We start from the raw sequence: 72,089 nt of genomic DNA, 5'->3' as shown, positions 1-72,089 counted from the left end.
AGAAGTTCACTTGCGATAATTATTCGGTTCATGGGGAAAAGGTGAATGGCTTTTAAGAGGTCTCCCGGTTGTCCTGAAATCTCACCCCACTCTAGATTCTGTCCAAGCAATTAAACCAGTCACTCCAACCAACAGAGTAGGCACTGACAACCCGTAATTATTTGAGCAGACTATGCTTTGAACAGACTTGTTCATTTTGCCATCGACCACCCGTTTCGCCGACTGACAGCACTGAAGACGGACTCACTACTGATTAATGGGTCGGGTAAAAAAAAATTTGAAAGTCGCCGTTAAGTCAGATCGCACTTTGAAGAACAAATTTTCTCATCATCATTTCCATCATGGCTGGATGACCCTTACTCATTGCTTGTAACCATCCGTTTTTAACCTTAGTCCAGCTCATAAAATGGTAAAATGGCTTTCCAGGGCGTCTGTAATGCTTCACTTGGAGCAGATAAAACAGCTCCAGGATCCTTTATGGAAATGGCAACCTCTCAGTTTCATATTTGAGTACACATGAAGTAGGATTATAAACAAGACTTAGAAGGGATACTACATCCAGCAAATTACAATTCTGTCATCTTTTACTCACCCTAATGTTGTTTCAAACTTGACTGACACGCTTTATTCTGCGGAACAAGAAAAGAAGAATGTCTCAGTGTTTCAGTCCATAAAATAAAGTCAGTGGGGTCTAATGTTGTTTGGATTCAATTGACTTTATATATTCTTCTGTTTTCCAAAAAAAAAAAAAAAAAAGAGGTTTGGAATGACATGAAGGTGAATAAATAATGACAGAATTTTCATTTTTGAGTCAACTATCCCTTTAGTGATATTTGGGAGTCTCTGACAAGGACATGTTCAATCAACACGAGAACTTTTAACACGAATTAAATATAATAAGTCCAATCAAGTCAAAACAAAATCACATTTATTTATACAGTACTTGATTCGGTTCAGACTGACTCAACGCAACATTAAAGTAAAGTACAGAAAAATAACAGTTAAGGTTTAAAAATGCATAAGCGATGAAACAACTACAATTTTAGCTGTAAAGCAGCTCTAGTAGATAATGGGCTCATTATTCAACAATTTAAATAATAAATGGACTGACATACTGCATCATTGACCTATGTACAGGTCAGGTTGGTCATGTTTGACATACTGCCATCTCTAGTGTGTGATCAGATGGTCAATATTTCATGGACGTCTCACCTGGTTATATTGATATGTACACACTAAAAAATCCTGGGTTATTTTTTCTACCCAAGTGCTGGGTTGAGCCATTTGGGTAAATTTTTTGGGTTATTTTCTCAGTCTTGGGTAGTTTTTGGGTAGTTCTATGTTACCCAACCGTTGGGTTATTTTCTGGGTCGTTTTCACTGAGAGCTGAATCAATGCACCCCCTCCCCCACTCGGACGCAATAACCCAGCTCATTGGGTCAAATCAACTCAGCGCAGGATGGATCAGCGCAGCGCGGGCTGACTGAATTCGAGGTGGAGGTGGAGGTGGATGCCATACACACGCTGTAATATTTGGAGAAATAAGGTTCGTATCAATATATTTATACATTTGACATGTATTTTTAAACATATTTATACACATAACATAATACTGAGCGAATGAGTGATAAAAAGGCAAAGAAATGTGCGACAACAGTCACGTTTACATGACATTAAATGCACCGCCAGCTTCGCTCGTTTTGGTTTGCCTGTTTGTAATGCCTGCTGGATAGTAAATACGTTTTCTACTGTTTTTATGTTTTAAACGACACTTTTGTCAAAGTCTTAAGTTTCTTCTTAACTGTTATATGACATAATTTACTTCAAAGTCCATTAAGTCAGTCAATTTCAATGCCACGAGATCAATGTGATGTAAACGCGCATTCCTTGCCTTTTTAGATTATAAAAATTAGATTTTTGTCCATTACAGCTTTTAAGCAAATCTCTGGTAATACATTTTAGAAAACCACCTTTTGTACATAAAGCTGCTCATCCCCCATCCTACTGCATGCAGTGCTAAGTCAAAACAACCCAATTTTTGGGTCATCTGTCGCGGGCATTTTTGATCTTTACAGGAGAAATTATTTTCAAGCAAACTGAATTCAGCCTTTTTTTTCTGGTGAAATAAAGGTTTGTATTGGTCTTTTTTTATCATTGAATCGTTACAGATTGGCAAAAATGTGGCGTTCTGATTTTAAACTATCACTTTACGTTATATGATGGATCATAAAGCATTGTGCATTTGCGAGCACCAGAGATAACGTTACGTTACCTATTTTTTTCTGTCTGATGTGTATTTCGTTTTTTTTTTTCACAATAAAAATACATTTCTAATCATTTATTTATTTATTAGTATTATTATTTGACATCCAGGTAAGTGTCAATTAATCTTGGACTAAAATATATTGTTTTTTTCCCTCAGACCTGCTCTTGACTGTCCGTGGTGGCAAACCCACAGCCTTTCGCTGAGGTGACACTTTTATCTCATCTAATTTGAATTATTGCCATACATTGATAATAAAAATGCCATGAACCATAAAAAAACAGCTGTTACTATTATTAAAAAGATCCGGTAACGTTATTGTGGTTATACCCCTTTAGTTAAAGGGTTAACGTTAGTTCACCCAATAATCAAAATTATGTCATTAATGACTCACCTTCATGTCCTTCCAAACCCGTAAGACCTCCGTTTATCTTAAGAACACAGTTTAAGATATTTTAGATTCTCAGTCCCTCCATTGAAGCTGTGTGAACGGTCTACTGTCCATGTCCAGAAAGGTAAGAAAAACATCATCAAAGTAGCCCATGTGACATCAGAGGGTCAGTTAGAATTTATTGAAGCATCGAAAATACATTTTTGCCCAAAAATAGCAAAAACTACGACTTTATTCATTATTGTCTTCTCTTCCGTGTCTGTTGTGAGTGCGTTCACAACACTGCAGTGTAGTGATATCCGGTTCGCAAACTAATCATTCGATGTAACCGGATCTTTTTGAACCAGTTCACCAAATCGAACTGAATCATTTTAAATGGCTCACGTCTCCAATAGGCATTTATCCACAAATGACTTAATGTGAACGAGTCAATCTTTCGTTCGTTATCTGGCTCGGCTCGGTGTTCATCTTCAGTTCTCTCTTCACAGCAGTTCAGTCAGTGTACTGTTCGAGTGATTCGTTCGCGAACCGGATATCCAGACTGCTTTGTTTTGAACTCTCTCACAACAGACACGGAAGAGAAGACAATGATGAATAAAGTCGTAGTTTTTGCTATTTTTGGACCAAAATGTATTTTCGATGCTTCAAAATATTCTAACTGACCCTGATGTCACATGGACTACTTTGATGATGTTTTTCTTACCTTTCTGGACATGGACAGTATACCACACACACAGCTTCAATGGAGGGACTTAGAGCTCTCGGACTAAATCTAAAATATCTTAAACTGTGTTCTGAAGATGAACGGAGGTCTTACAGGTTTGGAACGACCCTAAATAAATTCTGAGCAAAGTGAAATGTTAATCAGTATAATTCAGGAATCAGTTTGCATGGAGTTTAGAAACATCCAGGATTTACTAGCTAAAGTGTTGAAAAGCTCTGAAGAGTATTTCTGTTTTCATGGAAACTATACCTTTTACATGTAAAAAATGTTCATAAGCCTCTATTTGATTAACAGCATTGTTATTTCTTTGTCCAGTAGAATCAACCGTATCTGAAGAGAGAGCTGAGGAAATTAAACAATGACTGAGAAACAACACACAGCCCATCAGCCAGGTGGAACAGTACATGCGAAAAATATGTTTGAGGTCCTCCATGAGTTTCCTCGGCTAACTACCCCAGGCATGGTATGTTAACATATTGTCTTTATCAAATGGTAACATGAGTTATATTAAGTCTGTTAAATTGTTATTTTTGCTTTTAGATTGCACAGGACTTTCACATTTTACTTCAAGATGCAGCCCCAAAACTGTTTGAAAAATGGCTGGTATACTGACAGGATCTTGCTTTTTGCGAAGCGAGAAGGAAAGCTTCCATGTACATCTGAAGAAATGACAGAAGGTTAAAATGTTTCTACAATATTTTGATATTATGGGCCAGATTTACTAACAGCTTGCACCATAGTACTGTCAGGATTACTAAAGAAATGCAGTGATGAAAAATTGGGAAAATTTTTTTGCAACTAACATTACTGCATATTTGTGGTAGTTTATATATTTTAACTCATTTTTGTGCTTGGCAATAATTGCTGCTAGAAAATGCTGCATTTTCTCCTCTAATCTTATTTATTTAGAATGCCAGACAAAGATTTTATAACATTGCTTTTAATTTCTGCTGCTCTTGGTAGGATATGTTGGTCATTATGAGTCTGTGTGTTTAAATTTGCACATTGTCAGTGGATCAACAGCAGAACTTTACACTTCAGTCTACACTTTTATGGGATTTTGGACTCATGCTAATTTGACCTGTTTAGTAAATCTGGCCCTATATTTTCAATGACAACTCGCTGCTGTTTTTAGTAGTGTTGATGAATGTAATATTATTTTCCTACAGATGCAAAGGGAAATCTTGCACTAAAGCTGTTACCTGTTTTGCTTCCACCTCCACCCTACAAAATTGGCAGAAAAACACTCCGGGCCCAGCATTGATGAAATCAAAAAAGCTTTCATTGACATTTAGCCTGTAAGTACGACTCAAGAAATTTCAATCATTTAATGACTTCACCAGGTTGAATACACTACCATTCAAAAGTTTGGGATCGGTATGATTGTTTTATGTTTTTAAATTAAGTCTCTTCTGCTTACAAAGGCATTTATTTGATCCAAATACAGCAAAAAGAGCAATGTTGTGAAATATTGTTACAATAAATTAATATTTGCTATTTGAATATATTAAAAAAAAAAATTTTGTTTGTGATCAAAGCTGAATTTCCAACATCGTTATTCCAGTCTTATATATAGTAACATGTTAACGAGATATGCTCCATAAGAACTTAATTTAATTTATAATGTATCTTGGATAAATAAGTCTGAGCTCAATTTTTTTTTTCTGTAGATAATTTTCATTACTAAAACATCTTATTGACAAATTTCTAGTGTCCTAGCTATAATTAATTTGACTAGACAAATAAGAACTTTTTCAGTTTCACACTCTAGCAAGTTAAGGTATTTTGCTTTTGTAGGGCAGAATATTAAATGTAGAAACTAAAAGTTTTAAATTAAAGTAAAATTAAAGTATTTCAAGTGTTACCAAAACTCTTTTGACTTGCTTTGCATCCCTGTCAGTGGCTCTGTCAAAGTGGTCCAGATCAAGCTGTAATAATTTTCAGGTATTTTGCCTCATCCAAAGCTCTAGCTATACAAGACCTATTGTTTTTAAAGACAGCTTGATTGAATAAACAGTTTCGAATGACTCCCCAACCCACCACCCATACCCACACCCCTGACACTCCCATTCTGTTTCACCTTTATTCATTTGCATTATTTGTCCTTTAGGTTGGAACAAATATGGTGGAGGACCTCCAGCAGGCTGAAGCATCAAGACCTTACCCTCATGTCCTGTCACTTGAAAATGGACACATTGATTCGCAGGCATTTGTCATCCTCGCAGGAAAAGCTTTGGAGCAAAGCACTCTCATTGGGGCAGTAAATGTATGTTTCAAATCGTTTTATGTTTTTGATGTAAACTACCCGAAACAGTGTTTCTATATTCATAATATTTTTTAGTTGGAGGGAAGTGAATCCCCAACAGTGAAATTTTTGCACTGGGCACTACATTCTTGCATACATTCACATACATTCTTGCAAGTAGATTAAAAGAGGTTACTGCCAATACGTTGTATTTCATAGATTTATTTTTGTGTTCATTTTGTAGACTAAAAACAACAGGTCCATAATGTAGACTTAAAACAAATATGCTTTGTAACAAACAGTTGTTCTTGAGGTAAAGTATTTTATATGGATTAAAAATAATGAAATTTATTTGTATAAAAAAAAAACGTGTTTTAGTAAACCTTGAGGTTTTTTGGAGTTCATGAATTTCATGAGCATATGGATTAAAACAAAAAAATCTTAATTATTTGTAAAAAAAAAAATGTATTACTAAACCTTGTGGTTCTTTGTAGTTTATGATTTTTTTTTAAACATTTACAGTTTTTCAACTACAGAGGCAAACCATAAAAATGAAAGAAATTGTTTTGAATGCTGTTTATAAATGGAATTTTATTGTTTTAGTTTTGTATGATCTCTTGAATTTTTGGTTGAGGTAAAGTGTAATTACAAAGTGTAATATGCTGAAAGAAAAATAAAGCTAATACAATGTTTTGTAATACAATGACCTGTTTGTTTATTATGTGGTATATTTAATTGTAAAAGAAATAAAAATTACCTAATATAACCCATTTATGAAATCAAATTAACCCATTATTTTTGTAAAAATAACCAATTTTTGGGTAGAAAAAACAACCCATTTGCTGGGTTAAAATTAATAACCCAACTTCTTGGGTTAGTTTAACCCCATATGGGTTCTGTCCTATATTTACCCAGCAGTTGTGTTAAAAACAACCCAATTTGGGTTGTTTTTAACCCAGTGTTTTTTAGAGTGTAGGCAGAAGTTTGAACCTGCCCTGAGGCCAGAAGCTGGACCAGGCAAAGCACTGTAAACAGGTCGACTACAGAGCAGATAAAAAGCAAGAACTAAACCATCCAAATCCAGCATTGACAAAGTTTGTTTTATTTACATATATTTGTTTCGAGTCTGTGTGCATCGTTACAGATATACACATATTCAGTTGCTGCAAGGTAGGGAAACCAGCCATCCCTAACCAAAGGTGAATTATTTATCAATAGGTGTGGGAAGGAAAGAGAAAAATGTAAAAAGGAAAGAGAAAAGACAAAGGAAAGAAAAACTAATATTACAGTGTATAGCTCAACTAAATTTACATAAAAAAAATTAATATGCATACAATTTTATTACATTCTATTTTTCTGTTTATTAATAATAATAATAATGTTGAAGAGCTTTTCTGCAGTTCTGGAAATACATTTGGATGGCTGTTAATCTGTACAGTGTGTGCAGTTGCCCCTGACAAGAAATAATTAATATTGAAATGAAAAAAAAAAAGACCCAGTGGACTAATTCAGGTTAGCTGTGGCTTGGCTAGCTGCTGTGAGATTGTGAATATTTAATTTTTTTCATTATTATTCATTTTAAACCATTTTTTCTTTGCCATCAATTCTCTTTCCACTTTAATTATTTACTTTTAATATGTAAAATATTGATATATGGTTTCCTCTTGCCAACAGGATCTGTATTTCATAGGTAGTGGGGTTTTTTTCTATGCATGTGCAATATATATACCCATACAAGAAATTGCAATTGTAGAGAAGATGCATTGTAAAATTGAAAGAGATGTGTTATACATAATTTGATATTATTAGTCTGAAAGCATGAATTTTTTATGTATTATTATTATTATTACATATTATTATGTGCCTCTCGGACTCATTGCTGCCATTGCCGAAAAGCTACAAATGAGTTGAAAATGTTCATGCTTCAGTAATTTAAACACAGTAAAACGGTTGATATTTGCACCAGCATTGTAAACCACGTTAATTATAATACTTGCACAGCAAACTGCTTGTGTCAGCTCCACAATTACACACATATGAAACAGTTATTTTTAGTCTATGATTAAAATGTTAAAAAAGCAAATGACTCCTATTATGGCTTGTGAAATCACAACAAAGTCATGAAACTCTTCTCTATTTGGGACTACATTCAGTAAATAATATGTGAACTCAGTTTACCAGGTAAACAACATTAATTATCCAAACAGTCTCTTGCGGAATGGCTAGTATGTACGAATGTGACTCATAAGGGCATTTCAGAGGTTTTATTTTTTATTTTTATCAATCAAGAAATAAATAACCATTAGTTGGTTTGTACCAGCTCACCAAAGCATCTCATGAGGAACCGGTGACAACTCTTTCTCCATCTCCTCACTGGGGTGGAGAACTTAGCAGAACATATTACTGTAAGAAAAAAATGATGAGTTTACAGTGAGTGTCTGGAAGACCTGCTCTCTGCCAGAACTCATATAACTCAGACCTTGTGCTGATCGATTAGACAACAGTGGTGTAACTATGACCTGGTCCAGAGCAGTAACATTCCCTGCTTCATTCATCCCACCATTTATCACAAGGGTGAAGTATTCAATCCTCCATCCCTTTATGTTCCCCCAGTGTGGCAAAAACAAGTGGAAAGAGGAGAATTAAAAGTGCCAAGGAAAAGGCTACCAGTGTTTGATTCTTCACCTTGGCATTGGAGAACTATTCATCACGTGTCATATGGCAATTTGTAATAGTGGCACGCTTGCTTTGCAACAAGAGACTTCATTGATCTAAAGGAGGACGCATTCATTCCAGCCCTGCTGAGCTGTAGGATTGTTTGTCGCTGGCTGGGCCTTGATCCTGGTGGGTGGCAAGTGCCCTCAGTCTACACTAACAGGACAGAGCAAGCCAGGGGAGAATGTTTCACAGCACTCCACAGGCTTAAATGAGAAGCTGACTGAGACAGTTGGTTTCTCTATTATGTTTGCATAAAAACCAAACCCATTTGCTTGGAACAGCTGCACCTGGATTTTACCGGAACTACGATCAAGTGTTTGGACACAGGATGCTAATACAGAAACACTAGAAATACTTATGCAAACAAGGGATGTGCCCAAAGCTAAATACCTATTAAGACTTCAAAACGAATAAATTCTACCCAAAAGTAAAATAAAATGAAATAAAATCACTCATAATCCAACAAGCACAATGAAATAAAATAAATAAATACAAGTTTAATGAAAATTAAAAATGATTACAATGCAGTGGTGAGTCCGTGAAGCCAATATGACTAAAATGTGAACTTTATTTGGAAATTTGCATTGTGTGATTTCAAGTTCATGCTTTTATTACTGCTATTTTAGGTTTATAAAGAAGATTAAGCAAGATGCATTTGCTATACCATTAAACGATTTGGCGTTAGATAGCACAGCTGTAGAACTGTAGAAAGAAATGTTTCTTTAGCAGCTTTGTCATCACTTTTTAAAATGTATTATAATAGAAAGCAGTTCTTTTAAACTGTACTAATATTTCCCATGTCACTGTTTTTACTGTACGTTTGATCCAAACAAATGCATCCTTGGTGAATATAACAAAGAAATCTTACTGACCCCTAACTATTATACATTATACAAACTATAAATGTAATTGAGTTCTAGAATTGACTTTTCATTTAGTTTTAATACATTTCTGGTCCTGTCTATATCCAGTTCTATCCGAGATCGAGTAATTCTATCATTGCAACAGCTCAACATACAAATAATGGTTTCACTTCACAATACTAATGGAAATGTTAATGGAAAGAGGTATAGTTAATTACGTTACAAAAACAATAATCATTGTCTGAAAATAAAGAGTATTGAGTTTGTATTGTAACATATTTAATAACTTCCATCAAAAAATAGGATAAGCATTTGAAGCCAGATAGTTGTGTTGGATGGGCAGAGATTTATGGTTAGATATTATACTTTTTATGCTGTGAGATAAATACTCTGTTGTGGGGGCTGTTGAGCTATTTTAAACCTGCAAGTGCTTTAGCCTGACAGACAGAACACAGCCCGGGATCCTCATTAAAATTCTACACCTCAAGGTGTCTTAATCTACTGATAAAGCAAAGCTCATAATCCATTGAAGGAGATTGTAAGGCTAAAAGTCCCATTTACTGTTGAGGAACCATCTCCTTTACTGTTTCCTGTTTTCTTTTTGCACTTTTAAAGTTTGACTTTCCAAACTTACTGAAATTGAATTACACCCAGGACTTTCAACAGGGTGTCCAAAAAAAAGTACAGCATATGAAATGGTTAAAAAAAGAAAAGAAGAATAAAAAAAATGATGAAATTAACAATTTAAAATAAATAGACAGCATTTCTTTTTTATTTATTTATAGGTTTCTGAGTTTTCTGAAAGTCTGGGTGAGGGCTTAGAAAAGTTTTACTTCTACATCTTTACATTAATTCTTCTTAAAGGGGGCATAACACACAAAGTGTCACCCAATCTCATGTTAATCAAATATAATAAATAAAATACCTATAGAGTAGTACTGCATCTTGGTATGGTGCACAATATGGTGAGCGGCGGCTTCACTTTAATGACGTCATGAGCAATCCAGTTCTATTATAGATCAGTGGTGTCTACACAGAATATGTATCTATAGAACTGACTAGTTTGTTTCAGCTCTGAAAGCTAAAGTAAAATATGTGAGGCCCTTACTTTATTAACATCAGATGTCCAAATGTGACTGTGTGCATTTGGGGGATATATAAGGTAATGCTCGTTAAAAGTCTTAAACTTTTCTGACTATGATGACTTATCAGCAAAGAGATGTCAGAAGTCTGCTTGTAATTGTAAATCTCAAAAAAAAAAAAAAAAAAAACTTAAAAAGTGACAGGCACCCACACTGAAGATCTAAGACTGGGTGAGAGGAAGATTTATAGACAGCCTCCAGCTGATCATACATCACATTTTCCCAGAACATTTCTTAGCTAGTTACAGTAGCTTGCATACTTACAGTACTTCGCCAAAGCGCTTCGTCTTACTAACATTTCATCTGATGAGAGGCTGATGTTAATGCTTTATGGGATGGTACATCATGACAAAACATTTGTAACGCTGTACATATTGTAGTTTTGATGAATAGCCCCATGCATTTAAAAATGTATAGCATTCTTAAGCTACAGACTTTCCATTGACACATTTGTGGTTTTGATAATGCATACTCTTTTAATGTACAGAAGGTTGTTAATTTTTCCTATATTTATTTTTTTATATTAAGGCATGGTTTAAAAAAGTTGTGTGAGACGACTCCTTAAATATTTAGTATTTATTAGTAATTAATAATTAATTATATTTGTAAAAACATCATTTTCCCTGTGTACCGAAACACAATTTTGGGAAAATATTAAGATGTGTAGACTCATAGGAAGTGATGCTATTAATATTTACCATAAAAGTACTATATTACCTCCAACCAATATGAATACAAAGAGTATATTTCTAAGAACTAGATATTGTAGGGTCAAATATTATCAAAGACTTCTGCTTTCCTGGAAGGGATCAAGAACAGTGTAGCTGTTGTTCTGTATCTTTCTTATGCTGCCTCTTATCTTTTGGTGTGTTTCCACTGCAAGGTACGGCACATTATGGCTCGGTATGGTCAACTTTTGGCAGGTTTTCCACTGGGTACAGTAACTGGTACCTGGTACTTTTTTTAGTACCACCTCGGTTCCAAGTGAACTGTACCAAAATATGACATGTAAATTCTGATCACGGATTGGCTGAGAGATTCGTCAGGACCTGCGTCCCTGAACTTGTGACACAAACACAAAAGAATCACTAGATTCAAATCAGCACGACCAGTGAAGGATCGAACGGTGTGGCTGTCTAGATTAAGACAGGGACATACAGGATTGAAATCAACACTAGCACTTATGGGTTTACATGAAAATGGGTTATGTGATGTATGTGGTGTATCTGAAAATAAATATAGTGTATACCGTGACATATTATTTAGCCAATATGGGGAGGAAAGAGACTGACACATGAAGACATTTTAGGAAAAGGTTTAATGGATAGACAGGTAAACAGAGCACTAATTAAAAATACAGTATATATGACTCAGGTTTAGGATCTAGATTATGATATGTGTGGAAGGGAGTATTCTAACTAATCTGGGCCATGAAGAGCTAATTGTGAGTGTTAGAGGAGCTGAACACGCAGCACTAGCATGAGCATGTGATCTGAGTGCGCCATAGATTGGAGAGAAAATGAAACAGTCACCAAATCTTTTAGTTATTTATAATAAAAAACTCATCACCTAAGTTTACTTGACATTACGTACAGTAGGTGGCGATAATGCTCTTAAGGAGTTAATTGCCATTAAGCAGGAAGAAGATGGATCAAACATAGCTGTTTTGAACGAGCGCACCTTTTTTTACAACCAAAAATTTTCGTTGTATGTTGCAGAAGTACAGACATTCCTCTCGTTGGTAGCAAATGTAAATATTGCAATATGCATATCGCAAGGGTGTGCGATATCTGAATCATATTAATAATAGGCTACTTAAATCAAAACGTTGCAAAAGGTCAAAGTTTTAGTTTGATGCACATAGCTGAGAACTGCTTGACGTTAAGTGCAATAAGTTGCAGGAAACAACTTTTTGCTGTCTTGTCTTGCTGTCTGACTCGCACCTTAAGTGCGCGTGCAAGCTGCATCTCGTACAGGGTCTCTTCCAGTGTTGCCAGATTGGAAATGTCCAAGTATCGTACCAGAAGTTCAAAATTATCGTATTTGGAAGACAATTATCGTACACGAGTCAAAAGAGTTATTTATCTATTCTAAACCAACAACATTTTGACACGACCTGCAAATTACCACAATAGATAACAAGGCGTATTGTTGGACTGAAGCAGTGAGACAAAATACTATCCCATTATTTTCAGTGACTGTCTGCGTCACGGAGCATATTAAAACATATTAAAATGATTTTTAACACTTTCTTTGTCGCGTCCAGTGTAGAAGGAATTTAGCTGTTGCAGGTGGGCACAGTTAACTCCACATCTGAGCCGCTGTCATCGGAATCCTGCATGTTGCCAGATGTTGAAGGGGTTCTTGCTGTGTTGGACCGCAACTAGTGCTCGTTGGCTTTAAAGCAGGGCACTCTCCTGCATTCTTAACACACCCTCAGGTGCACACGAACGCATTTAGAGTGTCTGTAATGAGCCGATTTCGAGTATGAGAAAAGAAGGCCTATGACTGCAACTACCCTTATTTAAATTTTCATAAAATTCAGAAATTATCGTACATTACAGGATTTTTTTCATTATTGATCGTACATCGTACAGAGGTAAAAATTATCATACAAATACAATAATTATCATACGTCTGGCAACACTGGTCTCTTCAGTTCTGCTGCACTCGTGCTAAGTGCGCGCGCACACACAGAGAGAGGTTTTCAGACGGTGTGTGAACAACACCGAGTTGAATCGTCTTTCGCATCTCCTCCTCCTTAACAGAGACATACACACAGAATTATGTCAATAGTACCCTTCTCGACGATCATTCTCATGAGCGCAGTCGGTTATATTTTAAATGAATGTAAACAACTGAGAGAGAAATCGGATGTGTATCATTATACAGGATCCTTGCAGTCGGGTTTAAAGGGACAGCAGCCTATAAATACGTGCTGCTGAATATGTCACTATGTTAATCAAACAACAAAACAGCTATAACAAAGATTAACCTAAATTTAATTCATATAGTGAACACTATGCAGTGTTATTTTAAACTTATTACATTTCTGTACCTTAATGCTATAATGTTTATGTTATCTATGCTTTTAAATTGTGTATTTCTTTTTTCTTTCTTTTTTATGACTGTTCACTTGCCTTTAATCATGTTTGAACTTTCTCAGACTATAGTTTTTGCTGTGGTATATGAAGAAGTACTAAAAGTGTATGGAAAGCAGTGTGACAATAATATAAAATTTGTGTCTTTTTTTTTTTTTTTTTTGTATGTTCACACTGATGTTAAAAACATTTTATGATTTGTGACAATTTTTTATTTAATGCTAAAACACTGCTGGTCCCTTTCAGAAGTTATAATGATTCTTTTTTTTTTCCAAGAAAGAATGTGAAACAAATTGGTTATATAATTTTAATTTTTAAATATTTGAAAATATAATTGAAATTGATTTTACATACTTTAAGCAATGTCATATCGCATATCACATTTTTTAACAAGTTATCACATATCACATTTTTCTTCAATATCGCATAGTAGGGCTGCTCAATATGACAAAAAAAAAAATCCCTGTTTTTTTCACAAAAGAATCTGATTTATGCCCTCTCTCCCTCTTTTTTCTACCTCTCTTGCCAGAACAGCGTTCAAGATCCTTCTGGCCCAATTTAACCCCACCTCCAACCACACCACAACGCAATGACATCTGTTAATGAGGATTTTACAAGCTGCTTCTTATGCTAGCGCTAACATGGTTACAGTCTCAACCCTCTGAGCTCACAGTTTTTTGTTTTATGATAATAAGGTGCAATGCTGCATTTCACACCACAACAGAAGACATACAGTATGAATGAAACTTGGTGGTGAAACTTCAAAGAGACTTTAATATTATTACTCTTCAGCTCATACGTCTCTAAAGAAACGCTGCTATGTTTAGATATGTGCAACTCGTTTAATTTAGTAGTACGGCAGCCACATTAAAGGTGTAAACAGACCATAACTGAATGAGGTCTCTGTTCACAGGGCTATGTGTCACACTGAGCTTTATAAACCATAACCAATTGTTCGCTTACACTGACTGAACCTTTTATTTCATTAGAAGTGTATAATGTCAGCCACTATATAATTTGTAACATACAGTAGTCCTCGGGTAAGTTTGATTTGTTGTTGCTGCAAGGCTTGTTGTTAGTGTTGCCATTAATTCTAAAAAGACATTTCTTGCCACCTCTCCACCCCCAAACAATATTCACTTCCTATGCACTTCATACCATCTGCAGAAACAGTGACTGTGAGGGCAACTTTATATAAGTGGATTAATCTGAGAAAAAAAATCACAATTAAACTTGACAACAATAAACTGTGATTCTCACACCAGAGTTCCCCTATGCCCCGCAGCACACAATCAGCTATCAACTCCTTAATGATCTTTGTTCTGAACTAAAGAGCAATTATAACTGTTTTCTATTAGTAAATTTAGAATAATGCCATTTATAACAGCATCTAAAACAATTTATCAACAAAATCTTCTAGTAAAACATGCAAAAGAAACAAGATTTGACTTGCCTGCACTATGGTGGTACGACTTTTTCAATATTTTCAAGGGAGTCTCTTATGCTCACCAATATTTAATTTAGTTGATAGATCAAAAGCAGTGATATTATTAAATATTATTACAATTTAAAATAAATATTTACTATTTTAATATAGTTTAGCTTATAATATATTCAGGCCCGGACTGGCTAATCGGGAGCACCGGGAAAATTCCCGGTGGGCCGGTATGTTTTTTTGGCTGCGAGGGCCGTTGTTGTCATGGCACTGGGTTGAAATATATATATAAATATATATTATTATTATTATTATTATTATTATTATTTTACCGCAGCCCCACTTTTTATTAATTATTTTACCACCGTCCCACTATTTTTTATTTAATATTTTTCGCAGAGTGCAGCCTGCAAGATAATGATGATGTGATTATCTGTTGACTCCCTGGCCCGCCCCCAACACATCACCTTGCAAGTTGCTCAAAAAAAAAAAAAAGTGAGGTAAAAATGGATAACAGAAAGCGCAAATGCGCTGAATAAATAAGAAGAAAGCTTTGGAAACTGACGCGGCCAAATGTTCTAAGCTGAGCACATTCTTCCTCAAAAAAACAAACGGAGACAACGAGGCCGGTAAGTAAGCTAACGTTAAGGTAGTTAGGAGCAGTTCAAGATGCTAGCGACATTCATTGCAAAACAACGTTGTTTGCAAACCACCGCTCATGTATCTAACTTTTTCCTGTAGCTCTTCAGCAGCAGCCGCCTCTAGTCCAGTTTGCTGCTAACAGTGAAGAGCAAGGCCCAGTAACGTTACCAAGCTCCAGTCATGAACCCAACACACCAGAATGGGCAGGTAGGATTGTCATTCAGAAGAACTAATAGTAATGAAGAGCCCTGCTCAATGAAAAATGCCCTGAGATAATTAATGATACCTGATGATTCAGCAAAACATTAATGAAACTGAGATGATACTGTCGTTAGAAAGTGCAATACATTTTATTTAAATCTTTATTTTTTATTTTGTTTTATATATTTGTTTTTATTAGATTTTTTTTTTCTTTATTTCAATGTTTGGATATTTATGAATACTAAATCTTAAAGAAAATAGATTCTTACACTATCCTGTTATTTACTGCTCTAATAAATCTTCACTGTGAAGCAAAACTTCTATTGTTTTTGCACTGAATTGGAAATGATGATGTTTTTAAAAATACAATGAATTACAAGGCTGTAGGGAATTATATTCTGAGGTTTTAATTACATTATTTTAATATAGTCAGTTGTGAACTAAAGTGGGCCGGTCTAAGGCATGAAACTCCAGAGTCCCAATCCGGCCCTGAATATATTACTTTCCTGATGCCAAAGATGAATTTTCAACATCATCGCTAATGTCTACAGTGTCACATGATCATTCAGAAATCATTCCGATATGCTGAAAAAAAAAACTGGATTATTATGCTATTAGAATGCTGAAATCAGCTGTTTTGATTCAAGCCTTTATTTAATACAGATTTTTTCTATCTTTATTGTTCTTTACTGCCATTTTCGATAAACTAATTCTTGCTTGCTCAATAATCTATTCATTTCTTAAATTTATATTGTTTAAACACTGGGAAATGTTATGTTTTTTGTATATTGTATTTACATTTCTCTGATACTGAAGAAACAATCTCTGAACTCAGGCTTATTCTGTGCATTTTTAGGACTTTGTGTAAAATCATATTTATTTTATCCATCAAAAGTGTTTTGTCACTTTAATTGAGCATGAGCAGCATAGCAAAAATAGACTTGGTGCCGAAATCATTGCTTCAGAGCTGCATATGTGATGCTCCTGCTGTATGCTCATACATTCCTCCTGCTCCTAGTGTGAATGCATTCATTTGTTAACATGCACAAAATATATATATATACATGCGCTGCTCACACACCGCTCAATCTTGCAGTGTGAAACCAGCCTTACACACATATCAAATTCAAAATGTGCATTAAAACATTGATCCTCTGATCCAATCAGGAGTTTTCAATCCAGAAGCACTGTATGAATAAAACATTTGTTTGGATGATTGAGCTTTCACTATGTTTCTTCACATTTTCCGAGACATAATGACAATCAAGGCTTTTATCAACACTTGTTTAAATCTGATGAATATGAAACTGAACCACAGAAACAATCCAAAGATTCATAGCTTCTTTCTCATTCTTTGTCTGTTTCTTTGGGCTATCTTATGTTGAATAAATGTAAGCAACGGTTACTCAGAAGTGATTCATATAAGTCTTCACTTTAAATACGACAGAATGTGACCAAAAGAAATGTTCATCACTCAGTGTGACTCAATCAGTTCATTCTCTCACAGAACAGTGTTGATTAATGCACCGATTCTATATTTTATTATACATAATTATTTTTGTAATGTAAACAATGACATTAAACAATGAGCTCCACATTCTCATGATAATTTTTATGACATTTCATACGTTATTATAGTTTTTTGGTCATGCTTTAGTTTTAGTTTGGGGACCAATTCTCACTATTTAATAACCATTAACTACGACTTTTGCCTCCGTAATCTCCTAATTTGCTGATTTTTAATAGTTAGTAATATAGTTGTTAAATTTAGGTGTTGGGCAGGATTATGTAGAAAATAGTCATGCAGAATATGTGCTTTAATAAACAGCCAATATGCTAATAATAATAGGCATGCTAGTATTCAACTAGTTAATAGTGATATTTGGTCCCTATAATAAAGTGTTACTAATTATTCTAAATAAATCTAAATCCAGGATCTCCTGATTTTCTCACTCTGAGTGCTTATGTCCTAAAAAAGCTTGCTTTGCCTTATGGCATGTATGTCAGGGAAATGATAAATTAGCCTTGCAATGCTACTTCTTAACCATTGTGTCCCTTGCTATCTTATCTCCACACAGGCTATTTGAGACTTGTAGCTTACGAATGTGTTGAAATTAATCATTTTCTTATCAACGCTCATAAAACACTTTGTCCTGGCTGCAGGCTCATAGCCAAGAGGGTCTGTTTGCAAATAGCTGCACTGTGATCATCTTTAGCCTTAGTTCAAATGTGAATACAAAGCAGCATTTTTTGTCTGCACTTCTCATTAATGAAGCATGCAATAACATTTCTGGAGTATAACTAAAGATTCCACTGCGGACATTTGGGCCAAAAACATCCATCTGAATCTAGGACATACACGGAGGATGTGCTTGAGGGTTATTTCACTGATGCAAATTTCTAAATATCACTGAATGTCCACCCACCCTGTTATGTGTATTTACACATTTACATTGGGTTTGTGCATCCCTCTTTTAAATGGGCAAAGGCTTCAGAGGAAGCATGGTGCATATCCATCATCAGGGCAGAGGGATCTCTCGGAAACGGCTCCTGACCTCTCCTTCGGCTTGTGTTTTGAAACTAGCTTAGCTTCAGCAGAGGGGCAGAACTCCGGCTCTGTTTGATACACAGTTAATCGACTCCCAGGTCTCTAACATACCCTGGCCTGCACTCATTCCCACACTCTTAGTCCAGTTCATCTGGACAGCTCCTCTTCATCCTGTAAGCAGTACGTAAATCATCCTGTCAGTGCAGATATGTTAAGCCAAGCGCCCACTACAAGGCTGAAGCTTATGTTTTATACTTCATTCAAAAATGTAGAATTTTCCATATGCAATTAAATTAGTATTTTGAACACGTTATGGTGGTGAGTAAATTAAAGGAATAATTCAACCAAAAATCTAAATTTGTAAATAAAAAAAATAAAGAAAAGTCCAAGATATAGATTCGGTTTTTTTTTTTTTTCATTGAAACATATGGAGAAATTTAGTATTACAACACTAATGGTTGCCATCAGAATGGATTTTCATAAACACCTGATAACATCACAATTTCCAAGTAATCCACATAACTCCAGCCCATAAATTAGCATCCTTTAAAGCAAAAAGCTGAATCTTTCTTTAAAGAAAACAAATCCAAACAAATCATAAAATTGAAACCATTCCAGTATCCATACTATTGCTTTCTCCAGTGAAAAATCTCACTAGAGAGAAATTCATTAAAGTTCTAAGCTAAGATTTTGGTGGATTTTGGTCTGTAAGGACAACAGATGATGTACCTTTACACTGAAGAAAAAAAAAAAAAAGACGTTGGAGAAGCAGGGATAGAGTTAGTCCTTAGAGTTAACATACAGGTAAGACCTTGTTGCGAACGAGACCGGACGCTGACTGAGTGCGTGTGTGTGGTATTTGTGGTGCAGAGGTGATTGCTAGTGGATGAGGGTCAGGTGGAAGTGTTCAGTATTCAGGTGAGGGTGTGCACTGTGATTGGAAGGAGGTGGAACCTGGCGTGTCTGTAACAGTACCCCCCTCCCCACGGCCCGCTCCCGAGGGTCAAGGACCCCGACGACATGGTGGACGTCCACTTCCTCTTGGAGCTGGTCTGTTGGGATGACTGGAATGGAAGGTGGCTAGTAAGTTTGGATCCAGGATGTCGTTGCGTGGGACCCATGAACGTTCCTCTGGACCATATCCTTCCCAGTCCACTAGGTATTCAAGTTGTCCACCACGCCGCCGGGAATCCAGGATGTCTTGAACTACATAGGCAGCACCGTCTTCAAGGAGGAGTGGAGGGGGGGGGGGGGGCTTCGGCTTCGCCAGGTTCTGTGGAGGGAGAAACAGAGGGATGGTGAGGCTTAAGGAGGGACACATGGAAAGTGGGGTGATTCCGGTACTCTGGTGGTAATTGGAGTTTGAAAGTGACCGGATTGATCTGCTCTAGGATGGTGAATGGGCCAATGAATCTGGGACTCAGCTTGCGGCAGGGCAGGCGCAGGCGGATGTCCCGGGTGGACAGCCAGACCTTCTGACCGTGTTGGTATGCCGGGGCCTCGGATCAGCAAAGGTCGGCTGTCATCCTGCATCTGCGTAGGGCCCATTGGAGTTGGTGGTGAGCAGCGTCCCAGACCCTCTCGCTCTCCCAGAACCAGTAGTCGATGGAGGGGACGTCCGAGGGTTCTCCTCACCAGGGAAAGAGTGGAGGCTGTTAGCCCAGCATGCACTGGAATGGAGTGAGTCCGGTGGTAGGTTGTCGCAGGGAGTTCGGTGCGTACTCGGCCCACCCTAGGAACTGGTTCCAAGAGTTCTGGTGGCCATGGGAGAAGGTACGGAGGAAGCGTCCAATCTCCTGAACCTTCCTCTCCGTCTACCCGTTGGATTGGGGATGGTATCCGGAGGACAGACTGATGGCCACACCTAGGAGCAAATGGAATGCCTTCCATACCCGGGAGATGAACTGAGGACCTCTGTCTGAGACGATTTCTTCTGGAATGCCGAAGTACCTGAAGACATGGTTAAACAGTAACTCGGCCGTTTCCATGGCCGTGGGCAGACCTGTCAGGGGGAGAAGACGACATGATTTAGAAAATCTGTCCACAATGACTAGAATGCAGGTACTATTATCGGAAGGAGGAAGATCAGTAATAAAATCCACCCCTAGGTGTGACCATGGGCGATTAGGGACGGGCAGAGGATGGAGCTTGCCTGATGGTAGATGGCGTGGACTTTTGGAGATGGCACAGGAGATGGCACAGTCTGTACATCCGTTCACGTACCTTCTGACGTCAGAAGCCATGTTGGGCCACCAGAAGCATTCCCTTAGCAACGAGAGGGTTTCATTGACCCCCGAGTGACCAGTGCCAAGAAATGTGTGAGCGGAGTGAATGAGTGGAGTGCACCGTGTCCTGGGGATGTCCTGGGGACACCGGGACAGGGCGTCAGCCTTTACGTTCTTAGCTTCTGGGCGATACGAGATGGAAAAGTGGAAGCGGGTGAAGATTAGCACCCAGCGGGCTTGTCTTGGATTTAGACTCTTGGCGACCCGAAGATATTCAAGGTTCTTGTGGTCAATGAGAACCAGAATGGGGTGTTTGGCTCCCTCCAGCCAATGCCTCCATTCCTCCACGGCCAACTTGATGGCCAGCAGCTCACGGTTGCCGATGTCATAATTTACCTCTGCCGGGTTGAGCTTCCGGGAGAAAAAGGCGCATGGGTGGAGGCGACTGGGATTCCCCTGCTGCTGTTATAAGACCGCTCCCACTCCGATGGTAGAGGCGTCAACTTCTACGACGAAGGGTCGTTTGGGGTCAGGATGGACCAGGAGTGGAGCGGTCGAAAAGGCCCTCTTGAGGGAGTTGAAGGCTTCTGTGGCGGCTGAAGTCCAGGAGAGTGATTTGGGTTTGTTCCGGAGGACGCTAGTGAGAGGGTTGGTGATAGCACTGTAATTTTGGATGAAATGTCTGTAGAAATTAGCAAAGCCAAGGAATCGTTGGAGTTCTTTGATGGTGGTAGGAATGGGCAAATTTCTCACAGCATTTACATTGTTCCGTTAGGCTCCGAGAGTAAATGAGGATATCGTCAATATAGACAAGGACGAACTTATGGAAGAACTCCCGGAGCACCTCATGGATGAAATCCTGGAAGACTGAGGGGGCGTTAACAAGTCCATACGGCATCACACAGTACTCTTAGTGGCCAGTAGGGGTGATGAAGGCAGTTTTCCACTCGTCCCCCTCACGTATCCGGATGAGGTTGTATGCGCTGCGGAGGTCCAACTTGGTGAAGACAGTGGCACCACGGAGATATTCCAGGGCACCTGGGACGAGGGGAAGTGGATAGCGGAACTTAACAGTTATATTGTTCAGAGTCCAATAATCGATACAGGGCCACAAACCTCTGTCCTTCTCCACAAAGAAGAAACTCGAAGCAGCAGGGGAGGTAGATGGACGAATGTAACCCTGGATGACATCAGCGTTGGCTGGTTCTTAGGAGCTGACGGCCTCTGGTCGGCAGACTGGAGAGTTGGAGTATGCCTGGCCCTGGTGCTCTTCGAGGCACGACTGCATACGGGTGGCGAAGCGGATGGAGAGTTGAATGAACCATTCAAGCCCGATGGTATCCTCATATGCAGCGAGATGCAACCGCACTCGAGGTTCCAATCCCTGACGGTAGGTAGTCAGCAAGGCCTGTTCGTTCCATCCACTGGTGGCCGCTAGAGTCCTGAACTGAAGAGCATATTCATTGACAGAAATTTTTCCCTGTTTCAGGTTATAAAGCTTCTCACCAATAGACTAGTCCCAAGCTGGTCTGCCAAAAACTTCTCGGAAATGGTCGATGAAGCTGGAATAAGATTGCATAACTGGGTTATTCTGTGTCCAAATTCAATCGGCCCACTGAAGTGCTTTACCTTGCAGTTCGGATATCAGGAAGATAGATCTTACCTTAGATCTTTCGGTAGGGTATAAGTGCGGTTGCATCTCCTGGACCAGCGAGCATTGGAGTAGAAATCCACTGCAATCCTCCGCCGAACCAGAGTAGGGCGCCGGCTTGGCCATGGGACTGGCATGCATGGCAGGTGAGGAAGTGCTGGAGTTGTTGGCGGAAGTGCTCGCAGGTGCCGGGGATGCGGGTAGAGTGGTGAGCGTCTGACGTAATGCGTCGACCAGGTCTTGGAAGGGGTCCATTAGGCTTATGCTTGTGCCGATCGGTGTTGGTCCGGTCTTCTGTTACGGAATACCACAGGAGGCTGAGGATAACAGAAAGACATTTATTTCAGGCCCATGCAGAGGAGCGGGTAGTGCTGGGTAAAGTGATGCAGTGGAAGGCATTGATGAATGGATCCGTTGTTGAGGGGTAGAGACGGGTGTACCACACGATGATGACTGGGAGCTTCTGGAGATCGCTGTAGAGATAGAGTTAGTCCTCAGAGTTAGCATACAGGTAAGACCTTGTTGCGAACGAGACCGGACGCTGACTGAGTGCGTGTGTGTGGTATTTGTGGTGCAGAGGTGATTGCTAGCGGATGAGGGTCAGGTGGAAGTGATCTGTATTCAGGTGACGGCATTGCGCTGTGATTAGAAGGAGGTGGAACCTGCTCCACAAGACATTAAGTGTTTAACTGGAGTCACGTGAGTTACTTGTGGATTAATGTGATGTTTTTATCAGCTGTTTAAACTCTCATTCTTACAGAACCCATTGGTAAGAAATGCCTAATGCATTAAATGACCAATTTACCCATGACCAAATTACCAAACCAAAGGTTAAAGTAAAGGTTACTGAAATAATACAGATACATTCTTAGTTGAATTACTTAACTTTCAGTGTGGTCTCAAGGCCTTCGGAGGGAATTAATGTGCTGTTGACTCAGGTGTTTTGAAAAAGGAGTGTAATTATTTCAAACTTATTAAGTACATTATGTTAAAGTCAGCATGAAATGCAAATTCATCCTATTTATTTCTATGTATACACGTTAACCCTAGTGAAAACAAAAATACTCAAATGTATTTGAAACTAGAGATACTTAAGTATATTGGATTGTGTTAAATTGGAACTATTGCGAGTATTCTTCAGGTACACTTTAAATATCTTGTATTTAAATACTGATATTATAGACAGAGATCATACAATCCCTTTTAATAGTGATATTAAAACACATTTCAGGCATAATATTAAGAAATGTGCATTGTGCAATAAAAAAAAATCATTTACATTTACTTTGTGTAAAACCCGCCCCTCCATATGGGATTACATTTGTTTCAATAATAATGAACAAAACTTTATAAAACTGAACGTAACTTTTTCAGAAACTATCAAAAATATGCCATTACAAAAGAAGAAAAAAACAATGAAAAAGAAAAAAATGAACTCAGTCGCACAAATTTAACAGGCTCTTCAAATATGCTTCATTCTTTGTTAATGTTTTTCAAAGATTCGTTTTAGCTGATCGTGGATTCTGAATGCATTGCTACAGATTTCTCTTACACTTGGCAGTTTTTCATTTGGTGTTTCGACACAAACCTCTCGTGGGGGCGGGCTTAACAGTGATCTACTCTGATTGGATAGTGAGCTTTTGATGGATAGGTGCTCTCTGACCGGGAAGTACAGACGCCACTCAGTGGCGCGCATATTGGAAAGCTCTCGCGGTGATTAAATCTGGGGTCTCATTTATAAAACTATGCGTAGGATCTTTACTAAAAGTTTACGTGCGCCCAAAAGCCAAAAATGGCGTACGCCAAAAAATATTCCGATTTATAAAACCGTGCGTACGCACACCTGTAAGCAATGTTCCCTTTATAAATCACAGATCACCCGCAGATGTGCGTACGTGAACCAGCCTCATATCCCGCCCTGTACACGCCCATTTTTAACCATAAATAGTCAATGCAAATCACCTCATGATTGCTGATCAGCATGTAAATGAGAGTGGAATCCCATATATACCTGGAAAACTGGCATGCGACCCGCCAATTAATTAATCCAAGAAAGTGAAAACGTGCATTTCTGTTAGCCTAATTTTAATAATGGCGACAGGTGAGAAAAGAGGAAAAAAACGTAATTTCTCAGATACTGAGATTGAAACACTTGTAGGGGAGGTGGAGGCTCGGAAAACTGTGTTATTTGGTGGCCACAGCAGTGGGGTCACTAATAAAAAGAAGCAGTGTGAGTGGCAAAGTATTGCTTCTGCCGTCAATTGTGTCAGTGGGACAGAACGGACAGTTGCAGAATTAAAGAAAAAATGGTCCGACCTGAAGGTATACAAATTTTTTTTTTACCAACATATTACATTTGTGTTTTATTAGGCTATATACCTATATAAATAGCAATATTGATTTTCAAAAAGTTTTATTTACATGTGCTTACAGTATGCAAAATATGTGAAATAAAGATTCTCATTCATTCAAGGTGGAGGCAAAGAGAAAACTGTCCTCCCACCGCCAGAGCGTGGCTGCAACTGGTGGGGGCCCATGTACAGCTGATCTCACATCAGTGGACAGCAAAATCGCGGCTATAATTGGGGAGGTCAGCGTGTGTGGTATTGTGTCGGAAAAGGAGGGAGACACTGACGTGACTGAAACCACAGAGGAGCAAGGTTAAACCGATTTTTAATCATTAACGCTGTACATTTGAGTGTGTGGGGTGATAAATGGATAAATGCTGCCAATTGTTTGTCCTCCAGTCCTTCCGGAGTCTGAAGCTGTAAATGAACAGGAGGTTCAGGGTGAGGGGTTCTCAGATGCAGATGCACAGCGTCCGGCTCAAAGCAGTGCCCCTTCTGCGTCTGGCACGTCCAAAAGTGGTCGGGTACTCACTGACGCAGTCCTGCAGTTACAGCGAGAGACAATAAACGCTGTCAACAGGGTTGCAGATGAGCTACGGCAGATGAGAGAAGTGATGCAAGAAATTGCACAATCATTAAAAGATGCAGTTAAAACATGAACCTTGAGTTTTGTCTTTCTTTACAAACGCCGCATGACATCCTCACGGATTCTTGCACCTCGTTGATATCCCTCTTGTCGGCCAGGGGGCTGTGGCTCGGGGTCGTAATGCTGGGGTAGAGGGAGATCAGGAGGGAGAGGAATACCGTTTCTCAGTGCTATATTGTGCAAAACACCACACGCCCTGACAATCTTGCACACTTTTGCTGGATGGTATAAAAGTCTGCCACCCGAGGCATCCAGAGCACGCCATCTGCATTTCAGGATGCCGATGGCACGCTCCACAACTGCGCGGGCACGAGAGTGGACCTCGTTATAATGAGTTTCCTCTGCGCTCTGCGGGTTTAAAAATGGGGTGAGGAGCCAGCGTCTCAGGGGGTAGCCACTGTCGCCTGCAGGTTATAATTATATTAAAAACAAAATTGTTACAGTTTCTACTTTTTAATATTGTTAAACTCACCAAGAAGCCAGCCATCACGTACTGCGCCTGCATTTAGTCTGTTCCCTACACTGCTATGTGTCAAGATAAAGGAATCATGTGTTGAACCAGGCCAGCGTGCCACAATGTTTGTGAGGGTCATGTTGGAGTCACATATGATTTGCACATTAATAGAATGCACATGCTTTCTATTAACATAAGCAAATTCATTTTCAGATGGTGCCCTTATAGCAACATGAGTGCAGTCAATTGCGCCGATTACATTTGGGAAACCAGACATTGCTGCAAATTGCGTTTTAATTTCGGCCTGTTCTCGCACAGTGTAGGGGAACCTGATGTATCGACTAACCATATTAAGTATACCATTTAAAACGACAGATATTATGGCACTCAGGGACGGCTGTGATATACCAGACCTATAGGGTGAGATGATAGATTCCAATAGAATTATTTCATATACAAAAAGGTCTTAGAGACAAATTTGAGGATTACTTATAGTTTTTTTATATTATTAATTTACCTGTCTGCCAATTCCCGCTGGAAACAGCCGGTTGCCAAGAACCCCAGAGTGGTGAGGACTTGTATTTGGACTGGGATGGCATGGTTCCGGCGTGTTGCCCTCTCTAATACTGGACCCAATTCAGCACATAGATCCAAGAGCACAGCTCTAGGGAATCTAAATCGGCTTATTAGCCAGTCATCATCATGGGCCAGGAAATCATCATGGTCCCTGAAAACTCGTTCTCTCCTTATTCTGCCATTAGCGTAATCCTCCAACAGTGCCAGGAGTGCCATCATGAAGCATTACATACCCGGGTCACCGGAGAATTTATATGTTTCTAGCAAATAGACTGATCGTTAACACCTTGACAAAATCACTTAATTAATTTGTGGGCGAAAATTTAAGACGAAAATGTTATAGTGAACACATGCTTCTTGACGGTTTTGTAATGAACACCGTAATAGTTAGGACCGATGATGAGTAGCGATTGTGCTTCATGACTGTATTTGCAGACTTTGACATTTTATGATATAGGCTATGTACATTAAGGAAAATATTTCCTTTTTACACTGTGTTCTGCAGTTCTCTAATAAAAGGGTATTTCATGCTATTCTGTAGGCTATCACATGTATCGCGCCATGTCCTCCTGTGCTCCCGTTGTGGACAATGTGACTGTAAGGCAGCGCTGATTATTATTTTATTTTACTTTTAATACATTTTGAATTACGTTTGGATTTTACTAGATGTATATAGCCTAAAACAATCGGCACAAATTACACTGTTGGATTTAATCTTCATGATAATGTGGATATAACGTATTAAATGGAGTGAAAATTAAATGTCATTCATTCTTATAATCGTTCTTCTCACATTTATTTTCTACAATCTAACTTCAGTTCACGACCTCACCATCGGTGTCGCCAATTCCCTTTGTCTCCAGAATGTGCGTACGCACGGCTCAAAGTTTGCTTAAAGGTGCGCACATTCTCCCGTCAAGTTTGTTTTTTATAGATCACAACCTTTGCGTGGGAACTGGCGTACGTACGTTTCCAGCCCCGTTTTGTGCGTACGCACGCTTTATAAATGAGGCCCCTGGTCTCTACGGCAAAAATTTCTTTTTCACAGACAAAGTGAAAGACATTTATTTTAAGCTCTTACACAGGTTCTACCCTGTAAAGAAGTTTATACAAAGATTTAAATCTGACATTGATCTTACATGCTCTTTTTGTTCGAGTTCTGAAGAAACTGTACACTTATTTCGTCATGTCACTACACTCAGAAACTTTGGGATGATATTGGTGTGTTTGTCAAGTGTAAGATTTTGCCAGGCTTCTCAGTACATATGAAAAACATTATATTTGGGTATTATGACTCTGACCCCACAAACGAAAATAACAGTTTTGTTCTTAATTAAAAACTTTTCCTTAACAAATTTCACATTCACAAATGCAAATTCTCTGTTTTCCTAAAAGTAATGGAAAACTATTTGAATGTAATCTCAGTGTCTAATAAGAAAGCTAAGGACTGTTAGATTTGCTCTGCCTTTGATCTCCTTGTTTAATTTTGTTATTTCTTTTTATTCTCTATGTTTTTTTTAGTTTTTTTTTTTTGTGGTGGATATTAAGTGATGTATGTTTATACATTTGTATGTTTTTGTTCTCTGCATTAATAAAAATAGAAAAAGAAAAAAAAGCTCTTGCAGTGATTTTTATGCAATAAATCGTGCCTTGTGTTACTAAATATATAAATAATATTTGACCTTCGATCATCTCAGTCTGTAAAGATGAGCTCTCAGGAGACATGGAGCAGTGTCATCTTCCTCCGCTTGTCCTTCAAGGCAGCTTGAAGTAAGCTTGTGTTACTGAAGTAACCAATAACATCGATACAAGATTTTCATGTTACAGTCTGCTACAGTTTGTTGCGGGATATTATTGTCATTCAGTAACAAAAGCTTACTTCAAGCTGCCTTGAAGAACAAGAGCTCATCTTTACAAACAGAGACGATCGAAGGTCAAATTTTATTTACATATTTAGTAATACAAATCACAATCACGAGAGCTTTCCAATATGCGCGCCACTGAGTGGCGTCTGTACTTCCCGGTCAGAGAGCACCTGTCCATCAAAAGCTCACTATCCAATCAGAGTAGATCACTGTTAAGCCCGCCCCCACGAGAGGTTTGTGTCAGAACACCAAACGAAAAACTGCTAAACGTAAGCGAAATCTGTGACAATGAATTCAGAATCCACGATTAGCGAAAACGAATCTTTGAAAAACATTAACAAAGAATGAAGCATATTTGAAGAGCCTGTTAAATTTGTGCGACTGAGTTCATTTTTTTTCATTTTCATTGTTTTTTTCTTCTTTTGTAATGGCATATTTTTGATAGTTTCTGAGAAAGTTACGTTCAGTTTTATAAAGTTTCATTCATTATTATTGAAACAAATGTAATACCATACACTGTAAAAAGTTTAACTATTATTTACTCAATTTTATTGGTGAAACATTTTTACACTCAAAAAAATTGAGTAAATTTTAAAGCTGTGAAATCAATGAAAATATACTGTATGAATTGAGTAAATGCAAGTAAAAAAATTAAGTAAATCTGCGTAACTGCATCTTGTACATTAATAAATAAAATTGAGTAGAAATAATTGAACATTTAGACATTTAAAAACAATATTTATGAGTAATATTAACTGTTTTTATTAATGAGTAATATTAACTTTTTATTTTCTCTAAACCTTTGTAAAATAGTACTCCACACAACCACCAGTATACATGACATTGGCCTTTATTGTCAATGAGTACAGCAATACAGCACATTTTACACTGTATACAATATTGCCTACATTTAAACTCATTTAACAAACATTTTATAAGTAAAATTAAATATTTAAAAATTCAGGTAGCCTAATTCAAGTGTAATCAAATCAACCCAATATCCACCGGATCAGCGCTGGTCCTCGTGCCGGAGACGGACTCGCCTCTGCGGGTGAACTTTGAACTTCATACCGCCGTCCTGCGTTTCACTCACAGCCGATAGATACTGCGAGTGACTGACATAACCTGCCAATAAACAAACAGTGACAGTTCTGAGGACATTTTATCATCCAAATGATAATAATTATATTTATTATCATTAGGAATGAAGTCATGTGTTTATGCAAAGCGTTTCAATCATGCAAAAAGACAGGCGCGACTCTCGTTTAGGTGTAGAAATTTCACAAATATATTAAGTATATTATAAAGAAATAATTGGTTAGTCAAATACTAAATAATTTTATTGAAAACAACTTAAATATATCTGTAAATTTTAGATAAAATGAACTGTTGGATTTTTACTCAATTATTTTGGTATGTTTAACTCAAACAATCAAGTACACGATATTCAGAGATTTTATTAAGTTAATAAAGTTAAATATTTCTGTAATATTTACTAAGCCACAGAATTATTTTTTACAGTGAACCCTCCACAACATGTTTTTTTTTCTTTTTTCTATAACCTGTTACACTGAGAAATATTGTAAAACAAGAAATATTTGTCTCTTCTTTTTTTTTTCTTGTTATATTGAAGTGATATTGCAGTACAGCCAATAAGAAATAGTGTTTATTTTTTGTCAAATAAGACTAAAATACTGCTAACACACACACACACACACACACGTGTGCACAAATCCATATACTTTACACTAATACCTTAGAAACTGTATTTTCAGGATTTCCATGTCAACACTCCAACTTCACAATCCATTCACTAGATGCCTGATACATATTGTACACATCATCAAAAAGTATTTTCTCTGTTTGTTTAACTTTATGGTTTATGAAATTTCTGTAGATCCATACAATGCATGTACATGGTGACTTCTTTTCAATTCAATTCTGAAATAGAGCAACATTTACTATGCATACCCTCTTTGTCATGATGAGAGTGTTAGGCTAGACAGGCTTAAGTATATGTTGTGGCAAAAGTATATGTTGACAAGTTTCAATTAATCAGTTCTTTGTAATTAAATAAATGTAGCGAGGAAATTTGATCCATTTAAATATATTTGTAGCATATACAAATCTGTTGCTAGTAAGATGGTAGATACCAGATATATTTTCATCTATTAGGAATTTATAGTAATACTTCTGTTAATAGTAATGTTATTTTTAATGAGAAATATACAGTATTTTACATAAATAAATAAAGCTTCTGTAGCCAGCCCCTCTTTTCACTGCACACTGACTGTGCACACAACAAAAATGGTACTGGAACATTGATTAGTAGTCTCTAATTATACAAAGGCATCACAATCAACATGAGACTTGAGGGAATGTACCGCGTGTCTTCATAGTTTGTTCCCTCCTTTTTTGGTATGGAAATGTTGTTCTTCAGTTTCCAAAAAAAATGGTCCCAGCCTCCCTCAACTACCTCTTTTAATTGGAAGCCAGTCTATGCATATTTTCAATGTAGCATGAAATAGACTACAAAGTGTGTAATTTTTCAGTTCTATCTTTTGCATTTTTTTTTCCAGACAGCCCTTTAAGGTCATCAACAGATGGAATAATGAACAAACAAGCTGCTGGTTGATTTTGTCTTTTTTTATCTTATTAGCAGTAGAATGTAATAGTTGTAATAACCTTGCTTTTCCAATTAACTGACATTCCAAACATGTTTGGCTTATTTAGTCTTTGAGCTTTTGAGCTTTGCTGTATTTTGCACAACCAAGGCTAAAAGAGAGAAAAAGGTTGTGGTAGTTTGTATACTCAAGTGTTTCATCCGTGACATCATGCTGTGTGAAAGGCTGCCTTGTGTGACCTTGATTTATAGGCCACGACCGGAATACATTGTAAAGCCAACAAGACAAAACTTGTAATGGCTTCCCTGCTGAAGATGAACAATTGGAATTGTTCCCATCCTGGTTATTGAATGGTCTTTGAGGCAAGCAGCTCTTCAGGCCTGCTGTCAGGATTTAACAGGCCATATTGTTTACAGCATTCACTTTTCTTGCCTCTCTCTCTCTCTTTGAAATTAATGGGATTAAATAACTGTGAAACTGTTCCCCTTTACAATTAAAGAAATTATATTATTAGAAATTACATATTAATGTAACATATTAATATATTAGAAATTACATTATTTCTCCGCTGCAACACTTTCATTTTTGAAATATATAAAAAAATATTATTTTCTGATTTTTTTGTACTATTTTCTTAAAAGTATTTACACTATCTATCTATCTATGATACACTGTCAATATTAAACTCTACAAATTGTATATAAAAAAATAGAGAAATATTATGACAAAAAATAGATCTTTGAGGCAGCAAAAAGACAGGACAGCAAGAAAAAAAGTACATAAGCCAATATATGTGGGTTGTCAAAACAATTGTTCTTGCATGAAATTGTGTTAATATATTTTACTTCTTGCACACAAACATTGAGATTTCAGTTAATACCAAATTATGTGTCAAATGCAGAAATCATTGCCCAGCACCAAAGAATCATCAGAAAAATACCGCCATATTATTTGGATTTTTTTTTTTTTTTTTTTTAAGCAAATAAGATATCCATTGTAGGTATCATTACCATTTTTATCATTTTTACACCATGAAAATTAAAACTAATGTTCCTGTGGATTTTTCAAAGTCAAAAGGAAATGTGGGACTGTTTTTGGATAAAAGGGCTGGCTCGTCTCTGTCATCACCGTCTGGTGTGACAGACTTTCTCAACAGGGTAGCCAGGAAGAGCCAGGGACATTCAACCACATCCACACCTACTGAGCCCCTTCCTTATGGATCATTACTTGCACGCACTGCAACAATTTAACACATTTCCAATTAGTTCCCAATAATGGGACTGCACTGCATATGTCATGCTCACAGTACATTATTGACGTGAAGCTTTTCATCTGGCAGACTGATTTCATATACTGACAGAACGAACCATAATGATAAATGAGGACAAAGTAGCTTTTACTAGAACAGAGCTTTGATATACAAGTGCATTTTTGCATGTTTGCTGGCATCCCTTGTGTTTATTGTACTTTTAACCTGCTGCCCACAGGAATCCTCTTAATGCTGTGCTGAGGTGATTGATGATGTGGAGTCAACAGCTGTCACCATTATCTCTTGCAGAGATATTTAACCTGCAAAGATGTGTTCATTTGATGTAAAGCTTAGAAATGATCTTTAAAGATGTTAACATAACATGTTCTAGTGAACAGTATAATATTCCTACATATACCATAACCATAGCTAATTTCATCAGAATCTGATCCCTGATGAACACTTAAAAAAAAATGCAGTGAGGCGGATTCATTGAAATATATATTGACTTAATATATATAAATAAAATCCGTCTATTTAGGTGTTAGAGCATTATTTTATTTTTTTTACTGTGCACTTTATGGAAGGGTTGAGGTTTGACAATGCTCTTCTAAAATATTGCAAAGTCTTCTTGATTACTTTCACTCCACTGAGGAGTTTCAACTTGAGTTTCAAGAAAAAAGCTTAAGAAACTGTAACATATTAACATACATTCAGAGCTCCATGTAGCGAATCAGCTCAACGGGGAATTGTGAATAATCATAACTATTATTATAATAATTATAATTAGAATTATTATAAACATTTAAATCCGCTGTATTTACTTGACCTCTCAGGTCAACTGTCTGTCAATTCTAAGAACGTTACTTTCCTGTTTATGGAAAATAACTTTCTTACTGTACAATACTACTCAGAGCATGTAACTAAAATCTGCATGATTAGGGACTTCAGTTATGAGCAAACAATGAACAACCTCAAGCGTGACAAGACTTTATTACCTACATAAACACTTAAACTAGTCTAACATACACGCGCACATACAGTTGGCAAAGGAAAAAGGGTTAAAGCTTAAGCAGTATAGAGAAGAGAAATAAAAACCATGAAGCTATCATAGAATTTGATATTCAGCAGATCTACAGCCTGAAGGAAACATCAGTTTCTTAGTTCAAACACCTTTGTAAAAGGTGCATATGATACTTAATTTATCAATTAATAAGACTAAGTTTGATACTTGCACGTCTTGGCAGTTTGAAATAGAGTCCATATGCACTTTGGGGCTCCAGTTGGTCTCTGCTGAAGTGAGTTGATGAGAAGGCCAATTCTAATCAGAGGATCTTGATGAATGGAAAGTCAAGGCCGAAGGCCTGGCGCAAGCTTAGGGTGGGTTTTAAAGCTCTTAGCTCAGCATCTTCTCCTGGAATTCCTGAATCTAAAAGAACCACCCTGATCTGGTGATCAGTGATCTATATAGAGGAACAATGTCACAGCCTCAGAATTTGAGTGAGCCAGTGAGGAATGGTACCTTTTGGAGGGTAGTTTTACAACCTTTTGTCCTCAGGCATATGTTTCACATCTGGTCTTTAATTGGATTTTGATGAAGAAACTATTAAAGATTCTGGTAACACAAATACCTTCCATTATAGGTACCAACATATAATATAACTGAACATTTAGACCATTAAAAATGCAGCCAAAGATACCAAACATGGCATACCTGTGACCTCTTTTAACAATAGTACGCAATTCTAAAATGTTAATTTAAAAGAGATTTTATCAATACATAAGTGAAACACTTTAAGAGGAAAAATAACTAAATGGGGAAATTGGGTACATGTTCCTACATTTCTCAAGTGGTTATATCAAGAGGGAGATGTTATTAGGATGGACTGTATAGTACAAGGGTACATTTGTCTGTTTCAACGTGATTTAGAGTGAAAACTCTACATTCCTTCGAGTTGTAAAACAATCCTATCTTGATGTGTGTTTGTTACCATGGTAACCAGAGGCCTATTCTGCCTTTTTTGAGGTCATGGTTGCATTTCGGGGGAAGGGTCCATAGACCCTTTGGTTAGATGAGGGGACGTTAGATATTATTTGTTAAATATAACAAATAGTTGTGTGACTGATTGGTCCAAATGCTACATCCATGTGGAGGCTTTTGAAAAAAAATTAATAAAATAGCTTTGTGTCATGGTGAGCTGTTACTCCTCCTACAGTCTGTAAGGGCATATTTTGAATGCACAGAGGAAAAACCGAAGGCACTGACCGTTCTAAGACAAGCATGGTTAAATTTGGACAACTAAACCTGACTGCTGTAAGCCTCCATTAACTCTGTAGGTGAGCGTATTATTAATCTTGTAAAATGGCTTGCGCCTGGAGAGACAGAACAAAATCACATTATGGGACAAAATCTCCCTCTGTGGCATGAAGCATCAACAAACACTGTCTGTAAAGTAGTGAGATGGAGAAATACGTGTTCAGTCAGATTCCTCAGATTTGTTGAGATTGTCATGAGAGTCATTCATAGCAAACTAAATTCGGTTTTTGCCAGCCGGCAGCACAGATCAGATTTTACATTGCTATTGCAGAGGTAAGTGATGTTATCAGTCACTGTCTGGTTAGGGGCTGTCCGTCCTACTCTAAAAGCAAACCACGCTGCATTAAGAATGCCACAGGGAGCAACATCAGCAGATCCGGTCAATAAAAACCAAATCCAGCACTTTCCCTGTGGCACATCTCTCTGCCACTAAACATTCTGTGTAACAGTAACAAATTGTTTTGCTAAGTACATTGTCTAATTAAACATTTACATGTAATAGCAGGTCTAAAGTCACCAATCACTGAAAGTTATGTTGAAAACAATGTTGCTATGGAAATGGTGCAGAGTGCCAGGCTTTGCATAGATACACAGTACATATTGACACAATTATTGTGGAATAATTAATGTCCCCAAAAGCCAGGGGTAATTAAATGAATGCTCTGAAAAATAGTATAATTATTAATCTTGGCTGTGATAATGAAATTGACAAATCACATTGTTCAAATTTTTTGAAGAAAATCCTTGTATTAGCCAGAGTTTTGACAAGATGATCAGCCCATAGTAAACCTAATGAATCTGAAATTTAGCTTGAACATTTTGCACTGATGAAATGAATAAAATTCTTGAAATTGTGAATAAACAATATAATTTACATCTGGATCACTGATAATCAGAAGTGCACAGGAAACCTAAAACCTACACTACCATTCAATCATTTTTAAGAAATTAATAATTTGATTTAACAAAGACACATTAAATTGGTCAAAATTTAAGTCATGACATTTACTTTTTTTTTTTTTTTTTAACTTTCTATTCAAAGAGTCCTTAAGCAACGCATCATGGTTTCCTCAAAAAGCAGCACAGCTGTTTTCAACATTGCTAATAATGAGAAATGTTTCTTCAGCACCAAATCAGCAACATTAGAAAAAGTAAGGGGTAAAGATGGGTCCAACCCACAGTCCAAATCAGTCAAATGACTGGAATATTTTACATAATCATGGAATATTTAATAAGTTCATTATACCAGCTCTTCAGCCCACCAGTTAAAGGCACGTGTATCTAAATGTATATACTGCACTTTGAAATATTTTAAGCAAGCTGCTAATATTAATTCCAAGCACATGTGACTTTGGCAAAAAGCCATGCAAATTTGTTTTTTAATTGAATTATCACTGAATTTCACTGTCACAATAATTCCTAAAAATGTTTTGATGAAAGACTGTTTATTTTGTTTATTAGGCTGCAATGGTATGGCACCAATAGAAAATGTGATTTCTTATCATGACAAATTTGCCCATTCTGTGAAAATTTGTGAAGTGTTAAATCTCTAAATTCACCTAATTGGAGACAAGTTACTGTGAAATATTGTCAGCAGAGAAAACTGATTTCCTTGTGTTTAATGGAATTAGCCTAAGATGAAATCCTCTAACAAAGGCCACGTAAGAAGAGATACAGAAAAGATTGAGGAGAGAGGGACAGAATATTTTAGCACTAATAAATGCAAAATACAGCCATTTTGTTTTTGTGCATTTATTTTAAATCAGCAGTTCACCCAAAAAAACATCTTTCATCATTTACTCATCCTCATCATATCTCAAACTTGGCTTTGGTTCCTATGAGAAACATAAAAGATATTCTGATAAATGTCTCCGTGTTTCTCGTCCACTTCACAGTGTTTTTCATCCATACAGTGGAGGTCAGCGGTAACAAAAACTATGTGGTAACTCAACTATTAGTGAGAACAGCCATGAAAATTCTTCTTAAGCCTGGTTCACACGGCAGGATAATTAGGCCGATTTTAGCCCCGATTGACAACTTCCGACAATCTTAAGGATGCTCCGATTATCGTCAAATAATCTGATCAGATATTCCTGCCGTGTGTGGTGTGTTAAGACTGCTCTCCTCTGCTCGGAAGGACGTCGGGACCGCTCCGATCTCAAATTGGGGATATCCAACATGTTGGATTTATTTGGCCCGATTTCTTCTCGTGTGTGGTGTCCCCCGAGGACAAACGATCACGCAGCCTGTGGACTGTGGCGTGTAGCCAATCAGAAAGCGAGGTGACGAGGCGGCGAGGAAGTATCGGGAAACAAAATGAAAAACAGCGGGCGGCATGGCGCACCAGAAAGTCCGGTGGACGTCAGAGATGGAGGACTATGTCTCCACTTCTTTGACCATCGCCTTTTCTTGTTTTCTTATGTTTTTTTTCGGTTACAAACAAAGCACAAACTATGGCCACTGCATCCTCTTCGTCCGCCATGATTGTTTACTCTGAAGTCACGTTTGATCTCGAGGGATTTTGCGAGATTTCCCGTCTGACCAGGGAATGCTCGGGAGTCAAATCGGTTCGTGTGTGATGTGTTGATTTTGCCGTGTGGCTGCACACCACACACTGTATGACCAAAACTGTTAGACCCGTGATTTTTTATCGCCGTGTGTGGGGTCTCTCAGGTTTGGAAAATCGGCCGAAAATTTTAAAATCGTCCCATGTGAACTAGGCTTTAGAGCAACTTATTACATTCCAAACAAAAACAATGTTTATGTAATAATATTCAAACAGTGTAATATAAAGAAAACTGTTCCAATTAAACACAGTAGACAAACATCTGTTTTCTAATCTAATTTCTTATCTACTGGCTCCTTTTTAGGATCAAATTATTCAAGCATTACATTATGACTGTTGCAATAAAGTCTTGTCGTGGAAGATTTGAAAAAAACTATACAAACTATAAAACACAAAATACAAATATTTAAAAAGTGTAAATGTGTACAGATGTTTCATTTCTGAATTAAGAATACTATGTCTTGCTTTGATGTGACACTGGACCAGTCAGATGATTTTGAACTATTTACTCCATAAAAACAAGTCTGCAAGTTTTTAGAACAGTTCCACATGCGGAGGATGTTAAGGCTCATACGGTTTCTTTGAAGAAAGAACAAAGAATTAAACTTTGTTCTGACCTAAAGGTTAAACTTGCACAAGTCCCAGCTTTTGGGTAACTGCTCATCTGGAGACAGCAGGTAAACTCCCACAGAAATATTTATATGCGTAAAAGACACATTCCATACAATGAAAACTAGGAATTTTAGAAGACAATGCACAGTAACCTTCCCAAAAACTATTCTTCCATTAAACAGTCCATGCACTGTTGCCGTTTAGCCTTTAACAGCCTCTATTATGAGTGGTCTGGACATGACGTATGGCTGAAGATCTTCAGGTGCTATATCAAATAATGAGTAATGTGCTTTGAGAGTATAATGGTTTATGCCCAGTGTTTTTTTTTCTCTTCGGTTTGAGGCAAAAGCTCCAGTCTGATAAATGGTATGACATCTTCCAAGGATAAAAACAGAAAGATATTAATGCAACCGTACCTTTTAACCATTTTGGATAATATATTATGTTTGGTTTGTATGGATACACTTTTCTTCGTGTTGACAATTTTTTCCCCCCACAGTGACATTAAGGGCAATGTGTTACAAGTAGGGGAGTAACGGTACGTGTATTCGTACCGGACCGTTTCGGTACAGGGCTTTCGGTACGGTGCACGTGTGTACCGAATGACGGAATGCAATATTTTGTTTGCGGAACATAAGTACATTTTCATGTTCCAAACGAACATATTAAGTGGCGGAAGTCTCCGCGTTCAGCGCAAATCCCGCCCTGCAGCTGATTCTAAGGCCGGCGACACACTGGATGTGTGGCGCAAGCGTCTCAGCTGCGTGTCGTGTCCGTTTTTAATTCGGCTCCCATGTTAACAGGTTAGAGCTTGCAGACTGCCTGCGTACGCGTGCATGCTAGACATAGTGTTTCCAGGCAAAAAAAAATAGGAAAATATGTTTATATGTCATTTTGTACACAAATACATATTAATTCATGACACTTCGATGTTTGAAAGTCTACAGGTTGACATAAATTCAGATATAAATGTAATTTAAAAAATAAATTAAAAATTATAAATTTTCAAATATTGCATCTGTCAAACATAGTCTATTTTGCCGTCAATACTGTTGATGGTGTCCTTTATCAGTAGGCTTTATATTTATGCTCAACATGAAGTATAGATATTGTTGTCATGAAACAAAATCCTGGTCTGTTGGCGGTCTCCCTCTATACAGCAGCAGGCACGGCACGGTTCTGGTGAAGCAGGCCTACAAGCTGGGATTGGTAATGCTGCACTTTAATCATAGTTATTTATTTATATTTTTCATTATATTTTATTATATGATATTGGTTTGAGACTGAGACTATTTTATTAAGTGGAGAACTTTGCAGCAGTATTTGATTTCTTATTCTTTTTTTATTTTATATATATTCTATTAAAAAAAGTGTATAGTAATAAACAACCTGCAGTTTAATGTTTGCATTTCTTTCCCTTACTGTACCGAAAATGAACCAAACCGTGACTTTAAAACCGAGGTACGTACCGAACCGTGATTTTTGCGTACCGTTACACCCCTAGTTACAAGCAATAATTTTAAAGGAATGTTCTGTGTCTAAAGAAAGTTAATCTGAAATGACAGCATAATGTTGAATAACACACACACTATTTATATATAATATTTATTTATTATTATTATTTATTTATTTTTCTTCTAAATTTCAATTTCAAGTCAATTATTTTCTGGTGATTTATTTATATAAATTCATATCTTTACTCAGCAAGAATGCATTTTTTATACACAACACAATAAATTAAGAATTAATAATAATTATAAATAATAATTGTATAATAACTAATAGATAGATAGATAGATAGATAGATAGATAGATAGATAGATAGATAGATAGATAGATAGATAGATAGATAGATAGATCAAATGATAAATGATCAAATCATTTACAATCATGATCTACAGATCAAATCATTTAATCATTCTGGGCTCACAAAATAGGACAAGCGAACACTGAAGTGTGTTGTGTGTAAAAAATAAAAAAATAAAATGCCTTTCCTCATTTACAGCTAATTTTTAAGCTCCAGACAGAAGAACCAAACACAGAAAACTTATTGTTGTGACCTTCATGAACTTTTTTTTTTGTTTTTGTTTTTTGCTGAACAGATGCAAGTGAGCATCACATCAACAGGCGCAATACCGGATGTCAGTTGGAGTGGTGTAAAGCGTGCCACTATTGATCTCTGAAGCAGTGGAAAGACGTTCTTTAGAGTGATGAATCACGCTTCACCATCTGGCATTCTGATGGATGAATATGGGTTTGGCCAATGCCAGAGGAATCCTACCTGCCTGAATCTACTGAGCCAACTGTAAAGTTTGGTGGTATATGTAAGGGATAATGTACATCCCGCAGGTTGTTCTCTCAGAATAAACCCTGTGAGGGTGATCAGCCTGAAGGGGTTTATTCTGAGAGAACAACCAACTGGATGTCCATTATCCTACAACCCGAATTCCGGAAAAGTTGGGACGTTTTTTTAAATTTGAATAAAATGAAAACTAAAAGTCTTTCAAATCACATGAGCCAATATTTTATTCACAATAGAACATAGATAACATAGCAAATGTTTAAACTGAGAAAGTTTACAATTTTATGCACAAAATGAGCTCATTTCTATTTTGATTTCTGCTACAGGTCTCAAAATAGTTGGGACGGGGCATGTTTACCATGGTGTAGCATCTCCTTTTCTTTTCAAAACAGTTTGAAGACGTCTGGGCATTGAGGCTATGAGTTGCTGGAGTTTTGCTGTTGGAATTTGGTCCCATTCTTGCCTTATATAGATTTCCAGCTGCTGAAGAGTTCGTGGTCGTCTTTGACATATTTTTCGTTTAATGATGCGCCAAATGTTCTCTATAGGTGAAAGATCTGGACTGCAGGCAGGCCAGGTTAGCACCTGGACTCTTCTACGACGAAGCCATGCTGTTGTTATAGCTGCAGTATGTGGTTTTGCATTGTCCTGCTGAAATAAACAAGGCCTTCCCTGAAATAGACGTTGTTTGGAGGGAAGCATATGTTGCTCTAAAACCTTTATATACCTTTCAGCATTCACAGAGCCTTCCAAAACATGCAAGCTGCCCATACCGTATGCACTTATGCACCCCCATACCATCAGAGATGCTGGCTTTTGAACTGAACGCTGATAACATGCTGGAAGGTCTCCCTCCTCTTTAGCCCGGAGGACACGGCGTCCGTGATTTCCAACAAGAATGTCAAATCTGGACTCGTCTGACCATAAAACACTATTCCACTTTGAAATAGTCCATTTTAAATGAGCCTTGGCCCACAGGACACGACGGCGCTTCTGGACCATGTTCATGGTCCATATGGCTTCCTTTTTGCATGATAGAGCTTTAGTTGGCATCTGCTGATGGCACGGCGGATTGTGTTTACCGACAGTGGTTTCTGAAAGTATTCCTGGGCCCATTTAGTAATGTCATTGACACAATCATGCCGATGAGTGATGCAGTGTCGTCTGAGAGCCCGAAGACCACGGGCATCCAATAAAGGTCTCCGGCCTTGTCCCTTACGCACAGAGATTTCTCCAGTTTCTCTGAATCTTTTGATGATGTTATGCAGTGTAGATGATGAGATTTGCAAAGCCGTTGAGGAACATTGTTTTTAAAGTTTTCCACAATTTTTTTACGCAGTCTTTTACAGATTGGAGAGCCTCTGCCCATCTTTACTTCTGAGAGACTCTGCTTCTCCAAGACAAAGCTTTTATAGCTAATCATGTTACAGACCTGATATCAATTAACTTAATTAATCACTAGATGTTCTCCCAACTGAATCTTTTCAAAACTGCTTGCTTTTTTAGCCATTTGTTGCCCCCGTGCCAACTTTTTTGAGACCTGTAGCAGGCATTAAATTTTAAATGAGCTAATTAAGTGGATAAAAGTGTAAAATTTTTCAGTTTAAACATTTGCTACGTTATCTATGTTCTATTGTGAATAAAATATTGGCTCATGTGATTTGAAATTCCTTTAGTTTTCATTTTATTAAAATTTAAAAAAACGTCCCAACTTTTCCGGAATTCGGGTTGTACTTATTACACAGTTACTTGCCACATAAGTAAATAATCAGATGTTAGTTCTCTTACAATCCATTACAGCGTACAAAACAATCGAGCAAAATGGCAGCAGTCGCGTTTGAATGAAACGAGAGCGAGTCCAGGATGACTTAACTAAATAATTGTACACCATCTTGAATCGAGTTTTAATATTTTATTATCGAAACAAACACAAAGCTTCCACCAAGAAAAAAATAGTTCAAGCAAGAGTACAGCGCCGACTGCTGCTACCCGGATGAGCCGGTGTTATTTGCGTTTATCAGTTGTCATCTAGGGATAACATACCTCAGAATGTCGTGACTGACCAATCAGAATCAAGTATTCTACAGAGGCGTGTAATAAAACGTCAATAAAGATCTAGAAGAAAGTCTGTTATGGCAAATTAATGTCTAAATTCACTAGATTTAAAATAAATTCAACAGACACACAATGTTATGCTATAAAACTTGCTGTACTCTTAGAAATGGTGTTCCATAAAAATCATCACAAGTGTGAGAATTGATCTGAAATTGAAGACTGGCATCTTATCTCTCTTTACTTGTCATGGATGGGTAAACCATCACTGAGAAATGGGTCTTAACCAGAAAAAGAAATTTTCACAGTGTGAGCTCAACACAAAGACCAAAATAGATGGTATCTGAGGTGGCACAAAATTACAGAGGTGAGATTTATTTATTTAAGAGTTTGCAGACAGTATTGAAGAAGTCTGAAACACGCTGTCTTGTCACACCAGAATATTTTTTAGACACCTCAAAACAACAATAAAGAAGAACTTCAAATGTATTTATAAATCTGAGATGGTCAATAACTGCAATAAAATGTGTGTGAAAAAGTATTTCAATATATCTGCTATTTTCAAATGAACAATCTACATTTGGCATTGTAAGTGCTTGAAATAGATAACCAAACACAAACCACATCTCCAAAACCAGGCTCTTAAGAAACCAGTTTTTTTGGTGTAAATGTAATGCAATAGAAATGTACAGAATAGTCGAGCTCAACATTCACTGCATAAAGGAGGACTTGAGATTTATATTTGTGAGTGAACAAAGCAGTGTCAAGCAACTCATGTGAATACTACATCATTATAAAATTACAAACACTCATTTCAAGAGCAGCTTCAAGACCAATTCTATTAATATTACATTGAGCCTTCAGTCAGCAAGCTTTAAATTTCTCACAACATGAAAGACTAAAAAAGCAAGAAAGTTTCAGAAGTAGTAAAGAGGACTGCTTACAGCCCACTGGCAGCAATTATGTACATCCCTAGTGACAGGTGATTTCATGGAGCTGTAGTTAATCTTATTTGCAGTGGGGTGCAATTGAAAAAGCCCAAGTAAATCCTTTAATTGGCTCTGTTTGTTAGACTAGTTTCAGTTAGGCAGAAAGCTTATGTTTATTATCTATATAATATCTTATCTCATCCACCGAGGAATGAAGAGCAATTACTGGAGGTGAGTCTGGCATTCAAGCACTGGATACCCTAGATCCCCACAATCATGTGTGCAGTGACAAACATCTTCTGAAAAACTATTCAGAAAATTTCATTGTAGAAAAATGTTTGTATGTGTGAGTTTGTGCTGCCTGTGATATAGCCATGATACCCCTCCCCCTCATCCCCAAAAGTTTTTATTAAGCATTCATTAGAAATACAAACCTTCAACATATCTTTACTGTCACTTTTGATTGATTTAAAGTATCCTTGTTGAATAAAGGCATTAAATATTAACTGTTAAATAAATATTAAATATTAAAAATAAATAAATAATAGAATTATAGTGACCTCAAACTTTTTTACAGTAATGTAAATAATTTTTTAAGGTGGATTGACATTTGCAACAGGTAACATAAATAGACTAGGTTTAGTCATCCGTCAATGCATAAACTAACCTGACTGCACTCAGGACATCAACAAAAGTCAATAAGATTGAGATCATGTAGAAACGACTTTTTAATATCAACCGCTGCGACTATAACGGTCTTTTCATTTGATCGAAACACCTGATGCCCTTACATAAAATAAAATATTTTATTTATAAAAATATTGCATGTAATTACTTTGGTTGTTAAAATATGTTCTCAAAGCAGTGCCCTGTTTCTTAATGTGCTGGTTACGGAGTCACAGAATGTTTCGAATAAGAGATCCAAAACTGTTACAGTGGGAACAGGATAACAGACACCGGTTGATTATTTCTTAAATGTTAAATATTTACCCAGCAGCTGGGCTAAAAACAATCCAAATACTTTTTTTTAACCCAGTATTTTGCAGAGTGCATGTATTCTGCATTAATTTCCTTTCTACGTGCCTCTTCTAAGACTTCTTTATACTATGAAAGACCTTAGCTCTTTAAACAAAGTGACATTTTTTTGCAATGTCACTCTGGTAAAGGCCTTAGCAAATCAAAACACACACAAACACGCCGGTGAAAACAAACCCTTTGTCTGTGTTTTGATATTTTTAAGTAATCACCATGCCCACAAATGGGGTGAGCAAAAACATCAGCCATGGCCGCCATAGCGAGGCGATAACAGAGATTGATAACGGGTTTACCGTCGCAGGTCTGGGTCCCTGATCTACAACGCCAAGAACTGTGGGATAAAGACACACACAAGTAAGGGCCCGAGCTGGTGAGCAGCCGAAGTAATTGAGAGGAGATGTATTTATAGAGTGGCCTGCTCAGCATCCAGTGCCGTCTGTAAATTTGCAGGGAGCTAAAAGGAAAAATGTCACAACCCAAGGACAGGACCAGGCAGAGGGGTGTCCTGAACAGTCCCAGCAGGTAACAGGAGTGTCAGTTTTCCCCCATACTGCTTTCGCAGGGGAAGAGGACATAAATAGAGTGAAGCTGTGTAAGAGAAGGAAAAAAAAATAATGGAATAAGCGTTTATTCAGCTTTTTGGCAGGTAAACAAAATGTGCTGCATGTGGTAACGTTCCAATTAACAGGCTTCATTTAAGAATATGCAATATGACTAAATAAATGTGACTACATTAGGTTACACCAGGTCCTTAAGGGTCAGAAACGTCCTTCTGCACATTTTCACTTTTGACAGTATAATGATAAAATCTATATAATATTTTTAAAACCCGGTGTTTTTTTTTTTTATGACATTGGTAATAGTGTCCACGCTCTACTATTCTGGCATATTTTGTGCCCATGTTGCTATGTATCATAAACATTTTTGATGATTAATTGCTGAAAAACTTCATTTCTCCTACTTTGAGCATAAGGATAGAAATCCTGAGAGATTTATTGAGTAATAAAGTTGCTTTTAGCCATTAATATATGAATATATATCAAAATATATGGAAACTTTTAAAGTCAGCATTAAACGAAATGTGTATATATCTTTTCTTCCCTATAGTGATGAACATCCAATTGAAAATGGAACTTGATCAGGACTTTTAGATTTTTTTACTGTTGTCTTCTGCTAATTGATGCGGTTTCATGCACGTGAGTGACAGAGGAGTGATTATTGTCCTGTCCTCACATCAGTGTACACACCATCAAGAGTGAGGGAATGTTTAAGTCTTTAATTAAAGATGATGTTTACAAATACATCATTTAAAATAAATGTTGCAATATTGCATTCACGAGTTCACCCTTACATATAATCTGAAGGCGAATAGTAGGCATATTTTGGCGTGCTGTCCTTGGGGAGGAGTCTGGGCCCGGAGCATAGCCCGAAACCAAATAACTCCCCCTATCCCTAATTTGGGATAAATAGATTAGAAGTGAGGAGTTGGGGTGGAGGAACAATGCCGAAAAACTGTCGTGGGACAGGAGGTAGGAAGACTGGAAATATATACACAGCTTGTGTGCTAGTTAAGATGATTAGCTAAAAGAGATGCACCTGTGCCAAATTGGATGATTATCTGATCATGCTCCTCCCGAACTTTGTTAATAAAACCACATTAAAATTAAGAATTGTGAAATTAGATTTCTTAGTGACTTTAACAATTGAAATAAAAGAGCTGCAGGCATTCACATTTATAATAAGCAGGCAGAGACAGCTATTTTTAGCTTTTTAGCATATATTTACCTAGCACTTAGCATAATTTTGTCTTTTCATCATTTCATAATTTTTTTAACTATTTTTATTTACTTAACTTTTTTTAGTTTAGCTTTTGATGTTGTTTTTAAATCAACACTTTTATTTTTATTTTGTTGAAATATTTCCATATCTGCGAAGCCCATTGAGTGGCATTGAAAGGCAGATATGTTGAGATGACATGATGGTTCTCACTGATCCCCTGCTCTTCTTCATGGTATAAACTATATGACAATTTTTCCACATCAGTAACCAAAGACCACATTCATATCAGCCAGAGAAGCAAACAAAAACGAGTGCACCTTTAATGAAAAAGAAAGAGAGTAAGGAAAAATACAAGCTTGAATGCTGCCTTGGTTAGGGAGCAAAATAAAACTTAGTACCTCAGGTAAACCTATAATCTTATTTTCCAGGAGCACTTAAAAACACATGGCAAAAAAATTCTGGAATAAAGTACTGAAGTGTTTTGTGCCCCAATAATATGTGCATGAGAACAAATCCTCTCATCAAATAAATGTCTTTTATAACTTCCTAACTTAGATTCAATAGATTGAAAAGCATGTCTTTGAGGGCAGTCATATCTGTTCACGCTCCTGAATCCAGTTCACCTTTATTTTTCTTGTCTGCCCTGCTTACAGAAGTTTCCTTGAGGATATAATTAATTCTCTTAGCCTTCACTAAGCAGCTAGTTTCAAAGCCCAGTTTTGTTTTCAGCTAGCATATGATTAATTAGCATTGTATAGAAGCAAATTCACCCTTCGGCTGGCTAAGACAGATTGGGAACCGACACTTAAGAATTTCATTGTTTGGGATTCAGAAATTTGGGTATTAACCATTACAGAAGAAAAAAAAAGGGGTTGGAGCAGTCTCAGAAGAAAAGGGACTCCGTGTCCAATCAGGAAAAAACATTCCTTAAAATAACATGCAATATGTTCTTGAAAAACTCTTGCATTTATGCTGAAGACTTAAATATAAGAAAAAGTTTTAAGTACTAATTTTATTGGTAATGGATCCTGTTATAAAATAAAGAAAAAAGGATGCAAAGAGATGAAATTACAACATGTAATTTATTTAATGTTTACTATTTAAAGTAATCTGTTATGTATGATAATCTTAATTTAAATCATATTATCATAATGTTTAAAATAGATTGGCATTAATAGAATTTCATGTTTTCCTCTAAAGTCAGACCAGCCAACTGAGGTCTGAACCCTTGTTCTTCGAGGACTGACTATCATGCTGGGAGATGAAGACTCTTCATTCTTCAAGTCATGTGTAGTAAGAACGTTTTAGTTTGCGATGTTTGCACAAAGCTTAAGTGGTCAAATCTAATTGTTTACATTAACATAATTGTGATACTTGATTGAAGTATATATGTACCTAGAGTTGTACTATTGATGTACTATACTAGTTGATTTTGTTACCACCTTTACAGTGTGACTGTGACCCATTTCCATTACAGTATAGGGTTTACTGTATTTTCATTAATTTTGTGACATTGTCAATAAAAAGTCAAAGATTAAATATGCTGTTAATTGTTTTACTTCAGTTTGGTGTGCAAAAAGTGTGCAGTCAAAAATAAGAACATCAATATTTTCAGTTAAAATTCCATGTTCAGTTAACTTTAATATATAAGTATACTTGAAATGAATACCAAGTTAAGTGAACATAATCGTTTAAGTACATTAAATAAGCACCAAGTTTGGTGAAATGAGCGATTTAAGTACAGTCTACAAAACCTAAAGTAGTCTACAGTCTACTAAATTGAGGCAACGAGTTTACACAATCAATTTAGTTTAGTCAACTTATTAGGGTTTTAAGTGTAGATAAGAAAACTGACAGAAGAAATGAAGTCTTGTTTTCTGAGAAAACTATCAAGATTAAATGAGTTTATGATTAAATGAGTAACAAATATCTGCTAATGGGCCCATGAAGAATCAACTTAATTCAAAACGATAACACATTTTTATTTCCCATTGACAGATATTTGTTCATTATCTTAAGCATCATCTCAATTTATTCATCATTTACATCCCCAATGTATCAGGATTTTGGGATTTGTAAAATAATAATACTGAGAATTTGTTTTTATTTTTTATTTTTTTGGACTTTCAGCTCTGAAGTCAATGAACACATTTTAAGGCAGGCAGAAATCATGATATTGGTTACATTTATCTATATTATTATTATTATTTTCTCTCTCTCTCTCTCTCTCTCTCTCTCTCTCTCTCTCTCTCTATATATATATATATATATATATATATATATATATTTTTTTTTTTTTTTGTATTGGTTGATACTGAATATACTGTAGGATTAACAACTATGAATGGCCCTTACCTTTGCATTTAGATGAATTTTGCCTTCACCTAGCACTCACTTAAAATTAATCATTAAATGCACTGTTAAATATGAGCTTTACAAATTATTGATATTTCATATTTTCCAATATTTCAAATAAAATGTTGAAGTTCATTTGTAGAATTTAAAACTATTTTATTAAACAGCTTTATTTTTTCAGCAAAGAGAGGTTAAATTGAGTAAAAAGCAAAAGAGGTCTGTCAGGAAGAGTCAGGCCAGTGAATACTGATGCCCCATATTTGAGCTTCAGGCAACTGTCACAATCTCACTTGAGTCTGAATGGCAGTTCAAAATTTTTGTTTACCAAATCATTCAAGCCCACAGGTCTTTGCTCTGCAGGTATCTGCCTCACTTCCACACACAAAGACACACACACAAATCCCTCCAAACTTCAGAGTAATCCCAGAGGACAACTTTATTGTTACGGTTTTTAATTCTTGAATTGAAACATTGATACTGAATATGCATAAAGCTGTGAAGTAGCCTAAATAACCAGAAGCCATGTTAAATATTCAAATATTACAGTCTCTCACAGAGGATAGCCAGTCTAAGGAAGCTCTGCTTTTTTATTCCTACAGACAGCATAATGAGACCATTGTGATATAGCCAGTCAAGGTCAAACACAAATAGAAATCCAAAAATATTCAGGAGGCAGGTGTCTCCTTGTTCCTCTAATGAGAACTCATGTTCTTCTGAGATAGAATCAGGTTATACACAGGAACCTTATCCCAAAAACAAAACAAAAAAGATCACACAGCACGGAAGAGTAAAGTGGCATTGTATAAATATTTATCTGCCATAATGAGTGACTCAAAACTTTGTAGAAGGTCAATAAAGTGCTTCAATTTGACAATGAAGCATTGGAAAATACCAATTTGTTAATCAAATGCTTGAAGAAGTCCTTGAAAAGAAAACTCTGAAATAAGTGCAATGTCCTCTACATTGTGGTCGTCCAAAATTATCTCATGAGAATTACATACAGCAATTACATTATTTTCCCATCACCCCCACCGCGTTTGGCTTTTATGTATAGAAATAAAAATTATGTTTAATGGGGCTATATGTACAGTCGTGGCCAAAAGTTTTGAGAATTACATAAAAATTGGAAATTGGAAAATTGCTGCTTAAGTCTTTATAATAGCAATTTGCATATACTCCAGAATGTTATGAAGAGTGATCAGATGAATTGCATAGTCCTTCTTTGCCATGAAAATTAACTTAATCCCAAAAAAACCTTTCCACTGCATTTCATTGCTGTCGTTAAAGGACCTGCTGAGATCATTTCAGTAATCGTCTTGTTAAAGGCAGGGTAGGTAAAAAAAAATGTATGAAAATTTTTTTTTCCAAATTTGTTTAAACTTTATTTATATATCAATACATAATTAAAATGTAAGTACTCTGAAAAAGAAAGTATAAAAATCGAGTGACTGTAGACCTCTCATGACTGTTTTAAAGACAGCTCATTATTTCCATTCACTCCACCCCCTCCCTTCTGGGCTCCTTCCAAAGCCTCTACTACGGCTCGCTAAGTAATGTTATGTTAGCTATATTACGCAGCTACGTGTGCTAATGACACATGCTTCATGAAAAAAATATGTATGATCAAAATACAAAAAGAAAGATTTACCTGTCCAGCAGAAATAAAGCCATCAAGGAGTCACTTTTCAGCCCCTTGAGTTCCCTCAGTTCTCGCCATCGCTGGAAAGCCACGCCGATTTTAACTCGCGTTTTATTTCTTTGTTTATCCAAAGACTTTTTGTTCATTGCCTTTTCTTGTACTGTTACTGTCTTCCTTTTTTTGCCTGGTTTGCCTGCACTAACTGTATAGGCTGGTACTGTGAATTTTGCTTGCTGTTTCTCTGCCATTGTTTTGCTATTCCTAGGATCCGTGCCTGTTGAATCAAACGTGCTGTTTCCTCAAATCAAACGTGCACGCGCAAGTGGGCAGGTCATGTGTGGCAAAAGGGTGGTTGCCATGGTTGCGAGACAGTCGCCTAAGCCAATCCTATGTTTCGTCCCGAAATGGAAATAATGAGCTGTGTTTAATACAGATTAAACTGTCTAGAGTCACTCGATTTTTATACTCTTTTTATCAGACTACTTACATTTTAATTATGCATTGATATATATAGAAAGTTTAAACAAATTTGGAAGAAAGTTGTTTATACATGTATTACCTACCCTGCCTTTAACTCAGGTGAGAATGTTGACGAGCACAAGGCTGGAGATCATTATGTCAGGCTGATTGGGTTAGAATGGCAGACTTGACATGTTAAAAGGAGGGTGATGCTTGAAATCATTGTTCTTGGTGACCATGGTGACCTGCAAAGAAACGCGTGCAGCCATCATTGCGTTGCATAAAAATGGCTTCACAGGCAAGGATATTGTGGCTACTAAGATCACCTAAGATGCACCTAAATCAACAATTTATAGGATCATCAAGAATTTCAAGGACAGAGGTTCAATTCTTGTAAAGAAGGCTTCAGGGCATCCAAGAAAGTCCAGCAAGCGCCAGGAATGTCTCCTAAAGAGGATTCAGCTGCGGGATCGGAGTGCCACCAGTGCAGAGCTTGCTCAGGAATGGGAGCAGGCAGGTGTGAGTGCATCTGCACGCACAGTGAGGCGAAGACTTTTGGAAGATGGCCTGGTCAAGAAGGGCAGCAAAGAAGCCACTTCTCTCCAAAAAAAACATTAGGGACGGATTGATCTTCTGCAGAAAGTATAGTGAATGGACTGCTGAGGACTGGGGCAAAGTCAAATTCTCCGATGAAGCCCCTTTCCAATTGTTTGGGGCATCTGGAAAACGGCTTGTCCGGAGAAGAAAAGGTGAGCGCTACCATCAGTCCTGTGTCATGCCAACAGTAAAGCATCCTGACACCATTCATGTGTGGGGTTGCTTCTCATCCAAGGGAGTGGGCTCGCTCACAATTCTGCCCAAAAACACAGCCATGAATAAAGAATGGTACCAAAACACCCTCCAACATCAACTTCTTCCAACAATCCAACAACAGTTTGGTGAAGAACAATGCATTTTCCAGCACGATGGAGCACTGTTAAGGCAAAAGTGCCTTAAAAGTGATAACTAAGTGGCTCGGGGACCAGAATGTTGAAATTTTGGGTCCATGGCCTGGAAACTCCCCAGATCTTAATCCCATTGAGAACTTGTGGTCAATCCTCAAGAGGCGGGTGGACAAACAAAAACCCACTAATTCTGACAAACTCCAAGAAGTGATTATGAAAGAATGGGTTGCTATCAGTCAGGATTTGGCCCAGAAGTTGATTGAGAGCATGCCCAGTCGAATTGCAGAGGTCCTGAAAAAGAAGGGCCAACACTGCAAATACTGACTCTTTGCATAAATGTCATGTAATTGTCGATAAAATCCTTTGAAACGTATGACGTGCTTGCAATTATATTTCAGTACATCACAGAAACAACTGAAACAAAGATCTAAAAGCAGTTTAGCAGCAAACTTTTTGAAAACTAATATTTATGTAATTCTCAAAACTTTTGGCCACGACTGTAGAATTACGAACACTCCTGTTATTAGCCTTGTTGAGTGAACTGCAGACATCAATTTATTTGCTTTTGCTCATGTGTACATGTAGCATACGAGATACTTAATGTGAATCAGTTAAAAAGTAACACAAAAATAATGTAACATTACTTTCCATAAAAAGTATTAGTATATGTCATGACCCTGGACTCATTATGTTGCGTTTTCATTCCTCATGTTCTCTGTTTGACTTAGTTTCTGCCTCGTATTAATTGTGTCATCATGTTTAGGTGTGTCTTTTCAATTACCCTCTTTAACATTCCCCTTATAAGTTGCATTCTTTTCGGTGTTTGGTTGTCCAGTCTCGTCGATGTGTACATGTGTTTCTGCCTTCACCTTATGGATTACCCCGTTTGGATTATTAAAAACTTTCTATCATCAACTGCTTCGTTTACATGCTTCTCTCCCGCACCACACCGTGATATATAAATAATTTTGGCATTTATTTCAAGTGTCATAGCTTTAATATAAGTATGTTTGTCTTTTTTTTATTTAAAAAGAAGAACAAAATAAGCATTTTTAAAGTAAGGGGAAAATCCAAAGATATTTCATTTATTTGTTACAACATGGGTATATATGGAGCAAACATGATTTGGTAGTATACATATTATATATATATGTGTGTGTGTGTGTGTGTGTGTGTGTGTGTGTGTGTGTGTGTGTGTGTGTGTGTGTGTGTGTGTGTATGTGTATGTAGTTCCCACAACTAAATTGGTTCCCTCACTTGAATTAAATTGTGGCCTTAAATTAAGAATTTATTAAATCATGGCCACATTGTACTAAATTGTTCCCTCATTTTAATTAAAATCAAAACTAGGGAATTAATTGGTACATTGTGGCAACATTTTAATAAAACTAGGGAGCAAATTAAGTAATCAAATTCATAAACTATGGCCACAATAAATATATTTTGTGTGCTTCATACTGCATTTTGGTTAATAAAATAAATATCTTGTAAAATGTGTGTTGTAACCAAGTTTAATTATTGGACGGAATCAGTATAATTGAAATCAGTGTCAATCCAACCATATAAAACTATGTGTATGTTCAGTTTATAAATACAAAGGAAATACCTTGGAGTTGTCAGATTAGTAATAGTAGAACACTGTAAATGCACTTGGATCAATGTTGTGGGGCTTTATCAAATTATTGCCACATAGTTGCTGCTACAACTGCCAGGTAAATGCAACTTTAAGATAGCATGGCAGAAAATGTCAATATATTATTGATTGAAGTTAGGCTGATGTGAATGATGTCCACTGCAAATTATCTATTTAATACTGCCAAGCAGTATGCAGTACAGATGATTCATGCCTGATAAACCATGTGTACTTCAGAAATGTTTCAAGTAGTGGTCGCTCATACAACACAGGGTCAAAAGTAAGTAAAGAACAGCCAGCTCTGAAGAGCACTGCAAGATATCTGCTATTCACATATAGCAAGTAAGACTAAGAGAGATGAACACTGGTAAACTGCAAACATTTTGTGCTAAATTCTGTTTGGTTTCACAAATGGAGTTTGCAGACTTATCGCACATTTCTATCTATTTTTTACATTCTTTTCATATTCTCTATAAAATAGTTTTGTATGTACACAGATATTATTCATGTTTCTGTTTGGTTCTGGTATACAATAATTTATAATTACAAGCACATCTTAGGCCAGTAAAATTATTGAAGAATTTGTGTGTCACTTGGCAGGGCTTGTGTTTAAGAAAATACTGTATTTTCTTATAAGCAAACCAATCATCAGTAAAAATGCTCAACTTGTGTATGAGCCTTGAAAATACACAACACCACTTGAAACAGTCTCACAGACTCACCGCCCTTGAATTTGATATGGCTATGTCTGAATAAACTAGATGGGCTACACTGAAAGTGAAACCTTTACCGTTCTGAAAAAAATAAACAGTTTGGTCCCTGTACTGAAAATAAGAAATCATATGACAGGCTGTCACATCAACAAATTTGTATTGCACAGAATGTGTAGCTGCATGACCCAAGGGTCTGCAGGTTGTAGAGGAGGACAGGTGTGACAAATGCTTTGGCAGAACAATAGTTACTGTAGCAAGGGGAGCTGGTAGCCTAATGCATTTGGAAGATTTTAACCATTATGTGTTGAGCCCAGATTCTTGTCTAGGGTCCAGGGGCATTACCACCAGAATACTGCAACCACACAGACTGATCTGCTCCCATTTCAAACAAGTAAAAGAGGGGGTATTGTCATATAACATGTATATCTTAGGCCTGATAACATACTCGGTTACTAACGTAACCTCGGTTCTCTCTAGAAGAGGGAACGAGTACTGCGTCTTAGCTAAGAAGCTACGGGAAAAGTCTCTTTTCACGAAATACTGAAGCAAAAAATTATCCTTAATTTTGAATTTTTGTAAAGCGCATTTGCAGCAGTACACAGCCATAGGCGAGACGGCTCAGAGACGGATCGAGCGCAGGCTGATGCAATATCAGATTAGGACGCTTCGCGCCCATCACGCCACTTCCCGCCGAAACGGGTGTGACCCAACCCTATAAAAGGAGCTCGAAAAGGCTGACTCACCTGATTTATTTCATCGCCGAAGCGAACCAGAGTGAATCGTACGCACGGCAGAGAACGCAGTACTCGTTCCCTCTTCTAGAGAGAACCGAGGTTACGTTAGTAACCGAGTACGTTCTCTTACGAGAGTTCTCTCGTACTGCGTCTTAGCTAAGACGCTACGGGAACCCAATGTAAAATGCCGTGCGCGCAGGGATCACACACCCATAAACCTGAAGCAACGCCCAGAATTTACAGTGCACAGTCACCGGAAGGACTCACAGAGAGCCCAGGACAGGAGAGGGGGGAAGCCCTCCGTCCCATATCTAGCAGCACCCGTAGATGCGGCAATACAATCATCACACAGTCGAGGCAAGGCCTGACCAATGTGGCAATGCGGGTCTTACGTAATACCGCCCATATAACAGTCGGCAGCGCATAACGCTCACGAAGTCAGAATTCCCATCAGGGCCCTGATTCGGCTATACCGACAGCAGCCTCGCTTGCAAGGTGGGAACCTCCAGGTTATAAAACCTGATAAATGTAGACGGCGAGGCCCAACCTGCCGCCATACATATATCCTGCAAGGAGATCCCAGTAGACCACGCCCACGACGAGGCGACGCCTCTTGTGGAGTGTGCTCTGACACCCAGTGGGCACTGAAGGCCCTTGGAAGCGTAAGCTAACGCTATGGCGTCAACTATCCATCTGGATAGAGTCTGTCTCGAAACCCTTGGAACGTCCACTGAACGAGACAAACAGCTGCTCAGTCTGTCGAAAGACAGCGGAGCGAGACACATAAGCTCTTAAAACCCTAACAGGGCAAAGAAGACTCGAGTCTCCATCCTCTCCTGACACCGACAGGGCAGACAGGGCAATAACCTGAGCCCGAAACGGCGTGTTGAGGGACTTTGGCACATAACCGTGCCTAGGTTTGAGTATGACCCTCGAGTCATTAGGCCCAAACTCCAAGCACGACTGGCTCACCGAGAGCACCTGCAGGTCACCCACACGCTTCATTAAAGAAAGAGCCAACAAGAATACCGTCTTGAACGACAGATGCTGGAGGCTAATCGATTGGATAGGCTCAAAAGGGGGACCCTTCATGGCCTCCAAAACCGTCGCGAGGTCCCATATAGGGACTGACGGAGGTCTGGGAGGATTCAGCCTCCTAGCTCCTCTAAGGAAGCGGATGACCAAATCGTTCCTTCCTATTGACTGACCCAGCGCTGTTTCAGAAAACGCTGCGATGGCCGCCACATAAACTTTGAGCGTGGATGGGGCTCTGCCCTTATCCAACAGCTCTTGCAGGAAGGAGAGAACCTCCGTCACCTCACAACTAAGGGGTGAACATCCCCGAGTTGTAGACCAGCTGGAGAACACCGACCACTTCAAGGCATACAGCCGTCGCGTCGACGGAGCCCTAGCCTGAGTGATGGTATTTAGCACTCCCACTGAGAGATCAGCGGGTAACCGTTGAGCGCCCAAACATGGAGGGACCACAACTCCGGTTGAGGGTGCCAAATCGAGCCCCTGGCCTGCGAGAGGAGGTCCCTCGTCCACGGCACTGGCCACGGGGCGATGTCTGCTAACCGCATCAAATCTGGGAACCATGGTTGGTTCTTCCAAAAAGGTGCTACAAGCAGTATTGAACATCTCGTTTCTCTCACCCGTTCTATCACCTGCGGAAGGAGGGAGACGGGAGGGAAAGCATAAAGCAGGCAGCACGGCCATCTCCGTGACAGCACGCTTTCATTCTTGGAAAAGAACGCGGGGCAGTGAGCGTTTTCGTGGGACGCGAAGAGGTCCACCTCCGCCCTGCCAAATCTCTCCCACAACAGCCGGACTGTTTGCGGGTGTAGAGACCATTCTCCCGTGGGAATGTTGTTTCTGGACAGCCTGTCTGGACCCAGATTCTGTAGCCCAGGCACATGAACTGCCCTCAGCGAGCGCAAATTGCGCTGAGCCCAAACCAGGAGGCATTCCGTCAGCCTGTACAGGTTTCGGGACCCGAGACCGCCCTGGCGATTTATGTAGGACACCACAGACATGTTGTCCGAACGGACTAAGACGTGGTGGCCCTTGATTCGGGGACAAAAGCGCGTTAGCGCGTTCTCCACTGCCAGCATTTCCAGACAGTTGATATGTTGGAGCTTTTCCCGTTCTGACCACAGGCCAAAGGACGGTCTGCCCTCGAGCAGCGCTCCCCATCCTGAAGTGGAGGCGTCCGTCGACACCATCTTCACTTTCGAGGAAGTCCCCAGGCTTACACCTGATTGGTACCAGTCGTTTGCTGTCCAGGGTTTCAGGGCTGTAACACAGCCTTGGTTGACCTTGAGACGCAGTCGACCAGATACCCGCGCCTTCAGCCAGAACTGCAGGGGGCGCATGCGGAGCAGGCCCAGCTGCAGAACCGGAGATGCTGAGGCCATGAGACCCAGCATCCTCTGACATTCTCTGAGCGAAACAGTCACGCCGCAGCGGAGAGATCTCGCGGCGCGCTGCATGCTCAACGCGTGCTGTGGTGACAGCCGCGCCGTCATGGAACGTGAGTCCAGAGCTAAACCCAAAAACAGTATCGTCTGACTGGGGTTCAGCGAACTCTTCGCCCAGTTGACACTGAGACCGAGTCTCTCGAGGTGATCGAGTAAAACGGTCCTGAGCTCCACTCGTGATTGAGCCAGAATTAGCCAGTTGTCCAAATAGTTCAGCACTCGCATGCCTCTGAGTCTGAGAGGAGCGAGCGCTGCGTCCATGCACCTCGTAAACATACAACCCGAATTTCGGAAAAGTTGGGACGTTTTTTACATTTTAATAAAATGAAAACTAAAAGACTTTCAAATCACATGAGCCAATATTTTATTCACAATAGAACATAGATAACATAGCAAATGTTTAAACTGAGAAAGTTTACAATTTTATGCACAAAATGAGCTCATTTCAATTTTGATTTCTGCTACAGGTCTCAAAATAGTTGGGACGGGGCATGTTTACCATGGTGTAGCATCTCCTTTTCTTTTCAAAACAGTTTGAAGACGTCTGGGCATTGAGGCTACGAGTTGCTGGAGTTTTGCTGTTGGAATTTGGTCCCATTCTTGCCTTATATAGATTTCCAGCTGCTGAAGAGTTCGTGGTCGTCTTTGACGTATTTTTCGTTTAATGATGCGCCAAATGTTCTCTATAGGTGAAAGATCTGGACTGCAGGCAGGCCAGGTTAGCACCCGGACTCTTCTACGACGAAGCCATGCTGTTGTTATAGCTGCAGTATGTGGTTTTGCACTGTCCTGCTGAAATAAACAAGGCCTTCCCTGAAATAGACGTTGTTTGGAGAGAAGCTTATATTGCTCTAAAACCTTTATATACCTTTCAGCATTCACAGAGCCTTCCAAAACATGCAAGCTGCCCATACCGTATGCACTTATGCACCCCCATACCATCAGAGATGCTGGCTTTTGAACTGAACGCTGATAACATGCTGGAAGGTCTCCCTCCTCTTTAGCCCGGAGGACACGGCGTCCGTGATTTCCAACAAGAATGTCAAATTTGGACTCGTCTGACCATAAAACACTATTCCACTTTGAAATAGTCCATTTTAAATGAGCCTTGGCCCACAGGACACGACGGCGCTTCTGGACCATGTTCACATATGGCTTCCTTTTTGCATGATAGAGCTTTAGTTGGCATCTGATGATGGCACGGCGGATTGTGTTTACCGACAGTGGTTTCTGAATGTATTCCTGGGCCCATTTAGTAATGTCATTGACACAATCATGCCGATGAGTGATGCAGTGTCGTCTGAGAGCCCGAAGACCACGGGCATCCAATAAAGGTCTCTGGCCTTGTCCCTTACGCACAGAGATTTCTCCAGTTTCTCTGAATCTTTTGATGATGTTATGCACTGTAGATGATGAGATTTGCAAAGCCTTTCCAATTTGACGTTGAGGAACATTGTTTTTAAAGTTTCCACAATTTTTTTACGCAGTCTTTCACAGATTGGAGAGCCTCTGCCCATCTTTACTTCTGAGAGACTCTGCTTCTCTAAGACAAAGCTTTTATAGCTAATCATGTTACAGACCTGATATCAATTAACTTAATTAATCACTAGATGTTCTCCCAGCTGAATCTTTTTAAAACTGCTTGCTTTTTTAGCCATTTGTTGCCCCCGTGCCAACTTTTTTGAGACCTGTAGCAGGCATTACATTTTAAATGAACTAATTAAGTGGATAAAAGTGTAAAATTTCTCAGTTTAAACATTTGCTACGTTATCTATGTTCTATTGTGAATAAAATATTGGCTCATGTGATTTGAAATTCCTTTAGTTTTCATTTTATTAAAATTTAAAAAACGTCCCAACTTTTCCAGAATTCGGGTTGTACGAGGAGCTACGGACAAGCCGAACGGCAGGACTGTAAACTGGTATGCCTGGCCCTCGAAGGCGAATCTCAAATATCGCCTGTGATTTGACGCTATCTGTATTTGAAAATACGCGTCCTTCAGACCTATTGACATGAACCAGTCTCCTCTGCGAATATGCGCGAGGAGCTTTCTGGTCATAAGCATTCTGAAACTGCGTTTCACCAATGCCTTGTTCAGCTGTCTTAGATCCAATATGGGCCTGGGACCCCCGTCTCTCTTGGGCACCAGAAAATATCTGCTGTACAGCCCCCCTTCGCTTTGAGCTTGAGACACAGGCTCTACAGCCCCCTTGCTCAACAGTTTTGATATTTCGGCCCGAAGTAGGTGTGCTACTTCTGTTTTTACCGTGGTTTCGACGCGCGCTAAAAAGGGCGGAGGGCGTCGAGAAAACCGTAGCGAGTAGCCTCTCTTTATAATGCCTAGCACCCAATCAGAAACCCCTGTAAGCGCTGACCGTGCATCTGCATGAATGGCTAAGGGCTGGATGCGAAGCGCACTCTGTTGCCTGGGCAACTGTGTGAAGGGCTGTGCTTATATGTGGAGATGGGCACTGAGCAGTGGGCATCATCACTACATTTATAGCACCATCGGCCGTGGCCGAAACACCAGAAATAACACTCTTTTCGGGAAATATCTGGGCAGCCGTGATAACGGCTTTTGTGTGCAGGCAAGCGGGCACTCGTGCAGGCTTGCGCATTGCAGAAGACGCAGCCTGCCCAGCAGCAGAGAAGATCCGTGCGAGCAGCGATGACGTCATGTGGCAGGCTTTGGATGGCAACGCCGCCTTAGTCCGCCGTCCAGCAGAGGGCGGGCAAAGGTGCGCTGCTATAGCCTGTTCCACCGGCGGAAGTGACAGGTAGCCTCTGTTTTTAGCATCGTCCAGTGTGGAGAATGCTGGTGAAACAGATGAACGAACTCTCGCCGAGAATGGAGCGTTCCAAGCTTTCGCCACTTCTTTGTGAAGCTCAGGAAGAAAGGGGGCGTGCTTTGAGCTGGGAGAAAAACGCTCGTCCGGGAGAAAGCTACCATCCAGCCGGGAACGAGAAGGGGGCGCTGGTGCAGACCACTCGAGGCTCACCGCGGCAAGCGTTAGCACTCTTATCAGCTCTTTATCAATATCCGCCCGTCTGCTGGGCCTCTGAGCAGAAAGCGCGAGATCCACGGAGCTCGCCCAACCCTCACTGCCCGAAGCAAGCAGAGAGCACATGTCCTCTTCCTCCGACGCGGCCCTGAGATCCACTTCCCCCGATGACGCGGCAGCAGACAGCGGACGCTGACCATCGGGAAGCGATGCAGAGTCACCATAGGCATTAACTCGCAATGAGGGCAGCCGTCAGCTTGCGCGAGCGCTACATGGTCCTCACCCAGGCAGGAGACGCAGATGACGTGACGATCTCCTTCGCTGAGCGGGGCTCTGCACGAGCTGCACGAGGGCATCTTTAAAAAGACGCAGCTCTTTTATGAGTGTGCGTCGCAGGGCGAACTCACACAAGGATATAAAGGATATAGGCGCCGGACAGCGCAGCAGGAACGGCAGTGGAAGGCGGCGAGGCCAGCAGCTTCAGAATGGCTCGTCCCGCTGATATGCTTCTCAGACGGCGCTTGCTTCCTCCGTGATCCAGCGATGCGTGAGCTTCGCTGAAGAGATGAAAAATCAGGTGAGTCAGCTTTTCGAGCTCCTTTTATAGGGTTGGGCCACACCCGTTTCGGCGGGAAGTGGCGTGATGGGCGCGAAGCGTCCTAAATGGTCTGATATTGCATCAGCCTGCGCTCGATAGGCTGTGCACTTGCTGCAGAGCAGCCAATGAGCGAGCGAGCTGTCTCGCCTATGGCTGTGTACTGCTGCAAATGCGCTTTACAAAAATTCAAAATTAACGATACTTTTTTGCTTCAGTATTTAGTGAAGAGACTTTTCCCGTAGCGTCTTAGCTAAGACGCAGTACGAGAGAACTCTCGTAAGAGAACTAGTCACGGTTTCATTATTTCAAAAAATTTTAATAACTTTAATAACTTTTTTTTGCTATTTTAAATGGTATGGCAGTGGAACAAATTAATTTGATAAAAGTACATATATTAACAAAACTCCATGAACAATATACTTAAAGAATAGCAAAAAGTTGAATTACTTATATATGGGGTTTAGCATGTCACGTCACAGCAGGTATACTTCACCAGCTACCCCTGCCCAAAAAGAAGAACTTTGCACTGATATGGCCATCCTTCAAAGGCAAACAGAAGAAACGGCCTGTGCCTTGGTATGATTAAGACAGGGGTCAGCATCCTTTTCGGCATGATGTGACATTTCTTATTTTTCTGGTTAACCACTGTGCCAACACCCCCTTTTAATGTATTCTGTATTTAAATGGTACATACATACACATTTTTAAATGATACGATAAAAAACAATTTGATGCTAATAGTTTGTGAATATTTTTTAATAAATAGTTTTTAAACAAAAAAAAAGACTAACAGTGTGCCATATGTGTGTGTGTGACAAGGCCAATGCATTAAAACAGTTCAGTTTAATCACCGTTAATGCGCTGCTTTAACTGATGAGTGCGCGCACACACACACACACCCCACTCGCACACAGAGATCTGAGATCGCGCTGTGCAAAAAGTAAAACTCAGAAGTTCATAAACCTGTCAGTGCTGCCGCGTGACTTTTATTAACCGATACTGAATCGCTACATTATATTTCTCAACAACAAGGGGGTAAAATCGCTGCATTGTTTGCAGTGTTGGAAGTAACGGCGTTTAAGTATAACGGTGTTACTAACGGAGTTGAATTTTCAGTAACAGAGTAATCTAATTTATTACTTTTCCCATCGTTGCAACGCCGTTATTTTTACTGAGAATGTTACGTGTCGCGTTACTACAATTTGGTTGAATAAAGCGCGAGGTGTCATGCTTTGGCTAGTTGCTATTAGGGCTGGGAATCACTGGGTACTTCACGATACGATACGCGATACATTGCTCACGATACGATAATATCTCGATATGGCGATAATCAATATATCATCAGTAATAACTCACAATATATCATGTTTTAAAAAATAAAAAGTTTTTTTTTTAATTAGTAAAATGAGTCTCCATTCATTTATTTTTGGATGAAACAATAACAAAAACAACTTGTGACTTAGTTGCAACAAAACAGTCACAGACACTATTTTAGTGTAACATTGCTGCAATCAGTAGTAATACTATGTCTTCGACAAACGGTGACACCATTTGGGTGCAAAATAGCTGTAAGGCTGAAGACAGATTCAGTGTAAACAATACTATATGATTGTCCTTCATTAACATGAACAGTGACACTGTTAAGTGCAAGAAACATAAACCTTTGGGCTACTGCTTTCAAATAAAAAATAAAATAAATATATCAGGGATAAAGTACATCTAAAATGTACCTAACTTAAAGTGCATCCAAAAATAAACATTTTTCAGAACAAAATAGAAAACAGCTTCATGTGATGTGTTTTATATGTTCATATTTTTCTTGAGAAAGAGGAGTTGGTCAGCATGTTCAGGAGTGAGTGAACTTCTTTGGGCACTGATGATATCTCCTGCAGTTGAAAAGACCCTCTCAGCTGCTACACTGGTCCCAGGAATACACAAATGCATATGGGCCAGCTTGGAAAGGAGAGGGAACACATGTTGCTGAGATTTCCACCACAACAGTGGATCTTCAGTGAGAGGCAGAGAAGGAGCATCTTGATATTGTTTTATCTCCTTCTCTGCAATTGAGGTTGCTGATGTAGAGACATAAGAGGTCTTCTTGAAGGTCTGACCAAGAAGATCAACAAGTGCAGACTTTCTTTTCTTTGCTGTGCAGGTCTCCTCTTCCTCTAAATGCCCCTGAACATCACCACAAGGCACTGGATCATCCTCTTTTAAAGCTGCAGCTTTTGACTGTAGTTTTGCATAAGTGTCTAGCACTTCTTCAGGTGACAGAAATAAAAGGGATTTAAATCTAGGGTCCAGGGCTGAGGACATGCGTAGGAGATCTTTTTCCACCTCTGATTGATATCTCTTTGAAAGGTCTTGATTGATGGCTCCCTTAATCTCTCGAACCAGAGGGGAATCTTCTTTAGAGCTGGTTGTGTCTCGCAGCAGTTGGGCATGAAGAGGAGCAACCACTGAAATGGTGGGATTCTTTTCCTCACACATGATATTTGTTGCCACAAGCATTGGTCTAAATGCTTCCACCATCTCTTCAGCACTTGAGATGTCATTCTCTGTCAGAGCACAGTCAGTCACATTCTTTCTCACCTTAAGAAAAAAAAAAAAAGAAAAGAAGGCAAAATACAATTTATTAATAAAACGTATATAATTATTGTTCTTTATTTTAAAGCAAATAAAGCATGAACTGTATGATGTAATCTAATGTTTTTATTTGGAGTTTATATATACAGTATATACCTTTTTAATATGTATAAAGTATTTATTCATTGTATCAAGCAAGTTTATATCATATGAATTAGTATTTATTTACAAACTTATTAATTGAATACGATAAATTATTCACATTTATTACACATATAGATTACAACTTCTACATTGCAAACTTTTCTTACCTCTGGTGATAAGAGGGCAGCACAGACAGCTGGCTGTTGCTCAAGAAACCTGGAGATCATCTCATAGGCACTATTCCAACGAACAGGCATGTCCGTGATGAGCTTGTGAAGGGGGAGGCCAAGGAGTTTCTGGTTTCTTTTCAGTGCTTCTGCTCCAGTTGTGCTTCGATGAAAGAATGTTGAGATCCTCCTAACTTTGACAAGTACCTTGGTAACAGCAGCTATTTTCAGCGCACGTTGGGATGCAAGATTTAAAACATGAGCAAAACATCTAACATGTTGGTATCCTGTTAAGTCCATTGCTACAAGCATGTTTGATGAATTTTCGGTGACAACCACTGGCTTCTTAGCGTCAAGATTCCACTCCCCCTCTGCGGCTTTCAGTACATCGGCAATGTGTGTCCCAGTGTGCGTTTCGTGCATTGCTCGGGTTTGCAGGACATATGACTTAATTTCCCAGTCTTCGTTTATAAAATGTACAGTGACCGTTATGTAGGAATCTGTGGCTCTCGATGTCCTTCCGTCACACGTGAGCCCCACTCTTTCTGCCGACTCGAGTGCTGACTCAACTTTAGCCCTGGTCTGGTCATAAAGTGCAGGAATCATTTTTTCAGCAAAATATTTCCAAGAGGGAATATCAAAGCGTGGCTCTAAGATATTCATTGAAAAGCAAAACCCTTCGTTCTCCACCTCGCTGTACGGACAGAGCCCTTTACACATGTAAACAGCGATCCCATTTGTGATTGACTTTGCCCTAGCAGAACAAGGTGGTAGCTTTGCCTGGAAAAGGGTGTTTACGTGGGGGTGTGTCGGCTTTGAGCCAGCACCAACCACGGCTTTCTCACAGAGCTCCGGGTGATGCCACGTGAGGTGGCTGTGCATGTTGGTTGTGTTTCCTGTGTAGCGGACTTTTGCAAAGCAGTTCTTGCATATTGCGTAGTCCTTTTCTAGCTTTGCCCCGTCCACACTGTTATAAAATCCAAAGTAAGTCCACACTTTGGATTTAAAATGTTGCTGGAGCGTCCTTTAACTTCTTGCTCTCACTTTTACTTTCCTCGCTTGACTAAGCCATTTCAAGTGTTTGTACGTCTTCTTTTACGCTCACAACACAACAGCCGAACTCGCAACGCGTGCCCCCTATCTACTTCTGGAGAACGGTCAAGGGATAATGAATACTAATAGAGCGCTTTATAACGGCGTTTAAGATCGATACTTGGCAAGAGCGCATTGAGAATCGATCGCGGGAGAAAATATCGCGATATCTCGCCATATCGATATTTTGGCGCACCCCTAGTGGCTATACACATCAGCTGCCTGACACAGTTGCTCACGCTGTCTCACTGCATGCTCTGACAACCACTAAACACAAGACGGCATCAGCGATAATGGAGTCCTCGAACTGGAAGTACTGGTAATTAAATAACTCGATATACATAACTAGAATAACTCGTGTTATTCAGGCGTAGTTGGACGCTTGAACATTTTCAGTTCATACGCTTCATTCACGAGTGAAATTAACTTCACAACAGACGCGAATTCGTGTCATGGGGGGGCTCCGGACTTTGCTGAGTAACTAATTACTTTTACAATGTGGTAACTGAGTTACTAACTCAATTACATTTTGGAGGAAGTAATTTGTAACTGTAAGATGTTTAACAAAGTAAGATGACCAACACTGATTGTTTGTAGAGAGAGACAGATGCAGACAATTTACACCTCTCTCTCTCTCAAAATGGCCATAATGGAGAATTATTTTTAAGTTATTACCTCAAAATGTGCGTCAGTATGCAGTTGTCCCTATTGCTCACGTGCCAGCGATTATTCCTCTGACCCGAATCAGACAAATTAAAGAGTCGATTAGGACTGTGGTTGAAACACGAGCCGAATTCCTCAGAAAGGCAACAGGAAGTCATAAAACATTCTGTGCCACAAGTTGCAAGCAAGATAACCAACCAACCAACTCTTTCACAGACCAGCTTTCAACATTGTACATGTAACATGTAAACATGTAAACCCATGAGAGTTATACACAATATCCTTAAACACTTCCCCCACCTAGCAGTACCAGACTGAAATTCCTAAGGGGGGCCTTTGAACCTCTGGTCTCCACAGAAATCTTTGACAGAGAATGACAAAGAAACTGTCTTTTCTAGATATAAATGGACCAAAATGACTTCTAAATGAATATCAGTCCATCGCTTAACTCCATATTCATTTATATGTAACCCACACATTTGACTATCATGTTTAATCGCTTATTGTGTATGTCTTTTAATAACTATTGGATAGCTTAAGGATACATATTCATGTTTCATATGTATGTGTTTGAATCTGTTAGCTTAAAACAGTTCTGACCATCAGTTATTTGTCAAATGTATCATATTCTTGTTATAGGAATCATGTCCAAAATTACACCCTGCAAGAGCGGGAAAATTCGGACAACATGCTTGATAAGATAACATATGATTTATGATACCCCCGAGCCAAGACAATATCTAATTGGTCAAGACAACATTTGAGGTGTGGCCAACAGGCCAATTTAAATACTTAGGACACCATAAAATTCTCCTTTTAGCTTTTTAGCTTGCGTTAAGCTTTTGCTATTAGTCATGTCTGCTTTTAGCTTTTAGCTTTTGTTAAGCTTTTGCTATTAGTCATGTCTGCTTTTAGCTTGTAACTTTGCTTCCTAGCTTTTGCTTCTAGCCATGCTTTTAGTCATCACTGTTCTTTGAGCACGGTTCCAGCGTGCTTCGGCCTGCACGCCTGCTGCTACTTAGCCACAATGAGAAGAAACACCACCTAGTCTCGTCAAACTTTACTTCTTTTCTTTTCCGTTTGAGAGATTCGTGTTCTAAGTTAAGCTTTGTAACATCGTGTCTCCGAGTCTAACCTCAAGTGCCCGTTAAACTTCAACTTCAGCCAACGCCCAACCACGGGGTTCCCAAGACCTCACTTCAGCGACTACTGAACTTCCATCCAATCAGCGACATCGGGAAACCCCCTTTTCAATGACAACTTTACACAGGAGACCCAAGTACTACCTCCAGACATTTGTACTGGTGTATCTAATATAATTTTAACCTCATTGAGGAACTCGATGCTAGGGTTAATTAAGTGATTGATGGCTGTTCATGTCTATGCAATTTCACGTATTGCTGTAAACTTGGGATTCCACATTTCCATTCTCTTAAACTCATCTTTCCCTAACTTTCGATCTTCCTGCAACTTGTGTAAATGTGTGAGTGCGTGCGTTTATGTGTTAGATTAGTTTATATGTCTTAGATTTATCTAATAAAGCCTTATTCATATTGAAAAGAGAAGTATCTTGTGTTTTGTGCTTACAAGTTAATGTCTTAAACTGCCGATCTTGTTACTGTGCTAATTGATAGTGTTTTCACTATAGTTTGGATATTAATATCCAGCGCAGATTTGATGTTAAACGGCTCATTCAGTGAATCGCAGGGCGTCTCAGTGATCAGCCGTGAAACAGTGATTCTGTTCAAATTGCCTTTAAAATCATAAATGATTCCCTTTGAGCTAAATTGACCTGTTTCCCTTACAGTGCCTGAGAGTTAACATTCTGAACCAAAGATTGTGAAGGGCCTGGTTCAGAGTCCTCAAATCCAGGATTGGTCTGAATTCCCCGCCCTTCTTGGGTACATTGAAATACGGGCTGTAAAACCCCTTCTTCATTACGGCCAGGAGGACAGGCTCGATTGCAGACTTCTCGAAAGAGGGTGCAACCTTCACCCAAAGAACAGCCACATTCTCACCTCTGAGGTATACAGAATGCCCCTGAACTCAAATCCATCGGGAGGGATTGGAAAGGCTTAACCAAGCATCCAGATACCATGCCAACAGTCTCAAAGGAATCATGTTCAACATACCTCAAGCAGGGTAACTGCAGCTGAGTGGACTGGAAAGTGTTGTGGTACAAGGTGAAACGTCCTGTAAAACACTCCGCACCTTGTCTGCTGGGTCTGTCACAATTAGCCACCGACGACGGATGAGGCAACATGAGTTCACCAGCATGAGTACTGTTGCCTGAGTGATAGACCCTTTGCATCTGAATGTGAGGAGACCGAGTGTCTGTGTCCAAACATATTCTGATGCATGGTTTCAACATCTGGTCATCGCAAATGGGAGGGCCAAAAATACTGTGCGAGACCCAGGCTTCCAGCATCTCAGCCAGGTTAAACCACAGGTGGCATTTCTGAACCACCAAAGAGGGCATCACCCTCCTCAGAGCCAGCACCATTACTTCGTAGTCTGGAGGGCATAGTCAGTCGCTGAATGCAGTTCCTGTAGTACCTCTGGGTTTAGGCCACCATCGTGCATCTCTTTCAACGCTTTGGCCTAGCAGACCTACAGGATGGGCATAAAGTGCAGTGTGGATGCAACTTGTCCAGAAGCCGGATAGGACTACGCCACTAGAGATGAAGAGATCCAAGTCCTGGATGGGAGTCTCAGGCGGCCCTGCTAGGTGGTGCCGTTTTGCAGGCAAAGATGCACCACAATTGCTCTCTCCACCTGGGGAACCTCCGTATATAACCTCTTGCTGGATGCCCATCGAGGGTGTGAAAGTTAAAAGAGTTGTGCTGATTTAGTCAGATCCTCGTGCACGTCCAGAAAGAAAGGAACCAAGACCAAGCATGGCCTAGTATTGTGCACAGCACCCAGAATCCATTCATCCAGAGTTTGGTGCATGGTGGGGGGCGCACAATGTTGCGGCCTCATACCCAGAGGAAGAGCAAGCAGCCACGGTGACTCTGGATCTTTTGGCGAAGAACCCGAGCCACGAGCACAATGTGCTGATGGGAAGTACCTTGCAAGTGGGGCACAAACCATCCACAAATGCTGCCTCAGCGTGAGCATGGTCCAAACACTGAACACAACAATCGTGCCAGTCCTCTTTCGAAACGTTCCACACAATTCAAAAAACAATTCCACCCGTGTAGCCATTTCATAGAAATTTTACTCTTTTAGAGGAAATTTGCTGTTCTAGAGATCACCTTTGAAGCACCCAGGGGTACTCTTATAACACTTATCTGTGTACGAGTAGGGAGAGACCACTGACCGTGCTTTAAATCCAACAATGGGAAGTCGTGGTCAAATGGTTATAGAGTCGGATTCACAATCAAAAGGTTGTGAGTTCGAGTCTCGGGCCAGCAGGAATTGTAGGTGGGGGGAGTGCATGTACAGTTCTCTCTCCACCTTCAATACCATGACTTAGGTGCCCTTGAGCAAGGCACCGAACCCCCAACTGCTCCCCGGGCGCCGCAGCATAAATGGCTGCCCACTGCTCAGGGTGTGTGTTCACAGTGTGTGTGTGTGTGTGTTCACTGCTCTGTGTGTGTGCACTTCGGATGGGTTAAAAGCAGAGCACGAATTCTGAGTATGGGTCACCATACTTGGCTGTAGGTCACGTCACTTTCACAATGTGGAATCAAGAGGTGAACAACTTTTCTGTGAGAGATGCTGCATTCGGCTCCGAAAAAAGAATGAGTAAACAGACGCCATGCTGGCCTATTTATACCTGGATGTCCCGGGCATGGCCAGCTATGCAAATATTGCACACCCAATTTCATTGGCCTTTTCTTTGGCCAAGTGTTGAGCGACCCAAGAGCGACCCCTAGTGACCACCAGTCTGACAAACTTATGTGCACCCCTGATTATAATGTCTGTTTAGTTTTTTAGTTTTTTCGTACAGTATAACATTAATCCTTAGTAAGTTATTACAGTAGCACATACCAAAATACTGCAGACCACAAAAAGTTGCGTAAGGAGGTAAGACTTCCCTAATCATCTACTAATTATGTGTGTTTAATTGCAGAACCTAGCTGCTAATTACTTTCTTGTCTTTAGAAGCAGTAAGGAACTGCTTAATTTTTCCCAGACTGTTTCTTTATTCTGTCCTTCCTTTTTTGTTGAATAAATAATGAATACAGTGACATTTGTTGTGTTGTCTCTTATTTGAGGCTACATTTCTGTAATTATGAATTACCAGACAATAGTTGATTTATGCTCTTACAAACAAAACCACTGAAATGAAACAGAATGAGCTTTGTTTTTCCAGTTGTGCCAAGTCCAAACTTCTATTACATGAAATTGGAGCACTGCTAGCATATTGAATATTTGTGAGTTAATAATATTAAAGTGACTTGGAGTCATGCCAGACTGGGTCAGGGATCGAACCCCAGAGATATCCACAGCCTGCCTGCCCAGAACATCACACATGTTAATCAAAGGCATCCTTTAATGAACGAGTGAAATGCTACTCAAAGGCTAGCTGAGAAGTTTACTTAAAGCTGTTTGCTGAAAAAAGATTCTAAAATTATGTATGTTGTCTGTAGTCCTAGAAATAAAAATGTTTGGTCATCTTTCACAAAAAGTGAACTTAAGTTTTGCCAAGAGACAGTGTTCCTGCCAAATAAGATCATCACAGAAAATAATGAAGTACAATAATATGTAGCTGAGATTATCCTGTCTCTTGCATGTAAACAAGCAGTACTACCAGTTAAACATGCAGAATAGTTAGAGCAGGGGATAATTTTGACCAAACAGCATATTTAGTGTAGACCACTCTAGAATAAACTGCTTTAACCAGTCTAAAGTGGTTATAGTTGGTTTCAATGTTTTTTTTTTTCATGGTGTCAGAAGTGTTTTGCCCAGGTAAATCAGCATAAACTGGACCTCAACTAATTCAGCTTGCACCAGCTGTTTAAGACCTACAAATCACCTGGTATAAGCTGTTGTTTCAGCAGAAGACTTAGGCAGAATATCTCACTCAAGTATGATATGATAGATAATGCATACAGAAAGCACACCTATACCTGTCAGGAGAAACGGGCTGGATTCAGTTGCGGGTTTACACAGCTTTATTGAAAACAGATGAAACAAGGCAGATGAGTATCGTTCCACAGCTTAACTCGTTCGACAGCTGAGACCCAGAGAAATGAGATCTGAAATCTTCTAGGAGTACTGCATTTGTGCTGGAGCCTGAAGACAAGACAAGGTGAGGACACAGACCAGCTCGAGCTATTGCTAAGAGTTACAACAGTCTGGCAATGAACAGAGAAACACAGGGAATTATAAAGGGAAAAAATTAGAAGAACATTGAGAACATGTGGCGAACAATTAACGTTAACAACAGAGAAACAAGGAGGGCGGGGAAAACTCAAATCGAACAGGCAGACGCAGTGAGCTGTCAAACCATCCAAACACAAATTCACAACCCCAAAAGGCAGGTGATTAGCCCCGAACCCTGACAGTACCCCCACTCCCAGGAGCGTCACCTGACGCTCCAGGAAGGAGCCTGCCTCTGTGAGTTTGACAAGACAAACAGAAACAACCTTTAAGGACAGGACAAAACAGAAAGGATAGCCCCTTCAGATGGCTGACAACTAGCAGGAGCATCCTCCGAGGGACTCGTCAGAAGCAACTGACAGCTGGTCTGGTATGATCTCGTGGTCGCAACCTCTAGCAGGAACAACCTCTGCTGGCTTGACAAGGCAAACAGGAACACATCTCCACGGCCATGACCCAACTGGAAAAAGACGACCTCAGGACATAACAGGACCGACAGGAACATTTTACATGACCATAACTTGACAGGCAGGAACACTGTCTAAGGCCATGACCCAACTGGCAGGAATGACCTCTGTAGGTCTGACAGGACAGGCAGGAACACTTTACATGGCCCAGATGTGACAGGTAGGAACAACACTTGAGGACTTGACAATACAGGAACCATCTCTATGGCCAAACAGACAAAGTAGGTAGGGGCAACCTCTGAAGGTGTGATCTCTGGACACTTGACAGCATCTGTGGACATGACAGGAGTGATCTCTGGGGACTTGACAACGTCTGTAAACGAAACAGGAGTGACCACGGGGGACTTGACATACAACTGACAGGAACATTTTCTGTGGGCTTGACAGGCATTAGGATTGCCATCGTAAACCGGAGGATTGTTTGGCATAGGGTTCGGAATAGTGGGACACCTGGCTCGTCGCCTCTCACTGAAGGCTATCCACCTGTGTGAGGAGTTCGGAGACTCGGGCACTAAGAGCATCCACATCCTGCGCGATGGTGTTAGAGCGTGCGCAATTTCTAAATGCCTTTATAGCACGATTTTCCACGGCCCTGACCTTCAGCAGTATGCTATCCAATCCAATCTGAATGCAACGCGGCTAGATCGAGAACATGACAGACTGGGCATGTGCCTAACTCCAGGTTCACACACTGTCTGTGATAGGCCTTTTTTCCAAGCCCATGTTAACGGATAGGCGTTCACACTGCACGAGGTAAAAGGCTATAAAAAAAACGTGCGAAAATAATTAATATCTAGCACGAGCATAGAGAGAGCTGTGAGTGCACATGACGCAGTGAGAGGAGACATGTTTTAAGTGCACACACTCTCTCCGGGCGAGAACATCGTGTATCTGAGCAAGCACGTCTGGTTTTGTGACAGAGCAAAGGAAATCTGCATGCGAACAGATAGATTCGCGCTCGTAAATTATTTTAATGTGCTTTCTTTTTTTTTTATAACTGAAGTCTTTATTTATTTGTAACATTTTTTAATTAAATAAAACCAAAACACCCATAACAAAAAAAAGACAAAAAAATCAAAACATCTTCCAAACACATGCTTAATTCACATTTACATTTCGGGCCTGTTATCAATAATCACTACAGACATACACACATGCAAAAATAAGAAGGTACAATAAAATCAAATTATAAAGTGCTTATACATGTAACACCACAAAAATAATAGACTTCGCAAAAGAGAAGTGCACTAAACAATAAAAAATCCATCAATCTCAGTCAAAAACCCGTCCCCAAGATTTGTCAAAACCCTCCAAATCATCATTAATCCTGGCCAAGAATTTTTCATATGACACAATTTTCAGCATATTTTCCTTCCACCTGTTAAACTCTGGAGGAGATGGATCCTTCCACACACTGAGAATCACTCGAGCAGCTGTAGTCACCCCCACTTTTATAACCACAAAATCATATTTCAAAACTCCTGGTAACACAGACTGATCCCCTAATAAGCACAATCTTGGTGACATGGGTATTGTCAAGCCGATCCACCTTCCTATACTGTCCAGTACTCTTTGCCAA

At 39.1% G+C, this 72,089-nt stretch overlaps 1 protein-coding gene and 1 long non-coding RNA gene across 3 annotated transcripts; one reads left to right on the top strand and one right to left on the bottom strand.

The window, feature by feature from the left end:
* The first annotated feature begins 3,507 nt into the window (after nt 1–3,507).
* Nucleotides 3,508–5,620, top strand: LOC132140351 (uncharacterized). Its single transcript, XR_009433781.1, has 3 exons — nt 3,508–3,841; nt 4,548–4,676; nt 5,489–5,620. It is a non-coding gene; the product is annotated as an uncharacterized LOC132140351 (long non-coding RNA).
* A 55,693-nt stretch (nt 5,621–61,313) lies between these two features.
* On the bottom strand, nt 61,314–64,016 carry LOC132140350 (E3 SUMO-protein ligase ZBED1-like). 2 transcript variants are annotated; one of them, XM_059549144.1, is made up of 3 exons: nt 62,958–64,016; nt 61,843–62,652; nt 61,314–61,790 (listed from the first exon to the last, which is right to left on the bottom strand). In XM_059549144.1, exons 1-2 carry the CDS (start codon nt 63,837–63,839, stop codon nt 61,861–61,863), a joined length of 1,674 nt encoding a protein of 557 aa, XP_059405127.1. In that variant the 5' UTR covers nt 63,840–64,016; the 3' UTR covers nt 61,314–61,790; nt 61,843–61,860. The 2 variants fall into 2 exon arrangements, with proteins under 2 accessions (XP_059405127.1, XP_059405126.1); XM_059549143.1 differs by having other exon boundaries at nt 61,314–62,652; nt 62,958–64,015.
* Nucleotides 64,017–72,089: the final 8,073 nt, after the last annotated feature.

This window comes from Carassius carassius, chromosome 5 (genome assembly GCF_963082965.1).
Source record: "Carassius carassius chromosome 5, fCarCar2.1, whole genome shotgun sequence".
NCBI lineage: Eukaryota > Metazoa > Chordata > Actinopteri > Cypriniformes > Cyprinidae > Carassius > Carassius carassius.
Note: the sequence above shows the minus strand (reverse complement) of the source record. Positions and strands in the feature narration are given on the sequence as shown.

What these genes read in the sequence shown, in the direction of transcription:
- LOC132140350 (XM_059549144.1), bottom strand. Translation starts at nt 63,839, where the DNA reads ATGCACAGCCACCTCACGTGGCATCACCCGGAGCTCTGTGAGAAAGCC. An exon ending in CTGCCCTCTTATCACCAGAG is followed by an intron (nt 62,653 to 62,957) that starts GTAAGAAAAGTT and finishes TTTTTTCTTAAG; the next exon opens with GTGAGAAAGAATGTGACTGA.